This window comes from Pseudocercospora fijiensis (assembly GCF_000340215.1).
Source record: "Pseudocercospora fijiensis CIRAD86 unplaced genomic scaffold MYCFIscaffold_4, whole genome shotgun sequence".
Taxonomy (NCBI): domain Eukaryota; kingdom Fungi; phylum Ascomycota; class Dothideomycetes; order Mycosphaerellales; family Mycosphaerellaceae; genus Pseudocercospora; species Pseudocercospora fijiensis.
This window is the reverse complement of record NW_006921535.1, coordinates 4,508,073-4,580,161: the sequence shown is the minus strand read 5'-3', so window position 1 is coordinate 4,580,161 and position 72,089 is coordinate 4,508,073. Positions and strand designations below refer to the sequence as shown.

General features: G+C 42.3%; 4 protein-coding genes across 4 annotated transcripts; 2 read left to right on the top strand and 2 right to left on the bottom strand.

Moving 5' to 3' along the window:
* Positions 1-18,120: 18,120 nt before the first annotated feature.
* On the top strand, positions 18,121-20,858 carry MYCFIDRAFT_52192 (uncharacterized protein). The gene has a single exon (XM_007927669.1). The coding sequence runs from the start codon at positions 18,460-18,462 to the stop codon at positions 20,605-20,607; it is 2,148 nt and encodes a 715-aa protein (XP_007925860.1). The 5' UTR covers positions 18,121-18,459; the 3' UTR covers positions 20,608-20,858.
* A 440-nt stretch (positions 20,859-21,298) lies between these two features.
* On the top strand, positions 21,299-22,399 carry MYCFIDRAFT_188491 (uncharacterized protein; the record flags this gene model as incomplete). Its single annotated transcript, XM_007928512.1, has 3 exons — positions 21,299-21,757; positions 21,821-22,132; positions 22,196-22,399. The coding sequence occupies 3 exons, from the start codon at positions 21,299-21,301 to the stop codon at positions 22,397-22,399; spliced, it is 975 nt and encodes a 324-aa protein (XP_007926703.1).
* A 12,022-nt stretch (positions 22,400-34,421) lies between these two features.
* Positions 34,422-35,637, bottom strand: MYCFIDRAFT_211360 (uncharacterized protein). The gene has a single exon (XM_007928511.1). It carries the CDS (start codon positions 35,530-35,532, stop codon positions 34,999-35,001), a length of 534 nt encoding a protein of 177 aa, XP_007926702.1. The 5' UTR covers positions 35,533-35,637; the 3' UTR covers positions 34,422-34,998.
* A 20,039-nt stretch (positions 35,638-55,676) lies between these two features.
* Positions 55,677-56,705, bottom strand: MYCFIDRAFT_196757 (uncharacterized protein; the record flags this gene model as incomplete). Its single annotated transcript, XM_007928510.1, has 1 exon — positions 55,677-56,705. The coding sequence occupies one exon, from the start codon at positions 56,703-56,705 to the stop codon at positions 55,677-55,679; it is 1,029 nt and encodes a 342-aa protein (XP_007926701.1).
* Between the last annotated feature and the right edge of the window lie 15,384 nt (positions 56,706-72,089).

The following is a 72,089-nucleotide window of genomic DNA, read 5'->3' as shown; positions in this document are numbered from 1 at the left end:
AAACTAAAAAGATTAAAGGAGGTAGATAGACTAGAAGGAAAGCGACTAGATATATCTATTAATAGTAAACGATAGAAATAGACTAGCAGAAGTAGATTAGAAAGCTATAGAGGATATAGTCGTAATAGAAATACGCGATAATATGCCTATATCTGCCTAGCGTATATCGCGATATAGGCGCTACAACGACGATATATTTATATCTAATTTCGTAGCTAAGAGACTTTAGGAAAAAGATAGCGATTTAGAGGAAGGTATTCCTACTATAGAGAGAAGTTTTTACTATAGAAAATAGTCGTTCTAGTATTAAAACTAGGGTTATACGATTCTCCTATATAAATATTTAATATAGGAAGTTAAAATCCTAATAGAAATAGCCTAGACGAGAATAGCGATTCCTATATTCTACGCCTTAATTAGTAGTAAATTTTACTTAGCTCTATATAGTTTTTATCTAAGCCTACTATATAGTAGTCTATATATAGTACGTAGACTACTATATTCCGTAAAGGTAGATTATTTAATAATAAAACGTACTTTAGAATATATAAGAAGGGTTATGTTAGTAGGTAGATAGGGTAGTAGTAGGTATAAGTAGTATTCGATAAGGAGCTAGGAGGAGAGGGAGGAAGGCGGGCAAGTTAGCCTATTACTAAGCGCTAAGCCCTGCCTAAGGCATTAAGACCCTAGCTTTACTCGAGCCTAGTTATATACTAATTACGTGTAACCTCTTTAGTCCTAATATACGCTTCCCTTCTAAAAGCCGCGCCCTCGTAGCCTGTCTATATTCTAATCTAATCTCTATTGCCGCTAACTTAGCAGATTAACCGAGCTGTTTAGCCGCGCTAAATTAAACGCTTAACTAACAGTTAACTAACTAATTATATTATCCTATCTAAACCTTACCTCCGGCAATGTCTAACTTCTAACTGCGCTATTACTACTACTATAGTAACAATAAGGGGTTATATAGCTACGAGAATTAAAGGCTAGTAACTAATTATAATACGAGCGCACCTTCCCTACTATAATAGGTAGGTATACGGGGTATTGTAGCACTGCCCCCGTTCTAAGTAAGGTTGTCCGAGTTCTTTACGTCTACTCTAAAAGACCTAGAAATGTCCGCTTCCGAGGGTTGTTCTTATTATTACGAGGGCTATTATTTACTATCGTAGTTTCGCTAGCCCTAATTAGTTAGGTTTAGCAGCCTTTAATTATTAATTAATCTTATCTTTTTAAAAATACAGTTCGTCTAGTTTCTATAGGTAAAGGCTATTATAAGTGTAATAGTTAAGGTTCGCTTCGCTTAAAGGGTCGGAAAGATCGAGGAGTAACCTATTGTCCGCAAGATCGACCCCGGCTAGCTTAGCTCTATATTTTTGCCCTTAGTTAGTGCATTAATCGCTTAACCTTTTTAGCCTCTAAGCCCTTCGAACGGCTTACCCCCTTTTACCTAGCGCCTTAGCCGTAGGCTATAGTATAGGTAAGGTTACCCTCGTAGATATAGTAGCGATAACAAGTAAGGTTAGTAATAGCAGCGAGCAGGTAATATTAATAATAGCGGCGCTAGTCGTCTTAGCGCTAATTTTACCTTGCTCCTAATTTCCTTCTTTACCTAACAATACACTCTATAATACTGTTACTAATATAGCCGCGCCGGCCGCGCTGTCCTTTAGTATAAGCGCGACGCCGTCGTTATTATTATTATTACTATTTACGCGCGCGCTATCCCCGCCGACCGCCTAGGCCTTAGGGCCTCGATAGAATAAAGGAACAAAAGGGGGACCCGAATACTAAGGGAAGGGCCTTATTGCGTTAGCGAAGTAGTAAAATCCTTAAAAAAGCAGGCGGTTAGTTAATATGTTACGGCGCGCTTGTTAACACTCGGTGCTCGTTTACTATAGTAGTGCGGTTTTATCATCCTTTATTACTAACAATTGCTTGCCTCTAATTAGTTAGCTAATAGCACCCTAGGGGTAGTATTAATCCTAGGCCTTTCTAGTAATATTATAGGCCCTTAGCCTTCTTCTTGTTCTTTATACTAGTCTAATACTTATCTAGCAACTTAGTTATATTCTTAAACGAGTCTTTAGCCTCCTACGAGTCCTATTTAGATAAATAGCCTTACTATCTTAGTAGGTACTCTTTCTTGCCTTACCTAGTCCGATGCTTTAGTATACGCTCTATAGACTATAGCTCTTTACTATTAGCTAAGACTTCTTCTAACTTAGCAGGCGCTTTATCGCCTTTGCGCTAGTAGTATAGTTTAAGGAGGGAGATATAGAAGGTGTTATAGATAGTATAATAAGGTAGGAGCTATAACTAGTAGGCCTAGCTATTGCCTTTCGGTTCTCGGATACGGAATAGGCTAATAAACCGTAGTGCTAGTTTAGGGCGTATTTTGCTATTAGGGGATAGGTGTTTGCGGATGCGGAGGTTCTTCGTACTAAGTATAACTATATTACCTTGCTTAAAGGTTATTAGCGTATAGTGTTTGTTATAGTAGGCCTTCTAATAGGCCTAGGCCTTTGCTAGTTTGTTAGCTATCTTAGCGTAAATTTCTCGCATCTTTTAAACCCTCTTAATAGCCGCTAGTATCTTAGGTTAACCCGCTTCCCTTTCCTTACGCTCGGCCTCGAGCGAGGTAAATAGTTCTTATAGCAAAGCAGGGTTCTAGCCTATTGTGGCTGTGTATAGTAAAACCTTAGTCGATAAGTGAATACTGTTATTATATACGAATTCGGCCGGTTATAGAAGGTTAACCTAGTCGTTAGAGTTCTTATTAATATAGCTACGTAGGTACTGCTATAGCGTAGTATTCTGCCTCTCGGTCTAGCTATCTATTTGTAGATAGAAGGCTATAGACAGCCGATACTTGAGTCTTAGCTATAGGTATATCTTACTCTAATAGTAAGATATAAATATCGACCCTCGGTCGGAGACTATCCCCTTAGGGGTTCCCTAATAGCTATAGAAGATATTGTTCTATAGCGCTTCTACTATATTAATAGCAGTCTAGTCTTTCCGCGCTAGGATATATCGAGCGTCTTTAGTAAATCGATCTACTATAATAAGGATAGCATTATATACGTCCTTACTGCCTCTACGCTTAGTAGGTAGAAGGCCTGTAATAAAGTCTATTATTAGTTCTGCAAATAGCTTCTTTAGAATAGGAAGTAAAGACAACTCGCCGAATAGCAAGTGCTTTAGTGCTTTAACTCGCTAGTATACTATATAGGTCTGTATATATTCCTTTATATATCGCTTACTATTTAGCTAGTAGTATATGCGCGATAGTGGCTCGTGCGACCTCTCTATACTATAGTAACTAGCGAGCTTACTATTATAGTGCCTCTTTAAAAGCTCTTATCTAATCGATTGTTTAGCGGGGATATAGTATCTGCCCTTAAACTTTAAGTAACCTTTGTCGTCGATCGACTAATTATTACTCTTACTAGATCGAGTCGCCCGTCTACCTACAAGCCTATTAATACGCTCGACAGCAAAGGCGTCCCTCTGCTAAGTACGTAATAGCTTATCTATAAACGATTAACTATCCCTATTTGCAAGGTTATTTAATAGCACCCTTGCTATCGAACGAGGTACGTTACAACGTATTATATATATCTAATAGTACTAGCAGCCAGAACTACTATAACCTCTTCTATAGTACTGTCGCTATAGATAGCAATATCTTCAATCGAGTCGTTATAGCTCGAGCGATCTACGTCCTTTCTAACGCGTACTAGAAGAACGACAACTCCGCTATAGTATTTATTGCCGCTACGGGGTCCGGAAGTCCGCTTATCCTACGCTTATTTATTAACAATACGGGCTATAGCAATCTTATACTATAGGGTTAGAAACAATAAATTAATATACTAAGTCTCGCTATCGTAATTAGGTCGCCTCGATAGGCTATTAGTAGGGTTACTTACGCCTAGCCGGTATAACATATTAAAATCGAACCTAGCGAGGTAGACGGCCTATCTAGCCTATCGACCTATAACCCTAGTAACCTTCGTAATTCTACGGAGGTTGTTATAGTCCGTATAGACCTAAATAGTATGCTATATACTATCGAGATAGTAGCGCTAGTACTTAAAGGCTTCTACGATTGCTAAGAGCTCTTACTCGTAGGTCTCGTAGCGACGCTCTATATCGATTATCTTTCTCGAGAAGAAGGCAATCGGGTGCCAATAGTAATTATTAGCCTGTTGTAATATAATAGCTAACATAGCGAACTATAAAGCGTTAGTCTTAATTCCGATCTACTTACTTAGTACGAAATAGTATAATAAGGGGACTTTAGTAAAGCGTTGCTTTAGACCGTTAAAAGCGGCTTATGCCTTATTAGTCTATTTAAACTCTCTAGATAAATTAGCCTTAGTTTTAGTAAGCTTAGTTAGAGGCATTATATACCGTAAATAGCCCTTAATAAAGCGACGATAGAAATTAGCGAAGCCGAGGAACGACTATAGCTCCTTAATTAACGTAGGAATAGGCTATTTAGTAATAGTTTTAATCCGATTAGGATTAGCCCCAACACTACTAGTTAATACGATAAAGCCGAGGAAGGCTACCTCCTTAGTAGCGAAGGTGTATTTAGAAGGCTTGCAATATAAGCTATAGGCCTATAGGCGGTCGAGCACCTTACGTACGGCGGCCTAATATTCTACAATATTAGGTAAGTATATATAGACTAGGATATCGTCTAGGTAAACTATACAGAGGTAGTCTAATAGGCCTAATGGGGCCCGATTAATATAGAACTAGAATGTAGCAGGGGCATTAGCTAGCCTAAATAGTATAACTAAGTACTCGAAATAGCTATAGCGAGTACAGAAGGCTGTTTTCTATTTATCGCCCTTACGAATACAGATACGATAGTACGCATCCTTAATATCTAATATAGTATAGAAATAGGCGCTAGATAGGCGGTCGAGGGTCTTATTAATAAGCGGAAGTAGACAGCGGTCCTTAATAGTAATAGCGTTAAGTCTATAGTAATTAATATATAGGCGCAGGCTACTATCCTTCTTTAGAACAAATAGGATTAGTATACTAGCAGGACTATTGCTATACTAAATTCAACTATTAGCTAGGTTCTTATCTAAGTACTTACGCAATATAGTAAGCTCTCGTTTACTAAGGTTATAGAGGGGCCTAAAAGGAACCTCTTTACCCTCTATAATATTAATCTTATAATCCGTCTCTTTAAATATAGGCAATGTCGATACTAGGTAGTATTTAAACACGTCGATATAGGTCTCTCGAATAGGCTAAGGTATGCGAGCAAGCTAATTAGGGTCTATACTATTAGGGGGTATAGGTTCTTCGTTATTACTACCGAGTAGGTCGGTAGTCGGATTAGCTAGGGTTAGGTTGCTAATAAATAGGACCCTAATATCGTTAGGGCACTCGCTAACGTCGATATGCTTAATATCCTCCTTCCTAGCGATTCTAAATCGCTACTATTAGAGGCCTAAGTCTATAGTTATAGCGTAGTGCTTAAGAATAGGGTTACTAATAACAATATCGGATAGAAGGTTGTCTATGTCTACTACGTAGGTAGCAAAATCTAATAAGCGCTCGTTGCCGAGGTCGTCTCTTAGAACTATAGGAATATAGTAAGCTCTATAGGTTAAGTGCCGAGCGTTATTAAACTAAGCAAGGGTTAGTAGGTTAGCCCTATTTAACTGTCGAAGGTCTAATTGCTTAGCTAGGCGATAGCTAATAAGGGTACTAACTGAATTTCCTAGATCTAGTATAACCTTAGTCTTATAGTTAGTGCCCTTCGTGTCCTATACAAGATAGGAGCGTATAATAGCTAATACAATATCGATAGTCTTACGCCGTACGAGGCTAATAGTTAGTGCGGCGCTTATTCTTTTTTCGAAGGTTAGCCTATAGGAGTAGCGTTAGCTGCTAAAAGGTATTTCCTATATTTAGCGGAAGCGCGGTTAATCCGGGCCTAATCCCTTAGTTTGTCGCATTAGCCTAGTAGATAGCTAGTGCTATTATAGTTGAAGCACTTTAATCCGGTTAGTAGATTGCCGTAGCTATTGTTATTATTAGTAGAGCGGTTAGTATTATAGGGAGACGAGCCCCTTCTACGGCCCCTATCGCGGCCTCCTCTATATAGCCGTTAGCTACGGCCTCTTCTACGGTCGTTATTACTATTCCTATTATTAGTAGTGTTGTTTTAGTAGGAACCTTAGTTTCCTCCGCGGGTACTACGATTGCCGCGGTTAGTACTAGCTAGTCGGATCCTCGATTCTAGTCGTTACAAGGATATACTTATAGCCCTGCGAGTGCTAATAAGTCTAGCGAAGCGGGCGAGCGCGAAATAACAATCTACGTAAGCTGTTAGTACCCTCTACGCAACTTAAGCTAAAAGGGCTTGTTTATAAGCATACGTTAATCTATAGAAACTATTGGTATACATACAACCTATCAATTAGCAGTAGCTACGGCACATAGTCGCTATAAGCACGGATTGCTAATATAAGCGATACGCTTATACTAGCGATCGCTTGTAGCCCTATAGCAGCTGTTGTTTAATAGAATACACTTGAGCTATTTAAGTCCTACTTATATCAACCTCGTTACTATAGTACTCCTGCTAAGTTGCCTCTTGCTTACTATCCTATGTGGCCGCTATGTCTATTTCCTGTAATGCAATTGCTTCCTAGGTGCCTATTACATCCTACGGATTGTCGTACGTAGTAGCCTATTAGGTAGTTATCGCCTCGTATACTATTTCCTCCTATGTATTGCGATCTTCTACGCGCATAAAGACTTTAACACTACGGCGGAAGTATAAGGTAACACCTAGTGCTAAAGCTAGTCTATATTCGAACTTATAATCGAGCTAGTACTGCGGATGCTAATTAAGAAAGCGACGGGCTAATTAAGCAATATTAAGAATGTCGCCTAGTTGCATTAAATTATATATATAGCGAGAGATATAGTCTCGAGGAGCGACCGGCCTTAGCTAACTCGATTGCTGCTAGCCTTGTTGCCGTAGTGTTCGTACCTGCTCGACTTGCTTCCGATTTGCCGCGACTCGCTAAAAGAAGTCTATAGCTAGCGGATTAGTTAGGGCTAGCTGTGTTGTAGGAAGACTATATGCTAGGTAGCCGCTATTTCCGGGTAGCTATTAACCTTGTTAACCTTGTTAACCTTATTAACCTTAAGAGATGTATAGAGGGGCCTACTAAGGAAATTGCTGCTTAAAGGCCTCTACTAATCCCGCAACTAATAGTGCATTAGTAGTTCTATCTCGTAAGGGCTAGCGATAATCGTATAGCTCTAGCGGTACATACGTAAAGTTACGGGCTAGACGATTAAGGTTAAAGGGAAGCTGTAGATTCTAATAAAGAATCTTCTATATCTACTCGGCACGAGCGACAGCCTATAGATCTATTCTTAGGCGCGCTATCTCTTGCTATCGACGCTGCTCTTGCTATACGGCCTGCTACCGAACTAGCTAATCTTAGCGCTTCTTCTATGCTTCCTTGCGATTAGAAACATTGTTACGCGAAGGCTGCTAGGCCGGATTCGGGGCTTCCGACGAGAGAAGGTTATTAGGAGGGAGTAAGCGCTAAGGGCGGCGACGTATATAGTTAGCGTATCGAGCGATTACTAACCGCTAAGCCTTGCCTTGCTTAAAGCGTTTATAGAAGTTAAATAGCTTATTAAACATTAGGTTATAGATGTTCCGTACTCTAGAGACAGTAATATAAGACAGGCTAGGGGTAAAGTCCTTCTTAGATATATCTAGAACAACCTTGTCTAGGGTTATACCCTAGGACTTGTAGACAGTAACGGCGTATATAATAGTAGCCGGAAATTGTGTTCGTATATAACGTATATCCTATCGCTAATTGTAGAGCCATTCGCGACGAACGGGAACTATTAGCATAACACCGGCTAGAAGATTATACTAGTTGTCTAGGTCGTACTACGCGTTCAATGTCGGACTATTATATCGATCGAGCTAGACGAGTAGAACGGTAGGAAGATGCTAGACAATCTCATTATAATCGTTACTATTGTCCTCCTAGACAATATTACGAATAGTGCCTATACTGCCGTTAATAACACCTCCCTCTACCTATAGGTTCTAGGTTACTATAATACGGGCGCTAATATATAGAGGTAACTGTAGGTGAAGATTGCTACTAACATCGTACGATGCCTAGGCTGCATATAAACTACTAGAGTGTTCGGCAGTAGCAACAGAGATCGGAGTATTATTGTCGCGTATAGCGTCCTAGTTAAAAGCGTTTACCTGCTTCTTATATAGGTAGAGACGGAGAGTATCTTTAAATAAGTCTTACTCTATAGGCGAAAGATTAGCTTTGAGACGCGTAACTAACGTATCCTAATATACGATCGTAATACTCCCTAGAATATTGCGAAGGCCCTCGAGAGCCTTACGGAATGCATAAGATAAGGCATCTGTGCCCTACTGTCGCTAAATTATATTAAGTTAAATGGTCTAATTAAACAGCTAATACAAAGTGTATCCGGCGATATCCTCGGGTATGTAAAGATCTTTAAGCCTAGAAAACAGAGGTCGACCGCTAATAGGTAGCAACTAGTAAAAGTCGCCTATAATAACAATGCTTCGGCCGCTAAACGGCACATTATCTCTAGCTTTATTAAGAGTACTAACTTGTCGTAGGCGCTAATCAATTTAAAAGAGTAGTATTAAGTCGATTATAGACTTCTTATTAATAATAATATATACTATATCGTTAACCGCGGATCGGAACTAATTAAGTGCCTATCCCTCGAGGGGGATATACTCCTTTAACGTTAATAGAAGTCGAAAGAAGGAGTATATCGTGCGACCCTTAATACCGTTAGTAGCGGATCTAGTTAGAGCTAGGCGAATAATTGGAATTAGGACCGTAAGGGTAGCACTGCTATATTCCCGCTAGTTAGTCTGATTGAACTAATCTATAATGCGCTCGATTTCGGACGATAACGTATCGATAACGAATAACTTCCTAACCCCCGCTTTACTATCGACATTAAGTAAGAACTAGCGATCTGTCGGGTAAGCAAGCTAGTCGTTCTAGTAACCGACAATGTAGTCAAACAGTAGCTTCTAAGCAGGAGCTAAGCTAGCAATGCGCTAAGCGAGATCCGTAGGAACTCTAATACGCTAGGCTCGCTCTATACTACGGAGGTTCTTCTAAAAGTCCTTAATATCGGACGCTCTAAGACTGTATCGCCTAATATAAGACTTCTAGTTATACTTACGGTTAATCTGTCGGTTGCTAAGGTCGTTAAGATCCTCGAGCTACTTACCTAGGCGACGCGTAGGCAATACAGCGGCGAGTAAGGCCTTATCTGCTCGCTCTAATTCTTCGTTATAATATTCCTCTTCGAACAAAGCTGCTATCGGGTCTAGTAGGCTTACGCCTATGTAGTCGTCTAGATAGGTATAGTTTGTCTTATACTAATTATAGGCACTAGACTATGTTATATGTATCGTAGGAGGATTGTTAGCATCGCTAGTATTATCTGTAAAGATATAGCTATTCTTAAGTAACGGGTACGCGCTATTAAAGGGATAGTATAAGGCGATCTTAGTCTGGCACCAATCCTAGTAGGTTCTATCTTCGCCGTTAGGTATACTACTATACTTTGGATACTAACTAATAACTCTCGGCTTAGCGCGTAGGCGCTTCTTATAAGTGCGGAAGTCCTACTTAGTTAGAAATTCAAACAATGTTAGATTAGGCCGACTAACTAGATTAGACTTAGCAAATTTCGACTCCTCGATGCTATAGCGCTCGATATACTTTAGCAACGGCGACTTGCCCTAAGTAACAAGCTCGCCTACCTCCTTGTCGAAACGCTTAGCCTTAGCTTAGTCTTTAGGCTTGCGGTAGTCGAACTTCTAGACTAATCGAGAACCCTATACTAGCGGAAGGTTCAAGAGTAGGTGCATCTCTTCTTATATAGAGATATCCCGCTCTCCGATAAGCTTATTAAGCATCTTTGCGAAAAAGGACACTATTAGCCGAGTACCTGCTGCATTAATCTTAGGTACGACCTTCCTGCTAATCTCTAAGAATAACTTACTACGCTTCTCTTACTTAGTGCAGTATTTGCTAAGGTAGTCTACTATAGTACCCTTATCGGTGCAAATAGCGATGTTATTGTTGCTAAGCTAGGCGGTTTAGATAGTGCGATTGTACCTATTTATGCGGGTATTATTGCGAGGTCTATCGTATATCTAATGTCGGGGGTTAAGGCCTTTCGTAACGATGCCTTTATCGTAAGTATCGCGAGGGAAATAGAAACGGTATATAATCTAGCTAGTGTCTTTGTTCTTACGCTAACAATACTTATAGCCGTATATATAACGCTATACTCGGTTAACGTTAAGCATTAGTTAGTACTAACTACTATCGACCTTAGACGTCTTTATCTAGAGTACTACAGGCTCGCTAGCAACTAGTCTAGTGCGCGTAGGGTCTAGATTCCTCGCAGTAATATACTTAGACTAAAATCGAGCAAGGGCACTGCGATCGTCTTCCGTAAACGACTAAGGGAGAGGCAGTCCTTCGCGAGGCTTTAGCTATACTAATCCGTAGTTATAGGAGCTACTACGAGCCTAGAACTTATAGCGATTCTAGTAGTCTATAATACTAAACTTCTTTCGTATCAATTCTATAATAAATTGATAACGCCGATAAAAGTAGTATATAGCGATAGCAGGATTTTGCCTTAGATTCTTACGGGCAGTCTTAATACGCTCGTGCTTAGTACCTGTTAGTATTGTCGGTATATGCTTTTGCTAGTAGGCCTAGTATAAGTCTATAGCACTAAAGGTAAGGAAGAGGTATAGGCAGCTAATAGCCTTAATATAGTTCTCTAACTTAGCCGTCTTCGCAATCTAATACGCGCGTATGCCTCGCAGCGTATTCCCGTAGCGTACGATAGTAGACAGCAATCGCTTAGCTTCCTTATTATCGCTATTAATAGCGTTGCGGAGGTTATTAAGGGTGATTTCCTCAAAATCCGGGTTCTGCTATATAATATAATCGGCCTTCTTGCGAGTCTGCTTCCTTATAAGAGTATTAAGAGCTATATAACGGAATCGAGAATAACTCGCAAAACGGTATCGGATAGGGCTAGTACTATCATCCTACTTGATTATATGTTTAATCTAATCGTCGTAGGAAACCTTACGTAGTCGAGGTTCTACGTAGTCGCTAATACCCTATAGTATAAGCGTTAGAAATGTACGAGCATAGAGCTTCTAAGTGTTATTAAATTCGTTAAGGGGAATTAGATCGAAGTTAGGCAGTGTAAGCTAGTGTTGCTGCGGCGGAGGTGCTTCGGACGACGTATCTATCTATATAGCGGCGAGATCATTGTTCGTACGATCGGCCTATGCTTGTCGCTACTGCTCCTATTCCTCTAGGATATTAGAGATAGCAGTACGGGCACCTTTAGGAATATAAGCCTATAGTAGCGCTACCTCGAAAGGATAGTTAGCAAGGCTGTCCTACTCTTACTACGTGCCTAGGCGACTATCGGGCTAAGTGCCTGCTTCCGGATTTGAACGGGTACTCGCATTGTCTTACTAATCTTAGTTAAGCTCGCTCTATAGTAGCGGGGGCAGTTTATCTTCGTCGTATTCCTTAAGAGCGTTTAGTCTATATATAACTAACTTACCCTCTTAGCTGTCGGGTAGTTGCGATAGGCGCTCTTTACTAATAGCAACACTAGTATATTCTAGATTGTTACGGACTAAGTAATCGAGCTACGCCTTTACTACCTATCGTCGTATAGTAAAGTCCGTAACGAAGATACGATTAGTCGTGTCGTCGCCGTTAGCAGGTCGAAGAAGGACAGTTTCGAGGTGTTTAGGTACGAGAGGCAGCTCCTTCTAGACCTTGCTAACATCCCGAAGAAAGTTAACGACGTTGTTCTTATAACGCTACTATACACCCTTAACGAGACACATCTCTACGTATATATAGACACAGGCAATAAGCATCTCCTCTATGCCTAACAACGTTAGTAAAGGCTTACTAGTGTCTATATTAATAGGCTACGCTCTAGGGTCTATATAGTTACCGCGAGATATGAGATTAGGTAAGCCTCTTAGCTTATTATAATCCCTCGAAGTACGGCAACGCTTACAGACCTTAAAGGTTTCGGATTCCGGGTTCGTGTCTAACTCTATATTAAACTAGCGCTCTTTGCAGCCTCTCTATATATGCTCATTCTAGTAGTGCTCTATCTTCTTATTGTTAAGCTTGCCGAAGAACTCCTTAACTAACTCTATATCGATGTCGTATAAAGCGGGCGTATAGAGGTTGTCTCGATCGAATATAAGCTTAGGATCTTTACTATTTAGGAAGTGGTTATCGTATGTCTTATCTTCTTCCGAACGAGCACGTACAAGCCGAGTACTATAACCCTAACCGCGACGTCTAGTAGTACGGCTATCTAGTAATAGGCGGCATAGTCGACAATTGTATTTATATTCTATCTTATCGTTATGCTTATCGAAGAATAGCACTCGTTCTGCCTCGTAGATACCTAACTAATACTACTTTATCTACGTTTCTCGGTCGAAATTTGTATAGGTACAATACTAGCAGGTAGATGCGTAAGAAGCCGTAATATGCGCAATTGTACGCGGAATATCGTAGATCTCGCATTAGAACTATAACCGGTTATCTAGTCGCTAATCTAGGTTAGGATCGCTAGTATTGCTACCGAAGGTCTTAAGTAAATCAAAATTACTACCGAAGTTGTTACTACCAAAGTTGTCGCTACTAGGGTTGTCGCCGTATTGCGATAGCTTCTATACGCGTTTAGTATACCTAGCGAGTATGTCGCTAATGCTTAGTATTTGTAACATATCCTCGTCTTCGGTACGACGACGCTAACGATAGGACCGCGAGATATCGTACTAGGTAGTTCGTATAGTAGCCCTATCTAGGTTATTACTGCTATACTAGCTATGTTAGCGGCGACCGGCGGCACCTATAGAAGATTCTGTTCGCTAAGACGAAGATAGTAATTGCGAAGGTCGAGGCGGAGGTAGTATAGAAGACTGCTACTATAAATTGCCGATACGAGGAGCGACCGTAATATTACGATCGGGAGGTATAGGGCTTAGGGCTAAGCTCGGATTAATACTTAAAGGCGGAGTCGGCGTCGACTAAATACTAATCGGAGGGTTAGAGAGAGCAGGCGTTAATAATAGCCGACTACTACCGATCCGACTTCCTCTACGCTTTAAAGGTGTCTCTTACTTAGTATCTAGCTTTCTCTTACCCTTGTTCTTGCTTATAGTAGTCTATGCTCGGCATTTCGAATAGGTCTTTAGCTTCCTATTGCCTTTTATAAAGCATCGCCGCTTCTTCTAATAACCGCAATTAGTATAGGTATCTATCTCGCCCTTATAATTGTTATTAACCTTACTATTACTATCCTCCCCTATATTAATACGGTCTACTAGAACGTTTTTCTTCGGAGGCCTACCGCTACTACTACTAGGGGGTCCGCCGCTAGTTGCTACTATAGAACGAGTGCGTGTTATTATACGTATACTCTAAACCTAATTAAGGCGAGCATAAGTATCGGTAAGAGCGGAAATAAGCTAGTTGTATGCCTGCTCGTCGCTAAGGTTAACTGTCTAGATCTGCTCTTTCAATTCTGCTAGTTTAGCGTTTAAGCGTGCTTCTAGCTTCTTAAGTATAATATCGAGTATACGTCGGAGGTTGCGACCGACGAAGTTCTTACTAGCGAGCAGCTTCGACTGCTCGTATATAGTCTATTTAAGCTAGCGATAGCCGCGAATGTATAGCTTCCGGTCGCGGCTAGAATGTCCGTAAAGCGCATAGCTAGTACGATCGGCTTGCGGAGGCGGCTTAAGCAATATACTCGAGGGTACGACCGTCTTAATACGATGCGATTGTAGCTCGTATAGGGCGTCGTATAGGGCGATTTAATAGAGAGCGATCGAGTGTTAGCCGATTTAGTAGCACGTAGTATCGCGATAGGGGCGATAAATGTCGAAGCGTATAGGAAGGAGTACGAGAAGGAGAAGAAGAAGCTCTAGCTGTCTGTTTGTTTCTAGAACCTCGCACTATACTAATTTAGGAATAGAAGTAGGGCGCGGCTTCTTATATATAAATGCACGGACTCTAGTAAAGTACTATACCTATCCGCTTGCTAATTAACTATATACCTTATCGTGTCTTTGTAAGCGCTGTCGATATCCGTATCACTTTTGCTAGCGTTAGCGTTCCGGACAAGTTAAACACTCGCTAAGGCTCGGTCTTAACTTGCCCTCTACTTTAGTACCCTTATTTATCCGACGTTAGCGTTCCGGACAAGTTGAACACTCGCTAAGGCTCGGTCTTAACTTGCCCTCTACTTTAGTACCCTTATTCGTCCGACGTTAGCGTTCCGGACAAGTTGAACACTCGCTAAGGCTCGGTCTTAACTTGCCCTCTACTTTAGTATCCTTATTTATCCGACGTTAGCGTTCCGGACAAGTTAAACACTCGCTAAGGCTCGGTCTTAACTTGCCCTCTACTTTAGTACCCTTATTCGTCCGACGTTAGCGTTCCGGACAAGTTAAACACTCGCTAAGGCTCGGTCTTAACTTGCCCTCTACTTTAGTACCCTTCTTTTGCTAGCCTTGTTACTTAGGGTAGAGGGGATAGTCGGTACGCCTCCTAAACCCCCTATACCTACCGCTTTAGTATCCGTATCTTACTAACGTTAGTCTCCTAGCTAAAAGGAAGCTGTTCTCGGAGCCTAAGGCAGCCGTCGTTATCGTGTTAATTACTTTTACTAGCGTGGTTTTGCTAGAAATACGCTCAATCGACTCAACTATATCGGCTTCGGAGGTGCTAGTTTAGTACGTAGCGATATCAATGTCGATACTAACTTAATATCGATAATGTAGCTTCTAGATACGGAATTAAACCCTTAACTAGTGTAGTACTTAAACCTTACCTGCCTGCCTGCTATCTTTCCTTCTAACTAAGCTATTACCGTAGGCAGTAGCAATAAGGGTATATTAGCTTGCGAGAATAGACGACTATTAACTAATAACAATCGACTATAACGAAGCGTATACCTAGCTACAACCGGGTATTAGAGTTACAGTAATCCTTTGCGCCTAGTTATCGAGTTACGTAGGGAACCTAAGGGATTTAGGCTATTTAATAGTCTTTTCTAAGGCAGCTAGCAGCCTAATAAACTAGTAGAGGTAACTGCCTATTGTCTAAACCTAAAGAAATCAGTTCTCCGGGACAGGTTTTCTATAGCGGCACTTCTTCGGAAGTGTATAAGGTCGAAGTCTAGTAGGCATGTTTACTTAGTTAATTCGTAACGTGTCTTAAAGGGTTAAAAGCTCGAGGTTTATATCGTATCCGCAAGAGTAACTCCGGGTGTTGCCCGTCTATAGTTTTTTGCCCTTTAGTATTCTTCTTTTTTTTTACTAAGTCCTTTATTGCTCTATGTCCTTTATTGCATATCCTTGCTCTTCCTGTATTGCGCTTTTACTGTTAAAGGTCGCTATAGATAATAGTTTGTTTTGCTATAGAAGGTCGCTATAGGTTTAAGTAGGTAGGGGTAGCATATTGCTGTTTTTTTATCGCATTATGCTATTAGCGCATTGTGCTATTAGCGCATTGTACTATTAGCGCATTGTGCTGTTAGCGTATTATGCTATTGGTGCATTGTAGGATCTTCTTTTTAACTATCTCTTCTTAGTGTAATCTTCTCTTCGGTACGTGTATTCGGTATATACTTTCGGTACGTGCTTTCGGCGTGCTTTCGACGACCTTCCGTATATACGTATACGTGTGCGTATACGAGACATATAGAGATAGTAGTAGTGCTGCTATTGTAGTTGCAGTGAAGTTAGAGCGGCACGTAACCTTTCTTTTTGATTTCTACTAATTAGATCGCGCGCTAAGATTTGTATAGGGAGCCTTTTTACTAATTAAACCCTCGCGATACGCACCTATAAGCAGGTACTATATGCTCCTTCTAAGCACGAGTCTAATTGTTATTTCGCGCTCGCGTAAGGCTAAAACAGACACCTTCTACAACACTCGTCGCAAGCTCCTCGGTTGCTCTAGGTGCCTGTTTTTTAGCCTCCCGCTTCGCTAGAATTAAAGCTAAATAGCTCGTTTAGCTATTTCTACTTCGACTATAAATTAAATGCGTATTAGGTTAGCCTGTTTAAATATACGGCGACGGTCTAATTCGAGGATAAGCTCCTATCTAAGCTTTAGGCGTATTTCCGAGATCTATATAGAATTAGTCTTAGTAGGAAGGTCGTCCTCGAGGGTCTTTAAATAGGCCTCGAATAAGCGAGCCGATTAATTAGTCTTTTATTTAGCTCGAAGATATAGGTCCTAAGTATATTATTGCCTTAGTATAGGGTTTCTAAGGGTGTCTAGTATAATAGTTTTATAGGTTTGCTACTAAATAGCGGTCTAATTATCGAGGGAATTAAAATAGTTATCCTAGGTACGTTTTAGGTCGCTATTAATATACTATATAGCGTAGACAACTAATAAATAGTTATCTAGAAGAGCCCTTAGTATATTCTGTTAGTTAAGCTTATAATCGCGTATATAATTATTATACTACTTACGACTAGAGCTGTTAAACACAGTACAGTCCTTAAGCTTAGCATCCTTCTTTTAGGCTAATAGTAAAGAAGGTCCTACTATTAGTTTAGTAGCGGTTGTTAGGGCTTCCTAAAGGCGACGGAGCTCGAGGAGGTTATCCTTTAGCTACTATTCTTAACGTAGGGCAGTAAGCCTGTTTTAAGTAGCTTCTTAAAGTCTCCCTACTAGTTAGGGCCTAAAGGCTAGTTAGCTATATCGTCGATTAACAATATTATTAAGAATGTCGTTAATAGGCAATTCTAGATTATTATCCGGAATTATAGGCTCTTTATTAATAGGCTCTATACTACTAGTATTATTATTGCTAGTACTGCTAGCGGCGCCGCGGTTGTTGTTACTTCGTAATAAGCCGGCTATTATAAGGGGTAACACTAATAATGTATTATAGCCCCTTATAGTAAAGATATAGCGGAACTAGTCGATATCGGTCTAGTACGATTAACTCGGTATAATAGGCTATATAGAAGGCCTTACTTAATAATTAGTACGGTTGTTTTAATAGAATAGTACGTATAGGTCCCGTTCTTTAGGCGTAATATAGTTAGATTAACGGTTTTCGGGGCTATACCGCTAAAAGCTTAAAATAAGGACTATCTAGCTACTACCCTTAAAGGGCGGATCGAATACTATATAAGAAGGGTTATATTAGTAGGTAGATAGGGTAGTAGTAGATATAAGTAGTATTCGATAAAGAGCTAGGAGGAGAGGGAGGAAGGCGGGCAAGTTAGCCTATTACTAAGCGCTAAGCCCTGCCTAAGGCATTAAGACCCTAGCTTTACTCGAGCCTAGTTATATACTAATTACGTATAATCTCTTTAGTCCTAATAGAATATAAAAGTAGTAATCGCTAATATTCTTATTTAGTCTCGAAATAGAGATAGATAACTATTACGATATATAGGTATACGATAGTAGTAGTAGCTAACCTAATTTACCTCTAGATATTAATTATACCTACGACGTCGATATTTTTAATAGGTAATAATTCTATTACTTAGCGCTATAGGGAAAGTCGATCTATATAGGCTATTACTACTAGGTATAAGTATTACCTTACTAGTAGTATCTAGTATAGCCCGGCCTAGGTATAGCGTTTTAGTTATAGTATTAACTATAGTATTAATTTAACTAGGTAGTGTTAATTATAGTATTAATTGAAGCCTATTTAATTTCAATTAACGCTTAGTCTAACCGTTTGATGCTGCCTAGGGGACGCGATCTGCTAGTAAGATCGATCTGACACGTGGAACTGAGTTCGGTTGACTTTTGCCGCATCCCACCCCACCCCCGAGCCCCAGCGGCGGTGCTCCGCTCCGCTCCGCTCCGCTCCCGTCCTTATCGCCTACGCAATCGCAGAGGCAATTTGCGCCGTTCTTCTCGCGACACCATGCCATCCCACTGTTTTGGATTCTTGTAGTTGTAGCACACCATATCATCGCCGTCCTCCTCCCCCTCTTCTCCCTCCCCCTCTCTGTGTATCTCCGTCGAAGCATCGCTACACATCCCACACCACATCCACATCGACATCGACATCGCACGCGTACCCGCACCCGGACGCCGTGCCCGCCGGCAGTGTAACGCGAAGGCACAATCACAATCACAGCCTTTGCTGCCCAGCCCAGCCCAGCCCAGCTCGTGCCAAGCCAAGCTGGAGGAAAGCAAGGACTGGCACTCAGAGAGCAGCCGCTCGTCTGATGCAGAATTCGCCGGCCGCGACGACGGCGCACCTCTGCCGGCCATTCGCAGTAGCATTATGCGGCCACTGCGCCACCTGAATCCTCTGCGTCTGTTCCACCATCCGTCCTTCTCCTACCAACAACTCCCCTCGTTATCTGTCGACAGTCTCAACGCCATCCAGCGGGATTGGTCGCAGAATGGCATCCCCTGGCGCGACGGAACGAGACGAAAATGTCGCCTGGGTCGATTGTCGCTCACGAAGAGCATCGTGCTGGCCGTCGTAGGCCTACTCGTGATAGCGCTAATAGGAGGCGGACGCTACCATCATCGCAGAGCGAAACTACGAAAAGAGAAGGATAAGCCGGTGCCATACTATTGGATGCATTATAATCGACTGAATGGAGTGTACAATGGAATACGGACACTGGTCTCATATGCACAATGGCAGCCAGAGAACGGGTACAACAAGACAGAGCCGACCACTTCCATCAGTCAGGAAAGTGTGCACAACAGCGCTCCGCCCATGGAGCCTTTCAGCTTCAGCCCATACCCAGACTACACCTCGCAACACTATTTGTCGCAGCATCAACCCGTGCATACGTGCTACCTGCATGAAGCCGAGAAAATAGTGGTGCCCGACGTCCATGCCTACCCTGGCATCCCACAACACATGTCTGAGCCATTCTATGGAGACTATAAGCTGCTTGGACTGAAGGACGAGCTTTGCTTCGAGCGATTTGGCCGATATGGTCCTTACGGATATGGCTACAATGAGACACATGCTGGCCTGGGACCGGGTATTGTGTCGGAACATGCTGGTAGTGAAAAGGCTTTCGCCAAGATGGGCTTCGTGAGCTATGACAACAGCACAGACTGGGGATCTGCTCAGCAAAGGTGCGCAGAGAAAAACAAGGCTCGCTTTGCAGAAGACCAGACGAGTGGAAAGAAGCGTGTGCCGCGCCAGGCATACGTGCTGCGAAGCTGGACAGGATTCGAGTACGGCACACATCAGATCTATGCCCTTCGTGCTATGATTGCTGAGCTGGCGCTTAAGTCGGGCGCTGAGTATGATGTGCACCTTCTCGTCCATGTCAAGAACAACAGCAATCCAATCTGGGCGGACAAAGCTGTCTACCAGCAGACTCTACAAGACAACGTGCCTCGCGAGTTCTGGAACATCACCACTCTGTGGTCCGAGAAGCAGATGGAGCTGTACTACCCGGACCCCTTCCCGGACAACTTTGCCAACATGGCAGGAAGCAAGCTGCATGGTGTATACAGAAGCGCACACTTCGCGCTACAATGGTTTGCCCAGCAGCATCCCCAATATGACCACTTCTGGAACTGGGAAATGGACATTCGATACTCTGGTCACTACTACGACTTCAACGACAAGATTGGTGAGTGGGCCAAAATGCAGCCTCGAAAGGGCATGTGGGAGCGAGCGCGACGCTTCTACATTCCCAAATATCACGGCTCTTGGCAGAACTTCACCAACTTCGTCGAGCAGGAAACCGCCACCACCGACACGGAGAAAAACAATGTTGAGCAGAGTGGACCTGTTCCGATTTGGGGCCCTGTACAAGACTTCAAGAACATGGGCATGCTCGAACCACGGCCTGAAGTCCTACCTCCCACCACCTATGAAGCAGACAACTATGAATGGGGAGTCGGCGAGGACGCAGACCTCCTCACTTTCAATCCGATCTTCGACCCTTCTCTGACGAACTGGGTGTTCAGCTGGGATATTTCGGGCTACAACCGCACATTCCCACCGCCTCCACGAAGAGCCGCTATCATTACTGCTGCTCGCCTTTCGAAACGCCTCCTTGATATAATGCATAAGGAAGTCTGGTTGATGAAGCACACCATGTTCCCTGAGATGTGGCCACCGACTGTCGCAATGCACCATGGATTGAAAGCAGTCTACGTGCCTCACCCCGTCTTCTTCGATCGAGATTGGGATCTAGCATACATGAACCAAGTCTTCAACTATCCAACCAATACCTGGGACTCACCATTCGGGTGGGGTGAACACAACCTTCTTGGAAGCTCATTCTACTACAACTCCGGGTTTTCTGGCGCGCTGTGGCGAAGATGGCTCGGGCAATGGGAGAACGGCGAAGGTGGGAAGAGGCTGGAAGAGGAGGGCACGGGCAGAATGTGTTTGAGAGGAATCTTGCACCACCCAATCAAACACGAAAAAGGGCCTGAAGACGCATGACGCTGAATTGTTGTGCTTTGTACATCTCTGGCTTTCTTGGATACCTGGATACCACATCATGCATATTGATGGCGAGGCGTTGTGAGGCATGGTAGCATTGTTTGGCGCACTGCAGGGTCAGTGAACCCCGTCTTGGAAAGGAATTAGGAGACAAGAGTCATGTACATACGATGGCGGGTTTCGAGGAGTGTTCGTGCGCTATCGCCTGAACTCGCGAGCACAGATAGAAGACGATGAATAGACACTCGAACACAAAACACGTTCTGATGTACCGGCCTTCGAAGCAACTTCAGTCCAGGATGAAGGACACCAAGAAGCAACGCTATGACATGGGAGTGAAAGCAGCAGATTCGGCACGCGTGCATGGTACGAAGCAGAGACTGAGAAGCACCTTCTGAACGCAAGAACTTGTTAGTCAGGCCCAAGGATCATCATCTAGGCACCTCCAGATCAGGAAATATGCTAACCTCGCGTCGTACTTGAAGGATGCAGAGATCCACCTTCATGTCTCTCATCCTTCCTAAAGCCGGATCGGAAGATTTCTGACAATTGACATTGAAGACGAAGATATGGAAACGAACAGCGGCATTGATAGACATGCCAAGATTGAAGACGGAATGACATGTAAGGCGAGTTTGGGTCTTTCGATTTCTGAAGCTGCTGAAACGTAAGGTAGCAACTACACACAATCATGTCTTCCATCACCAACCATGCAGCCTTCCTCATGGAACGGAAAGGCTACCCCTTCAAAGTCGATTCCGCTCCGATTCCTACTGTGCAAGCCTACGAGGTCCTCATCCGTGCACGCGCCGTAGCGATCAATCCCTGCGACGCCATAATCCAATCCGCAGGCGTAATCCAAGAAAACTTCCCAGGAATCATCGGATGCGATTTAGCAGGCGAAGCAGTCTCAGTTGGCTCTGACATCAAGAAATTCAAAGCCGGCGATCAAGTCATCGCAGCAGTCGAATCAGGAGCCTTCCAAGAATACTGCGCAGCAGATGTAGGCATGGTAGCAAAGTTGCCTGCAAACATTCCGTATGAGAAGGGTGTCGTGTTGCCCGCATGTTTGGGCACGGCTGCTACGGCACTTTTCCATCCTCGGGAGATGGGATTGGAGTATCCATCTCTCGAAGCAGGGAAGAAGAACGTGAAAGTGGTGCTGGTATGGGGAGGAGCTTCAGTGGTGGGATCCTGCGCGATTCAGATGTAGAAAGCCGCGGGATTTGAAGTTGCAGCTACAGCTTCTGAACATAATCACAACTACTTGAAGGAGGAGGTTGGGGTTGATGGTGGAGTGTTTGATTACAAGAGGGAGGATGTTGTTGGGGTGATTTTGGAAGGGTTAAAGAAGTCTGGGAAGCACTTCGCAGGCGTGTTCTGTGCGGTCATTGATGTTCCGACTTTGACCAAGTGTGCGAAGATCGCGGACGTGCTCGGCAAAGATGAGAAGAGTCGGGTTGTTGGGACTGTGGTGCCTCCGAATCTGCCTTGGATTCCGAATGCTGAGGATTTGCCGAAGGGTGTCAGGATGACTTTCTGTCGATTCACTGCGGATTTGTTGCCGCATTCGAAACTGAGATTGCAGTTCGGTTGGGGAGATGAGTGGGAGCCAAACGATGTCGGAGAGAAGGTCTGGGGTGAATGGGTCACTCCCGCACTGGAGAGGGGTCTACTAAAGTGCAAGCCTGAGCCAAAGATTGTTGGAGATGGGCTCGAGAAGATTCAGCATGCCGTGGACATCATGAGCAAAGGCGTGTCTGCCACGAAGCTGGTAGTCACCGTTCCGTGATGTTTCTCGCGAACATCGAAGGACGCAGTCAGAGTTCGATAATCGTATGCCATTCCCCTTGAGGAGCAAGACTGACCTGCATCTCGAAGCATTCCCAAGCCTGCAAAGATCTTCATCGTGATGGAAGGCTGAAGTGATCGCTGCGCATGCCGAGATACCCCAAGCACTTGTGCTGCGAGATTGAACATCATTCTCCACCCTCAAGTCTGGGCGATCAAGGTCCCCATATTACAAATTTGAACTTGAAACACAGGGTCCTGTGGCTTGGACCGTGCACACGCGGCACCCTATTTAGCGACTTCTCGCTTCTTCCGTAGACACTCAATCAACCATCGAACATACACTTCAAGTGGTTATGAGCCCTCGACTGCTACCGCAGACCTGATCAAGACTAAACACCCTCCTGCGCAAAGCAGGGGGTGCGAACAAGACCCGACCGACAATTGAACAGCCAAGATGGCCGTTTCCGACTCGACCGCGACTGTCGCGACTGGCGGCATTCGCAAATTGACACCTACCAACTATCCCCTCTGGAGCGTCGACATTAAGGCCCTTCTGCGCAAGAAGAAGCATGGTCCAACCTGCTTCAAGAAGAACCCTAAACTGGCGCCTGACTGGTACAAGAATCTCAACCAACAAGCCGCCAATCTGGCTGTTGCGATACCATTCAACGACCCTCGACCTGGTTCGGAGCCAGCAACTAGCAAGAGCTGGGCCTTCTGAACCGACTGAACCTGAACCGACTGAACCTGAACCGACTGAACCTGAACCGACTGAACCTGATACGACTGAACCTGACACGACTGAACCACGACTGAACGGCTGCTTTAAGCACCCACCTGCAAGAAGCAGGGGGTGTCGTGGCTACTGACTGAACCGCAATCAACACTTAAACCTGCTGGATGCAGGGGGTGCGGCGGATTGACTGACTGAATGGCCATCTAAGGGCAAGATGCCTGGGCTACTGACTGACTGAACAACCAATGAAGGGCATAATGCCTGGGTTGCTGATTGACTGAACAACCAATGAAGGGCATAATGCCTGGGTTGCTGATTAACTGACTGAACAACCAATGAAGGGCATAATGCCTGGGTTGCTGACTGAATTGACTGAACAACCAATGAAGGGCAAGAAGCCTGGGTTGCTGACTGAACTGAATGGCCATTGTAAGGGCAAGAAGCCTGGGCTATTGACTGACTAAATGGCCATTGTAAGGGCAAGAAGCCTGGGCTATTGACTGATACCTCTTTGTTTGATTTAAGCGACTTTGTACTCACCTACGTGCCTTGCATGTGCACGAGGGGGTGACTTGAAACACAGGGTCCTGTGGCTTGGACCGTGCACACGCGGCACCCTATTTAGCGACTTCTCGCTTCTTCCGTAGACACTCAATCAACCATCGAACATACACTTCAAGTTTTGATAGGAATGCTAATTGCAGCTCAGTCTCCCTTTCCGTGCAGAATTCTCCAGCAATGCTTGTCATGGTCGTCCTTGTTGTAGAGAAAGTAAAGGATAGCTACCAGAAGTTTGAGAATGCCTTGGATATATGTCGAATGAGGGATCGACCACACGTTGGATCTTGCGGTCGCCAGTGAACGAGAACGACAGACGAAGATGACCTGGCACCGGAAACCCTTTTCAACTAAAGGGCACTTTGCTCTCCCAGCATCATGTTGATGGGAAACGATGAATAAGGCATGGACAAGCATTATGACTATGAGCGTATCACTTTGCAACAATATCATCTTGGCCTCAGGCTGAGATCTTTCCATGACCATGTCAAAATTTGCTGAGTCAGGACACTTTCCATCAACCACGTTGGCTTGGCGTTGCTGACAAGGAGGACTGGCATACGGCGGACCTGACCTCGCTTCCCGGCTATCTGTGCCTTCAGTCGTCGCTCGCAGAATACTGACTGGAAATTGGGGCGCTTGGGGGACGCAAACTGGCGGAGGTCTGGAACGAGCTAGACACCCCAAAGCAAGGCCCAGACCTACCTCCTTTTAGGCGCCCCGCTTGTAGGCTGCTTGGACCTGCTAACTCGTGTTTCTTCCTTCCGTGTCAATGAGTGCTTACAATATATAGACACTATACTATATCTATGTTAGCGGTCTAAGCGAAGCCTACAGCGGAGCGCCTGAAACCAAACCGGGCGTCTCCTATATAATTGCCCGCATTAGATTTAGATATTTTCCTCTATAGTATTACAACTATTTTCTAGAGAGACAAACCTAGAAAAAGGGTCCTGCGCCTTAATAAGAAGATAATATATTCCTATACAAAGCATCCGCTAATACGAGAACTATAGTGTTAATCTTCTATATACTAAGGCTAGTTATCTATATAAAGTCGAATAAAATACTAGATTTTAGCGGCTCCGAGGCTAGGAGGCTACGATACCTAATGCCTACCTATATCGAAGATAAGGAGGCCCTTCTATAAGCTTATCTCTCGGCCCTCTAGATATATAGCTTTTAGGCTATACCTATTATTCCTAGTTTGTTAGCCTCGAGGGCAAATACTAAGACTTTTGTCGCAATTTAGTCTAGCTTAGAAGGTCTCCTATAGTAGTAGTATACAGGCTCGATATAGACTATATAGTTAAGGCTCTTATATACCTTCTTCTAAGCGATCTCTAAGTGCTATATAGACTATAAAGTCGTATTACTATCGAGTTATAGCCTTCGAGGGCAAACAGCTATATTCTATAGGCTGTTTAGCCCGGTTTGTTCTTAGGCTTATAGGAGAAGAATTAGTTAGGTACCGTTAAAATATCGTAAAAGTCTAGTTAAAGCTTAATAAAAGTTTCCGTAACGTAAATCTTTATCCCGTAAGCCTAAATAGAGGTAGGCCTAGGCCCCTAAGCGATAACTAGCACTACTCCTATAGGGCGCGAAGGGCTAGTCTTAATATAAATAAGTAAGTACGAGGCTCGTAAAAAAACCTACTACTATAGGGAAAAACAAGCTAAGGACCTGTCTATAGAAATAGGGAAAACAAAGACCTCTATAGTAGTGTATGTTTTCCGTACTAGAGCTATCTCTACTTAGACTAGTAACAAAGGGTTGTTAGTATAGCTACGTATCTATATAACAACTTAGCTACTATAAGCTACTATAGAAATAAGCTCCCGCTGTTATAGGCTAAGACTATTCATATGCCTAAGACATATGAAAGCCGGCTCGGGCCGTCCCGCCGAGCCGCGGCAAACCTCCGATGTATTTAGTCGCGCCCTCTCTTGCGCTCTTCTTAGATTCTACGTCGACGTCTTAAATATTAACGTCTCTAATATTGTTCGCCCGTTATACTACATCGACCGTTTAAAACATCTAACGCGTTATAACAACGCTAACTAGCTTACGATAAGCAGAACTAGAGCGCTATAATAGCACCGACAACTAACAAACAGAGCGCTATAACGAGCGCCGAACAACGTGCATTATCGCAGTTATAGTACAGCGCAAGGCTGCCTATTCTTAAGCGATTACGGCGCGTAGTAGAACCGACAGTAGGTCTAGCGACCTCGAAGAAACGGAGATAAGTATCTCAGACTTTTATACACCTTAGTCTCTTAGATAGAAGACATATCCGACACCGTAGAAAGACTTACTAACACCTCGGCCTCGAGTAACGTATTAGTTTATAACCGATATAGCGCGCGAGTATAGCGCCCGCGTTAGCCTATCGCGGCACTCGATCCTTCTAGAATAGCTGTTTAGTAACCGACGCGACTTACAAACACTCGACACGTAGTCGAATAACTAGTACGAATAGAAAGAGTAAGAAATTGTAGGCAAGCTACCTAGCATCGACGAGAATGCCGAACTTAGTCCTCGCTTTAATCTTATAGAACTAAGTCGCGCGGAAGACATTACGGAAGTGGACAAGACCTATTAGATTAACGTGCCGCTTCTAGACGAAGAGACGGATAATAGCTCTACGGAAAAGGAAGTCCGTATAGTATATATTAAGTACGACGACTTGTAGAACATAACAGCCGAAGACTTAAAGAAGTAGTTTAATACTAAGTCGTACGTAGAGGCACTACACGCCCTACTTTACATTATTAGCTACGACTTTAAGCGATCCCTTCTATAGACCTAGGCTCTAGATAAAGCTAATATACTTAATTAGAAGAAGATTAAGAACCTCTAGAACCTGTACGACGCCATAATAAATGCGCACCGGAAGCAGGATTAGAAACTCTAGACTAAAGACAAGTTAAGTTAAGAGTTAAAGAAGAAATTGTCGAAGTACTAATAATACGTTAAGGAGTATAAAGCATAGCTTACTAAAGCTAAGCAGAAGGCAGAAGGAGCATTTAGCTAAGAAGACCTTAACGCGCTTAATGCGGCTTACGCGAAAGAGATTAAGGACTTAAAGGTCTAGTTAGAAGAAGCTCGCCGTAGCCGTACCGATACGCGCGGAATACTAGATAAGGATCGCTTAGCCTCTTCGTTGTCGATAGAGCGCCGCCGCTAGTAGCGCGATAGTGAGAAGCCTAACAATAAGAACCTAGATAACAAGAAGTCGGATAACAAGAAGTTAGATAGTAAGAAGAAGAAGACAGATAAGAAGAAGAAAGCTATTGTGCTTTCTAACGATAACCCGTCTTCCTCCGACGACTCTTTAGACAGTTTAGACTCTAGTAACGAGTCGGACGATGAAGCTAAGTCCTCTAACAGCGATTCCGACTCCGGGTTAGAAGCTTACAAGAAGCATAAGAAAGCAGATAAGGGCTTGGTTTATTACGACAAGACCCTTAAGTTAAGCTCGAAGTCGTATAGCAGTAGGAAGGATATTAGTGTCGACAAGTTCTCTAATAATAGCAAGATTACTTACGAGCAATAGGAGTTGTAGGTAGAGAATAAACTCGATGCTATAACCTTCCGAGACAAGGACTCCTGCTTACGCTATATACACAACTTAACTAGAGGAAAGGTCTAGATTGCCTTAAAGATACGCGTCCCTTCGAAGCTTAAGAAGGAAGCTATTAAACTATTTCCCTCTATCGCTAGCATAATAAAGTTCTTACGCATTAACTACGGTATTACGAATAAGGATAGTAAAGTATATAATAGCTTCTTTACTTTAAAGTAGTAGGACAACGAGCGCTTCTCGACCTTCTATACTAAATATTAGATAGATCGTGCCTATATCGATATAAAGGAGAAGACAGAGATCCCTCTCTTTATCGCTAAGCTTAACGAAGCATACGCCGACAAGTTCATTACCGGCGATGTTCTAAAGAAGCTCCGTAAGATTATTAAGAAGTGCTAGGTCTTAGAATAGTAGTTCGACTAGTATAAGGAAACCTATAAGAAGCTAGCAACCCGTATACCGAACGCAGCTAACCCGAAGAACTCTACGGCCGCTACTGCTAGTGCGAGCGCTAGAGCCGCTACTAGTACCGCAGTTACTACTAATAGCAAGAAGCCGTTCGACTCTCGTCCTAGCAAGTATAAGGACTTGCCCGCCCTTACAAAGGACTATCGCGTCGCCTTAATAAAGGATAGCAAGTGCTTAAAGTGCTAAGAGAAGGGTTATATAAAGAACAGCTCGGACTGCCCTCTAAAGGATTATACAATACCGAAGATGCCCGCCGCGGCTGCTAGTACTATTACCGAAGTAGAGGCGGGAAATGCGCAGTCCGCTACTTAAGCGCAACAAGTAGTAGACTTAAAGAGGAAACGATATCTGTACTATCCGTATTACTAGCATTATCTGCTATAGTGTAAGAACCTATAGATCCGTTAGAACTCCCTAAAATTGGAGACTATATAGTAATACAAGGCAAGGCATAAGGCATAGATATAGAAACACATTTAGACGATAGATTAAATACAGAATACGTTAACTCCTTATTTGCGTATAAGAATAACCTCCTAATAAAACGCCTCTAGCACCTAATAGTAGTAAGTCTAGCCGATAGAAGCACCTTATCGTTCCTTATTACCTATATAGCTAAGTTCGAATTCGAACTTCGTAGGTATAAGGAATTGTTACGATGCTAGGTAGCCGACATCGACTACGACATTACGCTTAGACGAACATAGCATAACAAGCACTAACTAACGAAGAAATACGAGGAAGGAGTAGTTATCCTTCGAGATCCGAGATATAACGATTACTTCGTAGGCAAGCGTCTATTAGTAGGATTAAGCATCCCGATAAAGCGAAAAGCGCTTCCTACGAAGTTAATAGGTAATTATTAAGAACCTAGCCCTATATAGATAGGCATTAAAGCACCGCCTAAGATTGAGGAAGTTAGACTAAGAGCATTTAGCATATATGCGCGCTAGAAGGGCGCGATTGTCGATACGATCTATATTAATTCGGTTGAGACACATATAACGAAAACCCCGGTAGACCCGTTTACGGCCTACTCGTTGTTAGTACACTCTATAACCGCAAGACCTATACGAAGTAAGAACGCCGCGTTCGTATACGCTATATACGTATACACTTTAGTAGCGAAGACAGTCGACAACGCGAAAGCCGGTAAGATGTTTATATACGCTATAACAGCCGCCGATAAGGAGCAGTTTATAAAGGGAAAAGATAAGAATCAAGACCCTAAGCAGTATCTGCTAGAAGTCTATTATCGGTAGGAACATATATTCTCTCGTTATACCGCTAACGAACTGCTACTACTACGACCGGGTATTAATTACGAAATTAAGATCCGATAAGGACTTCTTCCTCCTAAGAAACGACCTTATAATATGTCCGTAAGTAAAAACGAAGTTGTAAAGAAGTAGGTAGATAAGCAACTCGAAAAAGGTAACATCTAACGAAGTAACTCCCTAGCGGCCTCTCTAGTACTAATTGTACGGAAGCCTAGTAGTAGCCTTCGTATCTATATTGACTATCGAGCGCTAAACGAGATTACTATTAAATCTCGGTACCCGATCCCGCTAGTATAGGAGACTTTAAACAGGATCTCTAGCAAGAAATAGTTTACTAAACTTAATATAATCGCAGCTTTCAACCGAATACGAATCGCATAAGGAGATAAGTAGAAGACCGCCTTTACAACCCGCTATAGACAGTTCGAGTATATAGTTATACCTTTTAGTCTTTGTAACGCTCCTAGAACTTTCTAGTCCTATATTAACGACTCCTTGCGTGAATTCTTAGACGACTTCGTATCTGCTTATCTCGATAACCTGCTTATCTTTAGCGACACGTATAAGGAACATATAGAACATGTTTAGAAAGTTCTAGAAAAGCTTAGTGCCGCCGGCTTGCAACTCGACATTAATAAGTACGAATTCTACGTCTATAAGACTAAGTACCTAGGACTAATTATCGGTGCTAACGGTATCAAGATAGACAAAGAAAAGGTAACTGCCGTATAAGACTAGTAAGAACCTCGCAACGTTAAGGATATTTAGTCCTTCCTAGGATTCGCTAACTTCTATAGGAGATTTATTCGAAACTTCTTAAAGATCGTAGCGCCCCTAGTAAGACTTACTCGTACTAAAGACCTATCCGTTACTTAGGAATAGAATGATGTATGTAGAGAGGCCTTTAAAGGGCTTAAGAAAGCGTTTATAGAGGCACCGACATTAGTACACTTCAATCTAGGAAAGGAGACTATTCTTAAGACCGATGCATCGGACTATGTTACGGTAGCCGTACTCTTATAACGAGGAGATAACGGCCTGCTTAGGCCTATAGCATTCCTTTTATATAAGATGTCTCCGGCCGAGTGTAATTACGACATCTACAATAAGGAACTAATAGCTATTATAAGAGCATTCGAGGAGTAGAGACCCGAGCTAATAGCTAGCGAATATAATAATGATTTAGAAGAAGACAAACCGACATTAGTCTACTCCGATTATAAGAACCTTAAGTACTTTATAACTACTAAGGAACTGAATAGGCGTTAAGCCCGCTAGGCAGAATTCCTCTCGCAATTCAATTTTAAGGTAATCTACCGACTAGGCGTATAAGGGACTAAGCCCGATGCACTTACTCGACGCTCGCAAGACCTCCCGTAAGGAAATAACGATCCGCGAGTACTAGCACAACGATAGACTATCCTTAGTCCCGATAAGATCCTATATATGTCCTCTAGCATTATTACGAACACCGAAGAACTAGTCGAAGATTAGAGAACACTAGAAGATAATATTCGAGCGCTTTACGCTAAAGACCTAGAAGTACTCGAAGCGGTAACCTAATTGTCTTTATCTAAGCTATGTCCGTACCTCCGAAGACATAAGATTAGACTCTAAGATGCTACCGAGGTAGGAGGCTTGATATACGTTAAGAATCGCTACAATAAGTACTGCTTGTTCCTTCTAGCTAGCGAGGAGAATAAGGTCCGTACTCGAGTTATCTAGATAGTATATAAAGCACCCTCTATAGGACATCCTAGGCGTGCGAAGACACTTAACCTGTTAATAAGAGACTATATCTAGCTAGGAATGTCTAGTTCCGTTCGGAGATTCCTCCGTAACTGTTATATATATCGACGAGCTAAACCCGACACTATATAGTACTATAGACTCCTTTAACCTATGCTAATTCCTTTTAAATTGTAGGATAATGTTGCTATAGACTTTGTAGTAGAACTACTACCGTTATAGAGCAGGCTCGACAAGCAAACGTATAAGAATATACTAATAGTAACGAATCGACTAGGAAAACGGAAGTACGTAATACCGGTATTATCGATAGAAGCTAAATATATTGCGTACGTCTACTTGCGGTATATTTACTGCTATTATAGACTGCTATTGTTAATCACTTCCGATCGAGGTTCTTAGTAGATTTCGGCATTCTAGAGAAGACTCTACTAACTTCTAGGCATCGAGAGAACTATGTCCTTAGCCTTCTACCCGGAAACTAATAGACAGAGCGAAAACACTAATAAGTTAGTAGAACAGTACTTAAGAGCGTATGTGAACTATATGTAGGATAACTAGGTTAACTAGGTCCCTATAGCTGAGTTTGCACTTAACGACTATGTCTCGGAAACAATAGGAGTCTCTCCGTTCTATATAGAGACCGGACGCAACCTAAGATCGACTACTGCTAATTTTACGAAACCTATGCGGCTTATGCCTGCTAAGCAACGCATTAACGCACTCAAAGCTAATAAATTCGCTAAGCAAATAGAATCCCTTAAGGAGTAGGTCCGCGAGAATATATAACTCGCGCAAGCTACGTATACCGATAATACGAACGCGCATTAGCAACCTATACTAGAATACTACGTCGGCGACAAAGTGTTTATTAATACTAAGAACTAGAAGATAGAGCGACTAGCGAAGAAGCTCGATAACAAATAGGCCGGCCTATATGCAATCTTAGAGGTCTTGCTAGCTAATACTTACAGACTCGACTTTAGCGAGAGCGCCTATATTAGTCTCGCGAATGCCTTCTATTCCGACCTCCTTCGCCCGGCCGCGACTAATCCTATACCTAACTAGAATGCGCCTCTACTGCCGCTAATTATTGTTACCCGCGACGATAAAGAAGAGGAACACTTTAAAGTAGAAGAAATTATAGATAGCGAGATACGCTTACCGCGTAGAAGAGCACCGAGGGGTAGTAAGAAAGAGCGACTTTAGTACAAAGTAAAGTAGGTTAGATATAGTTATAATAAGGCAACTTAGGCGCCCGCTAGCGATATTCTAGGCACTACCGCCGCCTCTATCGCAGACTTCTACTACAACAACCCTACGAAGTATAAACCGGTCGGCTTCCTTCCTCCTAGGGGTTAGATCCCGAATAAGAACGCGCGTAGATTGCAGCTACTAAGACTAGGGCTAGAGCAACTACAGCAGGCCGAAGTGATTTTAATATTATCTTCTACTTAGCCTATTGCTACGACGCCGCAGCGAAGCACTCGCCTTAAAGGGCTAATAGCAAGCTCTACGACAGCCCTCGTAACTATTCCGCTACTGCTAGTAACTACGGATAGTAAAAGTATAGGGCCTATAGCTCTACTCGTAGAGGCTTAGAGTTAAGTAATAGCACCTTAGGAAAAAAGAACCTTAGCTTAGGCGCTAGCTTCTAAACAGGTAACCGTTAATAGAAGCGCTAATAACGATAAGCGTTATTGCACCGGCCGTTCCGATAACGGTAACACTACTACTAAAGTCAATAATAAAGCTAATGCGGCTAAGACTAATACTAATAGTTCCTAGGTGCCGCGGAGCGCTAATCTCGCTAGTCCTATAGCGGTATAGCGACTAAAAGAAGGATTATAGAAGGATAAATAGACATAGAAGACGCAAGGACATTGTCTACGGAGCGACGATTTAAAGGGGGGGGTAGTGTTACAGGCTAAGACTATTTACATGCCTAAGACACATAAAAGCCGGCTCGGGCCGTCCCGCCGAGCCGCGGCAAACCTCCGATATATTTAGTCGCGCCCTCTCTCGCGCTCTTCTTAGATTCTACGTCGACGTCTTAAATATTAACGTCTCTAATATTATTCGCCTGTTATACCCGCATAGACTATATAATACCCTTTGTTACTAGTCTAATCCGTTTCTATCGGGATTTAGTAAGCGTATATAGATAAAGCGCCTCGAATTTTTTTTCGAAGAAAGAATACGTAATATCTAGACCGAAATTCGAAAATCCGCTATAGTAGCGACCTAGATAAATACTTTATATATACTAATTACTATTTTTTATTCCTTAAACGATAGCCCTAGTTTAGGAAAATTAAGTATAATCTAAAAACCGAATACGCTCGGCTATATAGAAGGCTACTCTATACTACGACGATAAGGATACGTACTATTTAGACTATAATTCGAAAAGTACTACTAGGCGGGCCTAGATAATTACATACACACACACACACACACATATACTAAAATACTACCTACCTATACACCCTCAAATAATCCTATCTCTAGTCTAGTCTCGAGATAGGTGCTAGAGGCAGGTAAGGAAGAAGGTGCCCTTCGAAGAGGAAAAGCCTCATACCGTAAGCTGCTTACGCCTCCTTGTTATAGATGCTGGTCGTTTGTCCGAGATAGGTATCTGCTAGTTGTGCACTGGACGAACTATGCGGCTTAGTAGCTGGGAATTTGTTGGTATCAAGAGTCCTAGAAGAATGGGTGGCGCGACTCGCGAGGTCAAAAATCGCTGCCAAAAATGAGGCCGGTTGGTACGCGGAATCATGCTTCTGACTTGTAGGCGTCGGAGATGGGTCGTGTAGTAGTCACGCCACGCCCGCTGTCGTTTTTATCCGCGACAAGACAAGCAACGGCAGTCTTGTGTATGGGCGGACCTTCAGCAGAGAGCCAAGGTAGTATTGTTTGATTTTTACTTCCAACCAGGAGTGACATTGCAAATGCTGAGATGGCTGGGACATCCTCGTCTTTTGCACTAGAGATATGGCCAAAGGAAAAGTTATGGACACAGCCCTCGTTCTGCAAGTAGTCGTCGCGTCTCGTCGAGGCCTCGTCGGGAAGAGGGCATCCAAAAGCCAAAGGGCAAAAGACTCTCTCGATCTACGCAGCATCACTGTCTCGAATTGATGTAGACTCGCGATATAGAGCAACCCCCGGCATAAGACAGTCTTGTATGTCGTACTGATGTGCGACAGAGGAGTGCTATATCCATGAACAGGATAGCACGGGTTCCTGCAGGTATAACTGAAACTCGAAGTGAAAAGCAAGAATATCGACGGATGCGTGTATGAAGGTGCCTATTAATAGCGCCTATTGATCGCGATCTTACATATCGGTGCATGCATTCCCCGCCATTGGGATCCTCGCCACTTCCCCGAGCCCCAGCTACCCGCCCGAGCCCCAGTAGATATACCAATATAGAATCGGCCTGAATGAGATTACGTGCTGTTTCCACCTATTACATATTATATCCATTCTTAGTTGGTGGCGCGGAGCGCGTTACCTAGGAAGTCGCGCCTACACTACCAGTACTAGCAGCAACAACAACAACAATAGTCGCTTATACAGCCAACAGGACGGCTACTTTACTACTAGGTGCTGCAACAACAGCACCATTAGTTCACTTAGCAGCAGTATTATATGCAGCAGCAGGCTAGTTAGCAAATAAGGGACCAATATAAGCTAGTATATATAGCATCACGTAGTTACAAGGCTGCAGGTCGTAATCCGCTTAGACCTGAGTAGATAGCAACCAACAATACCTTTAAATTTGCTATACCACTGATTTGCTAACAAACTTTGGCTTTATGGCTAGCAGCAGTATAGAAGTGGTTGCCCGGTCGGTGGTGGTTGCGGGGATCCGGAAATCGCTTCCCCACGCGATTTTGTTAGGAACAGCGGATTCCATAATCCACTGTATTGCTGGGGCTCGGGCGGGTAGCTGGGGCTCGGGGAAGTGGCGAGGCATTGGGATTGGCCAACGCTGGCAGAATGTACCTATGCTTGCATAGAATAGCATTCACCGCACCGCCCGTTCCTGAGACAATTTTGGAGTCCGACCTAATTCGAGATGAGGAGCTGTAGGTTTTCCAACAACGGGTGCGCCCATGTGTCTCCGGCGCGCTGAAACTCTGTCGCTGCGATGGTCTGCAGTCTTGGAAATCGGTTCGACAGGACTTGACGGTGTTCGCTCGTGCAGTATGCGGTTACAGACACATGCTTTGCCATAAGGTGGTTTCATTGTTGTACGTTGACAATAGCAGGCACCTGAGCTTGTATTGATTAGCCAGTGTCCAGACATGATTTTGCTGAAAATGGCTCCATTCGGCAACGCAAGCTGAGATGATGACGCTGCCTGTCCTTCTCCGGACACGGATGAGGCGGTGCCCGTGTGTAGCGTGTGAGGCTTTGGAGTAGCCGTCATGAGCAAGCGATTCTTGTCGGTATGTGTCTGCGAAGCAATTTGCTCGTGCTGGGCATGAATACTGGTCGAATGGACACTTCATTCGTTGATTCGATCCGTGCCTCGCGCGCGACAGCGCTCGCGTATCTGCCGGGCTCCTTTTGATCGTTTTGCGAGTCAGGTGGCCAGTGCAGGTGTGAAAGGATCTCATCGAGTCTTTTATTAACGCGTCAGTGCCGCTGGATGCCCAGGCACAAGCCCGTGGACGACAGATAACAAGTGTTGGTATATCGTTCCGCCTCGTCCCAAGGTCGGGAAAGATGCTGGTCGACGACATGCTGGTGCCGGTCGCACATGGGATCGTTGCGAGGCCCAAATAGCGTAATTCGCAAGGATCATCTCAGATGCTCTGCTGAATCATCACATGGCAGTGGCAGTCCGAGGCTAAGCATCCTTGTCCCGCCTGTTGTGTTGGTTCCGCCCCGCCAGTGACTGATCTTGGCCAGTTCCGAGTGCTTGGAAAGGAAGACCGCGTACTGTCCGCGTAGATAGTATGAGCACACGCCGGCTAAGCCTGGCCTCAGAGCAGTAGCAAGCTATTGTTGCTATGAAATCTGCATTCGGCCGCCTGTACTCAACCTTCTTCTGCCGCGATCGCAGTCCCTATCGCCGTTGTAGGATGTGTGATTCCTTTGGCATACCGCGAAGGCTGCTCCAAACCGACGTGTGGATCCCGAGCAATAGTACTGTTGCATACAGCGTCCCACAGCGCAAATGCCCGGCTATCGACCAGCCGCGCTGGGTATAAGTATTTAGCGAGCATTTCCCTGAGCACTGACCAATCCTCGATGTACTGCTCTAACTGCAGTCTCTTCAGAATGCGCATATGCTGGCTCTCGCAATGACCGGTGGTGAAGCATATGGTCAAAAGCGCCCAGAAACCGACTTCCTCATAGACTGTCCCAACAAGTGCATCCGACTGCAGCTGCAGCGCTTCGTCATAGACATCCTGCGATACATCACGTCCAACTGATCCCATGGCTAGACGGAGAAATGCACAGAGGGCAAGCGCCGCGAGTCGGATATGTGAACATGCTTGGCGCACGAGAAAGTCTTCCTTGATCGTTCTTGTCGCGCAGTAAGAGGCCGCTAAGATGCTGTCGAGGTTCCAGTCGACGAGTTCTTGCTGGGTCTCGTCAACTCGTGGTATAAAAGCAGGATCGTGAAGGGTGACCGTCGATAATCTGCTCACTATGTGCATGAGACCCGGTAGGACCAGTCTCTGTGCTCTAAGCTCCTCGAATCCAGTGGGCAGTGTGCTGGGTAGCGTAGTGGCTTCTGGCGCGGCCTGCGCTCCCGGTCTCACAAAGACTGGCCTCTTCGATGCAAATAATGCCAGGTCATGACCGGCGCCCAAGACAATATTCTTGAAGGCCGACGGCAGAGTGGATTGATCTCCGACACCTCCTCGCATATTATTGACGATGGCATTCAATCCGCCCATGTGAGTGTCGTACGTGGTCACGCTACTGTATTCCTGCACAATAGTGTCAGCATGTGTCGTAGTTTTGACTTCTGGTGTGGCTTAAGCCACACTCACAAGCTCCCAGGCGCCCACTAACGCAATGCTCGCAATAACGGCGTCCCCGATTCCACGGATCGCGTTTGCCCGAGCGACGGCGTCGTTGATGCTTTCGAGCGCCGTGTGCTTCAGCTGGCACAGGAGTGGTATGGGGATAGACTGCGCCCTAGCCGCGATGGCATGACTAGCTGAAACAAGCATTATAGCGTTGAAGAGGCACGTGTCTGCCAGTGCCGTAGACCATAGCTCCGCTCGCATAGCTGCACGACCATGCGGTTCAAGCCCAGTGACGTTTTCTGGTAGGAAGTACCTTTCGAAGTATTCGACAATGTGTGGGATCTTGGAGTGCCATTTCGTGATGGGATATGGCCGGTATGCTGCGTGGATGTCGCCTGTGCTCAATGAAGTGTTCAACGGCCGAGACGGACTCCGGGACCTTGGCGGATTGGGCGTATCGCTTTCTGCTCCAGAAGTTGACGATGTCGTTCGTCCACGATCGCTGCCATCTGCTGTCGACGAAGAACCGCCATCATCCGGTTTCGCTGCTGGACTTCTTTTCTCGGCCAACTTCCGAGCGATGGTGCGTTTTCTCGCAGCAGCGCTGGCTTTGGCAGCTTGCACACGAACGGCGCGCCTGATCTCGCTGCTGACGCCTGATGAAGTGCCGGCTTCGAAGGGCACAAAGGCGACAGTTGTCGGTCCACGAGGTATCGGGTCGTCTCGCTCCACACCAGGCGAAGGCAGCGGACTATTCGATACGGACCTCGACGTCGCCTCTCGTCGATCCCGTGGACGCTGCATAGAGCGCTTGCGATGTAGATGTGTCCTGGTGGTCGTAGAGGGAGCTTAGAATGGTCCTCGCCGACTTTCGGACAAGCAACAAGAGGCTGCGCAAACATATGGTGAATGCGCGAGCGACTGCAAGGCTGCTAATAACTTATGCTTTCGATCTGCCCACCAGATGCATACTCTAGGATTTGCTGCACAGATACATCGCGGGAGCCAGTTCTTCGGGTCGACCCAGCAGCTGGAACGTCGCGTGTTGCCCTTCAATGGCCCTGGACGTACGGCCATAGGCTCGCAAAGCGGCAGAAGCCACGGCATGCTGGGGGATGTTAGATGCATAATAATAAGGGTCGGTCGGACCTGGAAGCTCTCAGCTGAGATACCGATGTACTGTAGTTCTAGCCGTTGGTCGGACGAGGCTTGGTTTGCAGCCAGCCACAAGACTGTCTAAGACGCCACGGGCCGTCACATGTTTCGAGGTCTGCTCAGCCCATGCCCCACAGAAGGCCGAGAGAAGCCCGGCAGCATGTGCTTCGAGTGTGTATTCAATCTTGCCTGTAGCTTGCCGTTGAGACTCGAGACCATGCGAGACAGGCCGGATCTTCGCCCGCCAAGGCAGTGCCTCCAAAATGGGAAAATGGACGTTCGCTATGATGCAGAGGCCTGGCCCGGCTGCGCAGAGCCGGACGAGTCAGAGTGCGTCTACTTCGAGGTCGGTGCGTCGGTGGATAAGTCGTACTAAATAATCGTCCACCGATGCAGCTTTTTCGTATTAACCTGCTTTTAAGGTAGACAAATCGGTGGTTCTCGAAGACCGTGTACTGCTAGTCGCTAAGGCGGTAATTTAATCGCGTCTACGTCGCGTACTCCTATATATATCTTCCTATTAGTATAGTATTACTAAACTATAGCTCTAAAGAAGGCTATAACGACGACGACGACGCCTATAGAGCGCAAGGCTACCGCTAAGAAGATACTAGCTAAGAAGAGGTCTATAGTAGCTACTAATAAGCCTACTAGTACCGACTTTCTAAAGATTATAAGATAGAAGCTCGAGTATTAGGAATACTTCCTAAAGGAGATAAAGAAGCTAAAGAATAAAGGCTTAATAAACTATAGTAATAGCTTCTATATTAAATACTGTTATCGGATCGCTACGTAGACAAGTATATAAACTCTATAGTAGTTCGATTTACGAACTATAAAACGTATATAGTTTAGTTTCGTAGTAGTAAACTAGCTCCCTAGTTCCGGTTTAGTTTTTTTAAACTATATAGATTCCTAGATAGACCTAGAGACTATATTAGTTCTACTATAGATATACTCTTATTCGACTATCGGCTACGATATCCGGCTATACTAGAGACTATATTAGTTTTAACTATTCTATAGGCGAGTTTTAGTATTAATCTCTAATAGAACATTTCCTAGGGCTATAGGAAGATATCGGTTATTCCTATCGATCTTATATATCTTAACGTCTTCGGATAGTAGGTAGGTCCGGAATACGGACTATTATAGTCGGTAGGAATAGCTACTAATAAAATACTAATTAAAGTTTTATTAAACTAAAACTAGCAATCGAACTACTAATCAAACAACTAACTAAATAGTTAATAAAACTATTAATTAAATTGCTAATAAAACTACTAATTCAAATAGTAGGAGAATACGGAATATAGACTATTATAGTCGGTAGGAATATTAAGAGTATTATATATATCTCTAATAAGAGCTTAGAGCAAAGTAGCTTAGCTAGATTTAATAAGGTAGGACTCGGAATCTCCTAGCCTAGGATTGCTATAGATAGTTATTCGACTGCCGGCTACTATTGCCGGCTATAATAGTAACTAGGTTATATTTACCCTACTCGCGGTTGCCTTAAAAATAGCTATTTACGTTACTAGGTCGTATTTACTATTACCGGGGCGTAGTTGCCGTAGTTATAAGAGTTTACCTATATAACGTTATATAGGCGGCAATAATTAGGGCTTCGCGATATTCTTATACCTTTTAACTTCTTCTTCCTCTATATCTATACCTATAAAAACTACTATACGCTACGCTCCCCCTCTTCCTTAAAATAGTAAGAAAGAAGCGCGCCGCGCGCTATATAGAAGATAGAACTAGAGACCGCGAATTTGTTCTACCTAGGTCTCTAAGAAAAAAGCGTAAAACTAAAGAGAAGTACTCTATAAAGAAGAATTCCGTACGAGACCGCGAGAGAAAGGAGAAAATAGATAAAAGATAAAAGATCGAAGAATAAAAGAAGGAACGCGCGAAATAAGGCATTCTATTAATAGCTAGTACCTATAGAAAAAAGTAAAGGTTAGAATAAGAAAACAACCTAAAGAAGGCTTAGAGGAGGAAGGAATTACGTCTAGTTTTCGAGCGTAAGTTAATATAGCCGATAGCCGTAGCCGGTAGCTATAGCCGGTAGCTATATCCGGTAGCTATAGCCGCTATCTTTCTCTTTAATACGTGAACTAATAGCATTTAGACCTATTACCGCTACCTCTATCGAGACGACCGATAGTAACGTAGATATTTAGATAGCTAAGAACAAAAATACTAGAGTTTAGGATACCGCGAAAGAGCTTAATACTACGAATAAAGGGACTAAAAAAAGTAAGGAGATACTATACTTCGATCTAGTAATAGGTACAATCTTAGGGACTAACGCTATAGACGATAAGCGCTAGGAGTAGATCGAGTATAGTTAAAGAGACGAGGTACTAGTAAAGGGCTAAGGTATAAGCCCTCTTAATCTAGAAAATTATCGTTAAAGCTACTATAAAAAGCTAGTAAGGATTAGAATCGAGACTAGTCGTCTTTATATCCTTAATATAGAGTAGAAATTTCTTTATTAGTATTAGAGCGATGCCTTTACGTCTATAAAGGCAAAGTAGGTTGCGATTAATAGAATAGGGACTAGGTATCTAGGGATAGGGGAGGAGTTACTAAAAGAGAAAGGGGTATAGGTAATTATTCTATACTCGGTATATATAGCCGGCGTTCGTAGCCGGTAGATACTAATAGTTAAATAAAAAGCGTTTCTCGAGGGCAGAGTACTACTATAATATAAAATCTTTCTAAGGTAGAGAGGGCTTATATCCGGAATCTAAGCTACTAGTAGAACAGTTTAGCGTTAGAATTCTCTAAATCTCTCTCTATATAAACCTCTTAAGGACTACCTATTTTAGCGATACGGCTTTATCTCGACTACTCCGTAGGTATCTAACGAAGCTCGGGCGCTCTTTAAGGTCTTTACTAAGAAGCGGAAGGAGTTCGAGGACTATAATTAGTTAATAGAGCTATTAGTTAGAATTAGGTTTCGTAGCTAGACTCGACTTAAGCATTTAGTTATTAAGTATCTTATACTAAAAGAGGATAGATTAAGACTAAAAATAAGCTTAGATTCGTTAGGTATAGTAGCTTAGTTCTGTTAGTAGGAGAGAGCCGCCGTATAGAAGGCAAAACTCGGGTAGTTAGGATAGCTAGGGTAGCTAGGAAAGGAATACTAGTAGTTAGGCTAGCTAGGGTAGCTAGGAAATAAAAAAAGGTAGCTAGCTAGTTACTATCTAGCTATTCCTAACGATACGATACTATAAAAGAAAGGGTGCTTCCCTATAGCTACTATTATATATCTACTAATCCGTACCTTACTAACGACTATATAAAACTTTAAAACATACCGACCGAGATTATATATATACTAGGCGCTATACTAGGAAGGGTAACGACGAGACGATAGTCGAAATAGTCTAGTATACGAACGAGATTACGACAACGTCGAAAGGAGGCTATATACTCGCCTTCGAGCCTATCGAGTACTAGACGACGATTTAGGCTAGATTTATCGGATATCCTCTCCTAATCCTAGTAGTAGGAATTCGTTATAGGGTACTACTACCTAGTCCTTACCTTTACGGAGTCTAAGTAGAAGGTTATTCGGAGATATAAGAATATTAAGTATTAACCTAGATATCTTCGAAAAGGCTAGCTAGGCGTATCTTTAGAAACTCTAGTATACCGAGTAGTTTAATTAATAGGTCTATAAGATATAGTTCCCTCTATACTTACGTTCGAAGGAGTATAAACTACGGAAGTACTCGATACAATAGGGTAGTAAGGAGCGAACAGATATATTCTAGGAAGTTCTTTATAAAGGGGGCATTATACTATTATACGACTTCCCGACTTAAAGGTTAACTAATAATTGTCTATAACTTCTACGGTTTAATCTTAAAATACCTAAAACTAGGGGATAGGAATTTATCGCCTACTAACTATCTCTATTCTAAATAGTATCGGGAATCTTAAGGGGAGATAAGGGTTAATATAGATATAGCGTTCTAGAAAGAGGTACGTCTTCTAAAATGCCGGCTATAGCTACTAGCTATAGCTGCTAGCTTAAGCTATAGGCTACTTTAATTGACCCTATAGATCTAGCTAATTATTATAGGCTACGCTAAAGGAAGCTTAAGGATTAAAGGCTACCAATTTCTCCTCCGAAGACTTTAAGCAACTAGCAAACGAAATACTAGCTATAAACGGTCTTCCGGAAGACTTCTATAAAAGGGAGTCTATATAAAAGATATACCTATATCTTATAAACTACCCCCCCCCGCTATTTCTCGGCGCGACTACCTAGCGTACTATATTCGAAAAGAATAAAGAGGCTACGTTAGACGATATTTAGGAGATCCTTCGTAATACTTGCTAAATAGCTATTACTATTAATAGCTAGTTAAGCCGGACTATAATAGCCTCCTTCCTTTTAATTATACTTATTCCTATCGATAGCTAGATAAGCCGGACTATAAGAGCCTCCTTCCTCTCGATTATACTATACTTTATTAATTCGGATTAGAAACTCTAGGAACTTATAATCGGATTCCCTAAAATTCTAGGTTTATATACTAGTAAGGATATAGCGAAGCTTATCTATACGGTAATAGATAGGGTTAGCGTAACTACGAAACTAATCTCGATTACTACGGATAACGCTAGTAATAATCGAATATTAAATAAGGCGTTATATATATAGTTTACTTATATTTGTCTTTAAAATTACTAATCGTATCGATAGGATCGAGTATATAGAGGAGATTTTAAGGTCTATAATCTAGCTTAATCTTCTAAATATTAAGCTCGCTACGATTCTAGATACGTACGATAATAAAGATAAAGAGGAGCCTAGTAATAGGCCTAGCCCTATTAAATCGAAGCCGACGTCGTTACTAGTCGTATCCCTATAAAAGTCTCCCTATCTCGCTTATATAGTTTAAATCGCGATCTAAGCCCTCTTAAGACGCTTAAAATTATACTATCGAACGACGAGTAATAGAAGATCCTAGATAGGGATAAAGCAAAGTCGAAAGTCGAGAAACTCGTTATAGTAACAAGACGAGATAAGGTAGAGAGCTTCGCTCTCGTTTTATATAAGATTTAACTTTTGTCCGTAGCCGGTACCTATAGCTAGCATTTATAGCCGGCAACCTAGTATAGTTCTAACTCCTTTTCTCTAGCTTCGTCGTCTAGTAATATATATAAACTCGAGCTTATAGAGATATAACCGATTCGAGGCTATTTAAAAGAACCTTATCGAGCGCCCTAAAACCGATACCTAGAATATCGTATAGAATAAGCGATAGCAAAAGCGGCCTCCCTAGCGCCTACTCTGTTTTACCTAAGACGTAAAGATCCGGTTCGATTCGACTTTCTATTAGTATAGTCTATAATTAATCTAATTAGTCTAGACCCCCCTAAATTAAATTAGATTCCTAGGACCCCTAGATTAGAATAAATCGGATTGCTTAAATAGGGGCTATATTAGATTAGATTGAATTGCTAAATTAGTAGGACTAGGCTAGATTAGATTAGATTGAATTACTAAGCCTACCTAATTTAGCCCTTTAGCCCCTAGATTGAATTAAATTGCTTTAAAAAGGGCTAGATTAAATTGAATTGCTTTAGAAAGGGGCTAGATTAAATTGAATTAGATTGCTTAGTTAGCAGGAATAAGCTAGATTAGATTAGATTAAATTGCTAAGCTAATCTAGATTGCAATCCTAGATTAATTATAGACTATACTAGTTTCTATATAATTACAAAGGGGTATTTTACGTACCGCTCTCGAGATCTATTCGAATTCCGAGGATATTAAGTAGCTCGGGCTTACCGCCGCCAAATAGCGCTTAGTAGAGTATCTCGTAGATATTAGTAAGCATTATACAAAGGTTACTACTACGATTAGAAGAATCCGAGGACCGACGATCTATCTTATCTTTACGTACTATAACTAGCTCTTTAACGAGCTTAACGAAACCGTAGCTAAGCTAGCTAAGAAGAGCGTCCTCTAGAAAGTAGCTATAACGATAGCTATAGATACCTCCTATACTAAGTTATATAAATATTATAGTACTACCTTCGAGCTATTCTAGGATATCTATAGCGTTACGTACTTACTAAACCTAGTAGAACAGGATATATACTAGTAGAAGCTAGAATAGAAGGGGGACGAGGGATAGCCTAAGTATTACTAGACTATTCTAGAAAAGATATTCTATAAGCGTCGGAAAGAAACTAGTCTAAATATAGCTTATATAAAGAAAAAGAAGGCTAAGAAGGCTCTAATATCCTACCTATCTCGTAGGTAGGAAGTAGAGATAGAAGAGAAAGTAACTACTAAAATAAATAAAGAAGAGTTCGATCTCTATCGGCGCGTAAGTAAGTACTAAACTTATAGGCTTAGAAAGAGGGCTAATAATCTCTAGATCTTACCTATCTTCTAGCTAAATTTATAGACGACCTTCTCGCTATATAGTAGCGGTTAGAGCCTAAGTTTCTAACGATAGCGTCGGTCGCTTAGGACGTCTTAGCTATTCCGAGCGTAGGTATAGGCTATATAAGGCTTTTTAGTATCGCTCGTAACTAGGGCCGCTTTAATCGAATATACTCGCCTACTACCTTCGAATATATTATAATATTCCGATACTACCTCCTCTACTAGAGTCGCTAAGTTAGGATACTAAAGATTATACTAAAGGATCTAACGTATAATCTCGAGTCTAACTATTGCCTCATAGCGGTATACCTAATAGTACAACTAGGGCACTATCTAGTTAATAAAGCTATAGATATCGTTCCTATAGGTTATTAACTATGCCTTATTACTAGTATAGCAACCCTTAACTAGCGACGTTATTATATTGCTAGAATAGCGTATTCTATTAATCTAGTATTTAGTATACTATTCTCGATAGATCTACTAAGTATCGGCTACGTATTAAGCTAGTATACGCTACGCCTCGTTATCTAGGTAATTACTAGCTAGTTTACTATTGCTAGCGGCAACCTTACCCTCCTTAAGACGCCTATAGTTGCTAGTAACAGAGTTCGTAGACTAAGAGTCGATAGTAGCGTTAAATAGGTCTATAACGTTATATACCGCTTAACTTAATAGCCTACGCCTTGTCGATAGATTAGGAGGTCTAGTACTAAGGAAGGCCTTTGTATTAACTTCTACTACGCGTTTAATATACTAGCGGTAGAGCTAAGTTCGTAGGTAAAGCTAGTTGCTTACTAAGGCCTTTATTAATACCCTATTATAGTCGTAAATAACGAGGCGAGGCTCTTCTACGCCGTATTCCGATAGCAACTCCTATATGTAGCTAATAGCTACTAAATACTATTTAGTAGCCTATCTAGGTTTAAATATAAGCGCTAAAGGGAAGGTCTAGTTAAATTAATTAAGTAAAGCGATTATAAGTAACGGCATACTATAATCGTTAGTCTTATAGATACAGTCTATAACTATAATATCTAGACAATTCCTATAGATACTAATAATCTTAGGGTGCGAGAAATATAGCTATTCTAGCCGTTACTTACCGCTTAGTCTAGTACTAATAGCCTTCTATACGAATTAGTTCTATTATAGGAGGTTCTCGATCGTTTTATTTACTACTAACTTGCTAGCGAGACTTAATTTCTTAGCCTTTTACTAGGCATTTAAGATATTTCGTAAAGTAGCTAGTACGACTACTAAATTCAGCCCTACGCTCGAGAAACGAGCCTTAATAGCCGTCTTAATCTGTCGATTAGAAGCACTAGCGGCTCGTAGATTAAGTATCTCTTAGACAATCTCTATAGTATAGTAACGGCGTCGGTAGTTAGCTAGTACTATAGGATTAACCGCTAGATAGTTATAGTTATTGCTATTAAATATTACGGTCTATTAGTAGTTACTAGGATTAGTCGAGTCCTTAGCTATTATTGTTTCGAACTATAGATAATAGTATAACTTAGAGCGCCCTTTACGCTACTTTGCTATTAGATTAAGCCGTCTTCGCTCTTTAAATTTATCTCTCTTAGCTTATTATAGAGTAGGTATTAGATACCTAGTATAGCGACGTTAAAAGGCCTATAAAATATAGTCTATATTAAGTCGGTTGCCTTACTTCTTTGTCTTAAAGTCCTTCTCTAGGGCAAACGTATCTGTATACTCTTTAGTATTAATAAGCCTATTAAAACCTAGTTCTTAGGATTTTTAATAGTTGCGTATAATCTAGGTTTATAGGCCTTAGTTTCTAACTCGCTCTAGTTACTATATTCGTCGTTATTACTAAAGTTATAGACCGGTTAATTCTTAATTTCTAGGGGAGGTTATTCTAGCTATTCTTACTATTCTTACTAACTAACCCTACTAGTACCGCCTTTACCGTTATTACTACTACTATTACTACTACTATTACTACTTAGCGGTATTAACGGTAGCGGCAACCTCTTACTACGTACGCTACGTAATATAAAACGAATAGTAGTATAGCTAGCCTTATACTACGCTAGTAAATTATCTAAAAACGGTAGTGGTGGATTTAGTATCTTAAAACTAGTATCTAGCTTACTAGATAACTAGGTATCGAGACTATCGTATCTAGCCTTATACTCGAAGTAAATATACTGCTAGTAATATAAGCGTTCGCTTTCTACTATATCTTTCTAGAAGTCTAAGGGAAACTACGTTAAATAGCGGCGATTAATGCTGTAGAAGTATTCGTAGCCTACTATATCCTTAGGTCTATATACTATCTCGATCTATAATTTAGGGCCTCTAAGGTTACCTAGCTTCGGCTCTTATACTAGCCGCGGCCTCTTACTATATATCTCTTAAAACTAGCGCTTTCTTAGATTATGTTAGGGCTAAAGAGGCTACATGTAATTGGTATGTAACCAGGCTAAGTAAAGCTAGGGTCTTAGTGCCTTAGGCAGGGCTTAGCGCTTAGCAATAGGCTAACTTGCCTACCTTCCTCCCTCTCCTCCTAGCTCCTTATCGAATACTACTCGTACCTACTACTACCCTATCTACCTGCTAATACACCCTTCTTATACAGTATTCGATCTACCCTTTAAGGGCAGCAGCTAGATAGTCCTTATTTCAAGCTTTTAGCGGTACAGCTACGAACAAGATTAATCTAACTATATTACGCCCGAAGAACGGGACCTATATATACTATTCTATCGAAACAACTATACTAATTATTAAGCAAGGCCTTCTATACGGCCTATTATACTAAGTTAAGCATACTAGACCGATATCTACTAATTCCGCTATATCCGTATCTTAGGGGCTAATAATATATTATTAGTGTTACCCCCTATTACAATAGCCGGCTTATTACGAAGCAATAACAACCGTGCTGCCGCTAGCAGCGCTAGCAACGACAACGCTAGTAGCACAGTACCTACTAAAGTGCCTACTAAAGCACCTACTAAAGTGCCTCCTACTAGAGAGCCTACTACTAGGCCTGCCGAAGAACCTATAATTCTAGGTAACGACCTAGAGTTGCCTATTAACGACATACTTAATAACATTGTTAATCGACGATATAGCTAGCTAGCCTTTAGCCCCTAGCTAGTAGCGAGACTTTAAGAAGCTACCTAAAACAGGCTCGCTGCTTTACGTTAGGAATAGTAGCTAAAGGATAACCTCCTCGAGCTTCGCCGCCTTTAGGAAGACCCTACTACTACTAAACTAATAGTAGGGCCTTCCTTACTATTAGTCTAAAAGAAGGATACTAAACTCAAGGACTGCACCGTATTTAACGGCTCTAGTCGCAAGCAGTATAATAATTATATACGCGATTATAAGCTTAACTAGCGAAATATACCGAGGGCCCTTCTAGACGACTATTTACTAGTCGTCTATGCGATATAGTATATTAATAGCGACCCAAAACGTACCTAGGATAACTATTTTGATTCCCTCGATAATTAGACCGCTATTTAGTAGCAAACCTACAAAACTATTATACTAGACACCCTTAGAAACCCTATACTAAGGCAATAACATGCTTAGGACCTGTATCTTCGAGCTAAATAAAAGACTAATTAATCGGCTCGTTTATTCGAGGCCTATTTAAAGACCCTCGAGGATAACCTTCCGGCTAAGACTAATTCTATATAGATCTTAGAGATATGCCTAAAGCTTAGATAGGAGCTTATCCTCGAATTAGACCGTCGCCGCGTATTTAAATAGGCTAACCTAACACGTATTCAATTTATAGTCGAGGTAGAAACAGCTAAACGAGCTGTTTAGCTCTAATAACGACTAGAATCGAGGATCCGACTAGCTAGTTCTAACCGCGGTAACCGTAGTGCCCGCGAGGGAAACTAAGGTTCCTACTAAAACAATAGTACTAACAATAGGAACAGTAACAATAACCGCAGAAGAGGCCGTAGCCGACGGCTATATAGAGGAGGCCGCGATAGGGGTCGTAGAAGGGGCTCGTATCCCTATAATACTAACCGCTTAACTAACAATAGCAGCAATAGCTATAGCAACCCCCTAACCGGACTAAAGTGCTTCAACTGTAATAGCACTAGCTATCTATTAAGCTAATGCGATAAACTAAGAGATTAGACCCGGATTAACCGCGCTTCCGCCAAATATAGGAAACACCTTCTAGTAGCTAACGCTACCCCTATAGGCCAACCTTCAAAAAAAGAGTAAGCGCCGTACTAACTGTTAGCCTTGTGCGGCGTAAAACTATCGACATTGTGCTAGCTATTATACGCACCTGTCTTATATAGGACATATATAGAGACAACTATAAGACTAAGGTTATGCTAGATCTAGGAAATTCGGTTAGCGCCCTTATTAATTACCGCCTAGCTAAGTAATTAGACCTCCGACAATTGCCTAGAACTAACATGCTAACCCTTGCTTAGTTTAATAACGCTCGGCACTTAACCTATAGGGCCTACTATGTTCCTATAGTTCTAAAGGACGACCTCGGAAATAAACGCCTACTAGACTTTACTACCTACGTAGTAGATATAGACAACCTATATAGGGGAGCTACTATTGTTATTAGCAACCCTGTTCTTAAGCACTATGCTATAGTTATAGACTTAGGCAGTTAACAATAGCGATTTAGAATCGCTAGGAGAGAGGACATTAAACATATCGACATTAGCGAGTGTCCTAATAATATTAGGGTCCTGTTTATTAGCAACCTAACCCCCGCCTTAGCTAATCTAACTGCCGACCTGCTCGGTAGTAATAACGATAAACCTGTGCCCCCTAATAGCATAGACCCTAAACAGCTTAAGCGTATACTAGAAACTATTCGAGAGACCTATATTAATATATTTAAATACCACTTAGCATCGACATTGCCTATATTCAAAGAGATAGATTATAAAATTAATATTATAGAGGGTAAGGAGGTTCCCTTTAGTCCCCTTTACAACCTTAGTAAACGAGAGCTTACTATATTACGTAAGTATCTAGAGGAAAACCTAGCTAATAGCCGGATACGGTATAGTAACAGCCCTGCTAGCGCCCCTATCCTATTCGTACTAAAGAAGGATAGTAGCCTACGCCTATATATCGACTATCGTAGGCTTAATGCTGTTACTATTAAAGACCGCTGTCTACTCCCCCTTATTAATAAGACCCTCGAGCGCCTTTCTAGGGCCTACTTCTATACTATACTAGATATTAAGGATGCGTACTATCGTATCTGTATTCGTAAGGGCGACGAATAGAAGACGGCCTTCCGCACTCGCTATAGCTATTTCGAGTACTTAGTTATACTATTCGGCTTAGCTAATGCCTTTATAACATTCTAGTCCTATATCAATCGGGCCCTTTCGGGCCTATTAGACTATCTCTATATAGTTTACCTAGATAACATCCTAGTTTACACACATTTACCTAATATTATAGAATACTAGGCCGTAGTACGTAAGGTCCTCGACCGCCTACGAGCCTATAGACTATATTACAAACCTTCTAAATGCACCTTTGCTACTAAAGAGGTATTATTCCTTAGCTTCCTTATTTCAACCGAGGGTATTAAGGCTAATCCTAATCGGATTAAAACAATTACTAAATAGCCTGTTCCTACGTCTATTAAGGAGCTTTAATCGTTCCTCGGCTTCGCTAATTTCTACCGCCGTTTTATTAAGGGCTATTCGAGGTATATAATGCTATTAACTAAGCTCACTAAGACTAAGGCAAACCCTTCTAGAGAGTTTAGGTAGACTAACAAAACACAAGCCGCTTTTAACGGTCTAAAGAAGCGATTTACTAAAGTCCCCTTATTGTACTATTTCGTACTAAGCAAGCAGATCCGAATTGAGACTAACGCTTTATAGTTCGCTATATCGGCTATTATATTATAGCAATCAGATAATAACTACTACTAGCACCCGATTGCCTTCTTTTTACAAAAGATAATCGATATAGAACGTCGATATAAGACCTACGAGCAAGAGCTCTTAGCAATCGTAGAAGCCTTTAAGCATTAGCGCTACTATCTCGATAGTGCTTAGCATACAATTCAGGTCTATACGGACTATAACAACCTCCGTAGAATTACGAAGGTTACTAGGGTTATAGGTCGATAGGCTAGATAGGCCGTCTACCTCGCCGGGTTCGATTTTAATATATTATATCGGCTAGGCGTAAGCAACCCTGCTAATAGCCTATCGAGGCGGCCTAATTACGATAGCGAGACTTAGCAATCTATTAATTCATTGTTTCTAACCCTATAGTATAAGATTGCTATAGCCCGTATTGTTAATAAGTAAGCGTAGGATAAGCGGACTTCCGGACCCCGCGGCGGCAACAAATACTATAGCGGAGTTATCGTTCTTCTAGTGCGCGTTAGAAAGGACGTAGATCGCTCGAGCTATAATAACTCGATTAAAGACATTGCTATCTATAGTAATAGCCTATATAGCGATAGCACTATAGAAGAGGTTGCAGTAGTTCCGGCTACTAGTACTATTAGATATATATAATACGTACCTCGTTTAATAGCGAGGGTACTATTAAATAACCTTACAAATAGGGATAGTTAATCGTTTATAGATAAGCTATTACGTACTTAGCAGAGGGACGCCTTTGCTATCGAGCGTATTAATAAGCTTATAAGTAGGCGGGCGACTCGATCTAGTAAGAGTAACAATAATTAGTCGATCGACGACAAAGGTTACTTAAAGTTTAAGGGCAGATATTATATCCCCGCTAAACAATCGATTAGACAAGAGCTTTTAAAGAGGCACTATAATAGTAAGCTCGCTAGTTACTATAGTATAGAGAGGTCGCACGAGTTACTATCGCGTATATACTACTAGCTAAATAGTAAGCGGCATATAAAGGAGTATATACAGACCTATATAGTATACTAGCGAGTTAAAGCACTAAAGCACTTACTATTTAGCGAGTTGTCTTCACTTCCTGTCCCTAGGAAGCCATTTGCTAAGCTTATAATAGACTTTATTATAGGCCTTCCGCCTACTAAGCGCAGGGGCAGCAAGGATATATATAATGCTATCCTAGTTGTCGTAGACCGGTTTACTAAGAGCGCTCGTTACATTCCTACTCGAAAGGATTAGACTGCTATTAATATAGCTAAAGCCCTATAGAACAACATCTTCTATAGCTATTAGGGGACCCCTAAGGGGATAGTCTCCGATAGGGGCTCGACATCCATATCGCACTATTAGAGCGAATTATGCCTATAGCTAAGACTAAAGCATCGGCTATTAACAGCCTTCTATCTATAGACTAACAGTCAAATAGAGAGGCAAAATGCTACGCTATAGCAGTACCTACGTAGCTATATTAACGAGGACCCTAATAGATAGGTTAACCTCCTATAACTAGCCGAATTCGTATATAATAATAGTGTACATTTATTAACTAAGGTCTCACTATATATAGCTATAATAGGCTAGAACGCTGCTATGCTATAAGACCCCCTACCGCTCGAGGCCGAGCGTAAGGAAAGGGAAGCGCGTTAAGTACTAACACCTAAGACACTAGCGGCTATTAAGAGGGTTTAAAAGATGCGGGAAATTCACGCTAAGTTAGCTAACAAACTAGCAAAGGCCTAGGCATATTAGAAGGCCTACTATAACAAACACTATACGCTAATAACTTTCAAGCAAGGCGATATAGTTATACTAAGCACTAAGAACCTCCGTATCCGCAAACACCTATTACCTAATAGCAAAACAAGACCTAAGCTCGCACCGAGATATATTAGCCTATTCCGCATTCGAGAAGTTAAGGGCTCTTCCGTATAGGCCTATTAGTTATAGCTTCTACCCTATTATACTATCTATAATACCTTCTATGTATCCCTCCTTAAACTATACTACTAGCGCGAAGGCGATAAAGCGCCTACCAAGTTAGAAGAAGTCTTAGCTAATAGTAAAGAGCTGTAGTCTATAGAGCGTATACTAAAGCATCGGACTAGATAAGGCAAGAAGGAGTACCTCCTAAGATAGCAAGGCTATTTACCTAAATAGGACTCGTAGGAGGCTAAAGACTCTTTTAAGGATATAACTAAGTTATTAGACGAGTATTAGACTAGTATAAAGGACAAGAAGAAGGCTAAGAGGCTATAATATTACTATCGGGGCCTAGGATTAATGCTACTCCTAGGGTGCTATTAGCTAACTAATTAGAGGTAAGCAATTGTTAGTAATAAAAGACAATAAGACTATACTACTATAGTAAATGCGCACCGAGCGTTAACAAACGCGCTATAACTGTTAACTAATCGCCTACTTTTTTAAGGAATCTACCTCTTTACTAGCGCACCCTATAAGACCCTCCTCTTAGCGCCCCTTTTATTTCTACGTCCTATCGGGGCCCTAAGGCCTAGGCGGTCGATAGAGGCGGCGCGCGCGCATAGGCGAATAGTGTTAGTAATAATAATAGTAACGACGGCGTTACGCTTATACTAAAGGGCGACACGGCTGGCGCGGCTATATTAGTAACGGTATTACGGAGTATATTATTAGTCGAAGAAGGAAATTGAAAGCAAGGTAAAGTTAGCGCTAAGACGACTAGCGCCGCTATTGTTAACATTACTTGCTATTATTACTATGCCTATAGATACAACCTTACCTATACTACGAGCCTAAGGCACCTTTAATTAAAACTTTAATTAAAACTTTAAGCCGCCTAAAAGATTAAGCGACTAATAGACTAACTAAGAGCAAAAACTATAGAGCTAAGTTAGCTAGGGTCGATCTTACGGATAATAGGTTACTTCTCGATCTTTCCGACCCTTTAAGCGAAGCGAACCTTAACTATTACACTTATAATAGCCTTTACCTATAGAAACTAGAAGAACTGAGTTTTTTAAAAAGATATAATTAGTTGACACTTAAAGGCTACTAAACCTAACTAATTAGGGCTAGTGAAACCACAACAGTAAATAATAGCTCTCGTAATAATAAGAACAATCCCTTAGAACGGACAACCCTCGGAAGCGGACATTGCTAGGTCTTTTAAGAGTAGACGCAAAGAACTTAGTACGATATTACTTAGAACGGGGGCAGGGCTACAATACCTCGTACGTCTACCTATTATAGTAGGGAAGACGCGCTCGTATTATAATTAGTCGATAGTCCTTAATTCTTATAGATATATATTACTTTATTATATATAAGGATAGCGCAGTTAGAGTTAGACATTGTATTAAAAGTAAGGTTAGACATAGTTACATAATTAGGTAGTTAAGTGTTTAATTTAGCGCGAGCTAAGCAGCTTATTAGACTTGCTAAGTTAGCGGCAATAGAGGTCGTAGAATATAGATAGGCTACGAGGGCGCGGCCTTTAGAAGGGAAGCGTATATTAGGGCTAAAGAGGCTATACGTAATTGGTATATAACTAGGCTAAGTAAAGCTAGGGTCTTAGTGCCTTAGGTAGGGCTTAGCGCTTAGTAATAGGCTAACTTGCCTACCTTCCTCCCTCTCCTTCTAGCTCCTTATCGAATACTACTCGTACCTACTACTACCCTATCTACCTGCTAATATACCCTTCTTACAGATTATAAAGCTTAGGAGATAGAGCGGCCTCGGTTTATAGCTACGTAGAAGGGCTTAGTAATATAGCTAATATTAGATATAGAAAGGCGGCGATAGAATAGCGATAGTAAGGTAGAAAATAGCTATCTAGCGGTAGAGGACATAATTAACAAATTTGCCTTAGGCCTCCTCCGCAATCGGACGACTGATTTATAAATAGCCGGAGCTAATTTACGAATAGTCGCGCCCTGTCCCGAAGCAATGTCGAATGGACCCAATTTAGAGAAATGCCCGTTCTACATTTGCTAGGTTTCCTACAGTCTCCTTTCCTCCAAACCAAGCCAAAGCGGTGGGTCTGTAAAAGACGTCTTCCTCTTTACACGGCCGTTGACTTTTCATCTCATCGAGTAGATAATGTTTCCTCCACAGAATCGCTAATCTCGTGCCATCGGTATCCTCAGGCAACCACATTTGCGTCATGACCCTCATCCTTGGCTTGATGGCTTCGAGTATCTCTTTCCGAGGAAAATATCTTCCCTCTCCGTCCTTTTGTGACAGTCGCAGCTCGTAGCTGGACCAGAAGTACCTGAGGTGGTTGATTACGCTCTGCTCCACATTTCTCGATGTAATTTGTCTTTTCTCAACGGCCAGTTTTTCGGCAATGATTTTCGCCGAGGTCGGGTTGATACGAGGAAATTGATCCATGACCAACGTGTGAGCATGCTGTCGTATTTTCCGATCGTGAAAGTGAAGGCTATGCCAGCCATCGAACGTGGAGCGGTATGAAATTGCTTCCGAGTAAATGTGGGATGGAACTAGGTAGCCAAGAAAGCGATACGTCCAGCGGTCCTGCAACGCGGATCTGTTAGCAGAACGAATCAACTCCGAAGGGCTGTCAAGCGAGAACTCACCCAGACTTCGTAAAGTACACGACCTTTTGCCAAAGTCATCTCGCGAGCGTACTGCACTACAAATAACGCCTCCCCAGCATCAACATGCTTGTAACCCTCAGGAACACGTATGTCCGAAAACACACGAACAACGACAGAATACTCATCTTCCGTCGCCAACGTGTCAAGGTCGCGCACTGTAGAAGCCGTGGTATTGGACCCTGAATCAAGCGACTGAAGGCTAGAATGTAGTCCCTGCTGAAACCGATTGTATCGCCAACCTTGGAACTTCATATCTGCCACAGCTCCCTCAACGCCTCTATGCCATTGCATGTCGCTTTGCCTCTGGGGAAGGTTCGATGATCGAAAATCGTTGTTTGATTGAGTGTAGAGGCGTCGAGGTAGGGTATGAGAAGCAGCCTCAAGGCGTGGAGAGAAGTGAGAGGCTGCTCGTTGTCCTAACAAGCGCTGCACGCCAGGCCGGGTGAGGATCAAGCATGGCTCTTTGAGGCATTTGTCCGGATTCGGACAATGGCCAGCCGCTCATTGGGCAAGATTCTTGTGCAGTGCGCTTCTTTGTTGTAACATTGGTATGCATCGCTGAAAGACCGCCATGCTTGTTGTACTGAGGTCTGAGGTGGCGTGGAACCAGTTCATAGCTTTTTAGTCCCCTTCCTTGAGCCTATCGCCAATCTATACAGATCAATACAGAAGCCATTTCTTGAAGTTGTGCACCTGATTTTCCTATCCAAAATGGGATACGAATGACAGTGGAACGATACCTCGGATGGCACAGCAAGGAAGGACTCTGCTGCTGCGAAAAACCTCGAGATGGGCGGAATTTGAAAATGCCACACAGGGGCGCGCTTTCAGGCGGCGCTTTCAGGTAGCCATTTGTGTTAGCTGAATGTCATCATCAATGAATGACTCGAGCTGGGTTGCCGTGAAGCCAAGGTCTGTTGAACAGTAAAGTGAAGATGCCGGCAGGAAGCGTCCGTGAATCGCTCTCTGTTGTTCCACAGGAGTCAACGTCTTGCGCGGCACAGCCACGGTTGCTGCATGCCAGACGTGTTTCCTCTGCTGACTGACGGGTACGGCTGGCGGTGCCATGACATGCTGCATCTTGAGCACGGGAAGGGGCAGTGGAACAGTGGCCGACTTTGGTGGGTCCAGAGCTTCCAAGTCGTCGACCGTCAAGTCGAGACTGCCAGAGCTGAAAGAGCCACTCCTAGCGTTCGATTTTGGCTCTGGCAATACGCTTTGCGTGTCATGATCGTCCAATTCCCTCGCAATCTGCGTGCTGCTGTCAAGTTCATCGAAGAAGTCCTGCATGTCGAGATGCGCGCGAGCGTCGAGGAAGCGATCCGGCTGGGCCTGGTCGCATTTCGCGGGCAAAGGAGGGGGTGGCATGAGCGATGTTGCTGTCTTTGAGGTATCGGCACCTCCCGTCAAGGGACGAGGCGCTTGCATTTGCAATATTGCTGGAGCGCTGAGAGCCTCGAGCAGACTATCGTCATCCAGATCTTCGTCTTCAAAGACATCGTCATCTGACTCTGTCAATGGTTTTATTTCGCCCTGCTGGTGCATTTCAGCCTGATTCGCCGCTGGTTTTGTGCCGAAGAAGGCGCCCAGGTGGAATTGACTACTCTTGTATCCAAAGCGGTCGCATCGCCGCTGGCTTCCCAATTGAGCAGAGTTGGCCTGACCAAGCTTCTCTCGACTCTCCCGCGCTGCTCTCCTCTTTGTGGCCTCATTCCGCCGCTTTTCCGCTTCCTTGATCTTCTCGGCGCGCTGCTCGAGCTCAATCGACCGTTCCAGCTGCCTCCGCTCCTTTTTCGTGAGCGATGGTCGGCCTCGAGCGTTGAACGCAGCTTTTGCCTGCCTGGTCGTCTGCTTGAGCACGGGAGGCATCTTTCACTCGCCGATTAAATGATTAGACGGACCTCCAACATCAACTCTCCGCGCCATTTCCACGTCTAGTTATTTACGCGAATGCGACGATTGGTCGAGGTAGCAGGAACTTTCTGACGCACGCGACTGTCGTGGGGCAAGGGCGAGGGTCGGTCGCGCGCGTGTGACACTGTGGCTACTGTCTGTGCTGAAAACCTTGGGAATTTTGAGCCTCATCCTCGAGAAGCGTCTTAGGTATATTAAGTCGATAGGTAGGCGCGTAAGGGACCGCTACTATAGTATCTATACCTCGTTAGTAAAGCGCGTCTTCTATCTCGTAGACCTTAAATACGCGGCCTATTAGGAAACGCTCTAGAAGCGTAAACGGACACAGTTTATAATATACAAGTATTAAATACTCGGCTATATTCTCGAATCGAGGAAGCTATATATATAGTATACCTACCTACGGTAGGATCGTCTACCTAAGGTAGGACCGGGTCGTAACAATCTCTCCTTTAAAGGGAAAGATATATACGCCCTCGTATACCTCTATATACGACCTATTCGTTATAAATACTATCTATATCTCTATCTTAGTCTATTCTTGTTTTTTAAATCTTTAATAATCGTATCGATTATAGGAGATCGTACCGATCTATTACTATACTAGTACAATTACGTAAATCCGATACTAGTTATATAGATTTAATACTAATCGCGTAGATTCGATACTAATTACTAAAGGACGGAAACTAATATAACGCTAGGTACGCGAGTAAATCGTAGTAGGATAGTACTAGTATAAACTATATAAAGGTAGGCGAGGAAGGGCTTAGTCGTATAGGCTAGATCGATCTAAACTAGCTAGTAAACTACTAAGAAGTCGACGTCTAGCTTACAATCGAGAGTAAGGAGCGGTACTATATTCTTATTAGCGGCGTAGGTACTAACTAGGAATCGTCTACTAGTAGTTAACTAGGCGTATTATACTACGTTCTTAGCCGTAGTCGTAGCTTTAGTATCGGCTAGCTAGTTAGGAGTATATAATTAGGAGGTATAGCCTTCGCTACGTAAAGTATATACTCTACGAATATAGATATAGCGCTAAACGTAGTCGGTTAAGTCCTAAGTTACTACTAGTCGACCTAGGTTATAGTAGTAAGGGTATAGAAGGCCGCTAGAGTTAAAAGTAGATATGTGCTACTTATAAAGCTACGTCTTCGTCTACGCGCCTAATTCTATACCTAAGATTAGAAGCTAGATCGTATAGTCCTCTAGCTACGAATCTTTTAGTAGTAGACGTAATATAGAAATACTACCTATTATAGCTATCTAGAGAAAGTATACTCTAGCGTAGGCTATTAAATCTATTTCCTTATGCTTCGTAACGGCGACGTACTTATTCTTAGGACGCTACCCGGTATTTCGTATCTAGATACTATAATCGGGGTAGGAATCGTCCTATCTCTAGAAACCGCGATAGTATAGGACTAGGTAACCTCCTACTATAATGCTATTACGAATCTATTCTAGTACGAAACGGGCAAACTGCTCGCGCGCGAGTTAAACTATAGGCTATAAGGTAAGGGCAATATAGACTACTAGGCCTATCGCTCTATTTCGAGTAGAAGAGGGAAGTAACTAGAAGCGTAGATCGCCTTAATAATTGTCGAGTCTATAGAAGCTTTTACGAGAGCGGACGGGGTTTACTAGTAGCGGACGGGAGAGATACTATAGTCTAGCGTAGAAGTACGTAATAACCTCTAAGAATCCGTCGGCGATACTAGAAAGGTCTAGAATATCTCTAAGCTCGCTAGATTATAGTAGTACGGCCTCTTTATAAGCGCGGATCTAAAGGATCTCTATAGCTACGTTAAAGTCGCCTATATAGAGATCTATACGAAAAATAGAGAAGTCGAGCGCGAAGGCGTTATCGAGGATATAGAATAAGTAGGGCTAGTTAAAATACAGATTCTCGAAGTCGTAAGTAGCCCGGCCGGTATATTAGTATAATTTGCGAGGGATCTAAAAGCGACGATCTCCTATAGTAAGGCGCAAATAGTATAGATAGTTATAGAATCGTACGTAGTAGTATTCTATTAGGAGGGGATTAGTATCGAGTCGGAATAGCGGAGGAAGGTCGCCGTCCGAGTCTATTATATACGCTTAATAGTAACGCTTTACTATCTACGTAAACTTAGGATCGCTAGTATACTATCGTACTATAGGATTAGCGGCAATAAGCGCGTCTACCTTTTCTAGATACGCGTCGTTCTCTTATAGCTAGCGTAGCGCGCCTTACTTAACTATCTCGTATAGTTATAATAGACCTCTAATAATTAAGTCCTAATAGCTACGCTAGCTACGGAGGCGCTACGTATTAAATTTAACTTAGTCTAAGGAGAGCGGTCGGCGATCTTACGATAGCGACGTAATTGCGGCTACGCGCGCCTTACTATAGGGCGCCGACTATAGCGAAGAAGATAAGGGGAGTTGCGGCGGGTCTATAGGTAGCGACTAATAGGGGTTAGGATACAAGTCGTTTTAATCTTATTATATCGGTAGAGACGGATTCTACGTTACGCGCGGTAGCGGAGGTAGCGGTTATATTAACGCGGTTATTACGCCTAAACACTTTTCCTTAGTAACGGCGTTGCCCGGTTCGTTACCTAATTATTCGGCTAGCTAGATAGCAAGCCGATCTAGCAGACTATATAGTCGCGCGTAGTTCGGTATTACCTTCTATAGCGTCTTATTATCCGGCACTAGCGTAGATCTAGCGTCTACCTTCTATATAAAGCTAAATAGGCGATCGCGTCTATATTCGCCGCTATCTAATATCGGCTATATAATCGCCTTAACTAGGTCGCTTCCTAACAATTCGCTATTACCTAATAGCGCTTCTACTAATTTATTGCCTAACCTCCTCCTAGCCGTAAGGGCCTAGACTGCCTTAGCGAACGTAGACTTATTTAATATATAGGAAGGGTTTACCGCAGTAATAATAGCCGGTATATAATCCTTAAGCGTAGCGAGTTCCGCTCTTAGCGATAGTAGTGTGTATAGGTTAGGGAGGACTATCTATAGGTTAGCGATAACCTTACGCTAGTATAGGTTAAACGCCTTGCTATCTTTGCCCTAGGTCGGCTTTAACTATATAGCCGGAACTTCCTTAATCTTATTATTATCCGTAGAAGCCTCGTCGTCCGAAACCGGTAGTAGAGCCGTCGCGTCTTCCGGTATAGGAATATCCTTAATAAACTATATCGTAATCTTACCCTTACTAGCGAAACGGAGAGTCTATAACTAGATCTCGTCCTAGCCCTTACCTACGAGCGTATAGTACTCCTCCTACTTACCTAATTCTAAAAGAACCGGTACCGCTATAACGTAACCGAGGCCCTGTACTATCTTTAAAGTAGAAACTACTTCGTTAAGCGAAATAGGCTCCTAGGGAGGTAGAATCGGTAGCGCTTTTACGCAAATAGTAGATAGCGTACCTCTAGCCGACGCGACTACTATAAAGCCCTTTAGTATATAAAGCGGGTCGATTACTACTATCTTACCCTTACTATCTCGCGGCTTTAGAGAAGGATCGTTACTATCTAGTCCCTCGTCTATCTCTTACTATAATATATTACTTCCTACTTTAAAAGGACCGCTACTATTTCCTTCCTTGCCCTTAATCGGCTTATATAATTACTCTATCTCTACTCGTAGCCTCTCCGTCTCTTCCTCGGTCGGTTAATAGAACTGTCTTATCTACTCCCGAAACTACTCTAATATAGTCGGCTTTCCCGCTACTAGATTACTACTATCTATAGCTATTTCCGGTACTATAGCGTACTCGCCTTTATAGTCCGGCTACTCTAGGTCTAGCGTTATAAATAGGCTCTCTTCTACTGTCGGATCGCCGTTATTTATAGGCATGCCTAGTACTACGTCGGCTATAATATATATATATAGAATAGATATTAGGAATATATCGCCTAATTGCCTATAGAAAATTGCTATACGTAGTTTAGAAAGCATTACTAGGGAAACGAAGCTTCGATAAGAATAGCGCGGAATCTATAGGATAACGGTTACGACTTCTATAGAGTCGTATCGCCGCGAAGGCGCTCGGACTATCGCGGCTAAACTTCGTTTAAAAAAGGCTATCGGCTAGTCGTTTTTCTAACGACCTTCCTTATATATCTTTATAATAGGTATTTATTAAGGGGATGCGTTTTATTATACGCTATTACTAGGTCGGTCGCCGCTCCTAGGTCGTCTACGTCGTACTATATATTATAAGCTATACCGTAGCCTAGCTACTTTACTAGGTACTATGTTACTAGCTTGCTACGACGGAGTATTATATATCTATTAAGAATCCTTTTAATCTCGAAAGAATCGCCCTCGTTTTAGTTCCCTAAGGCCTTATCTACTATAATAGGTAGAGGCTTATAATTAGCGACGCGACCGAAGGGATCTAGCCCGGCTAGCGCCTTTTCGAGATATAAGATAGAGATAACTAGATAGATTCTTATTACTAGTAGTAGTTCGAGGCGATATACTAGGCGGCCGACTCGCTCGAGGACCTTAAACGGACCCTCCTAGCGATAACCGAACTTATATAATTAACCTAGAACCTTGTATCCGGATTAGCCCTTTCCCGAGGATAGCTTAAGTATAACCCTATCGCCTAGCCGTAGTATTAGTAGTTTATACTTAGAGTCGTAGCGTTCCTTTATCTTAACTACTACCTAAGTAATAGCGTCGTCTACTTCTTTCTAGATTCGTCCGCGTTCCGCCGCTAGCTCGTAGGGATAGTTATCGAGATATACTAGTATATCGAGATTAGTCCGCGTATCTATTACAATCTCGTTTAGAGCCTAGCCTATTATAGCGCTACGGGAATTGTTTAGCGTTACTTAAAGAAGAGGAATATACTTCGTCTAATCGCCGCCTAGATATTCCGCAAGCTAGTAATAGAGTGCTATCTCTATAGTCTAGTTCGTTCGTTCCGACTAGCTATTAGTCTAAGGATAGTAGGCGGTCGAAGTTAGTAGCTTAGAACGAAGGCAAGTAAAAACTCCCTTTATAAAGCCTAAGAGCTAACGCGGGTCGCGATCCGCTATTATAATCGTCGGGAAACTTATATCTATTATATAGAGTTAATCGATATAGGCTAGACCCTACCGAGTAGCGTCCTAATCCTCGCGCCCTATTACGATAGCGATCTTCTTAGAAAATTTATAAGTCGAGGTAAGGATCGTATCTATACCTATTAGGCTAGCGGGCAGCGCTATAACTAAATCGATAGTAGCTATATAGAATATCCTACTAGAAGGCGGAATCGGGTAGAGCTCGCTATACGGCGTATAGCGTTAGGTTTAAATTAATATATACTATTAGTAGTAGTCGATATACTAGTATAGTTTCCTACTTATCCTATAGACGTAAAAGGAAGCTTATAAACGGTTATAGTAGCGCTAAAATCCTTAATAGTAACGGTCGTTATACGCCTACTCGAAGACTTCCCTTACTATTGCTAGCTTACGGCCGGCTAAGTTCTTATAGTAGTATAGCAGGTCGTCGCGCTTAAAGAACTTAATACTAAGTAGGTAATAGAACTTATCCTACGCGAATAGATCCTTGCCCTTCTTATATAGTACTAATTCCTTAGTAACTATAGGTATATCGATCCCTTCTAGGTATAGTCGTTCTAGAGCGGCGCGTACCTTCGCCCGCTATACTTAGCGCTATACCTTCCTCTAATATTCGTTATACTTATACGCTAGTGCGAGTCGGCGCTTAAAGTCTAGGTCTATTTCTACTAGAATCGTATAAAAACAGGCTATATCCTTAGGATCTATAGGCGGCGAGGAGGCCTCTATATAGTAGGAAACTTAAAGGGAGTCCAGATTCTCGGCCTCTAGTACCGATTTTAGGGACTCTATATCGCCTAGGAGCCGACTAAGCGCGTTTAGAACTAGGTATATCCTACCTAGGTAGTAGACTATATTAACCTAATACTAGGAAAGGAATATCGAAGCCTATACTAGTTTTAAATTCTACTTTCTAGTATCTGTCGTCGTTATTATTAATATAGAATTCGTAAGGCCTACCGCCGTATAGTAGTTAGTAAAAATCGTAGTCGGCCTAGCTAAGGCGAGCATTAAATAGCCTACTTTCTTTACTATCTATATAATCCCTAAGTATTCTAACTCCGTCGGCTAATATTACTCTTCCGCCTTAGAGAGGCCTTAGCTTAGGAATAGGATAGGCTAAATCTTATATCTCGGAAAGAGTATTGCCTTTCCTTCGTATATAATCGGATTAGAGTCGCTATCTATATAGTAGAGTACTACGCCGTATCTAAACTCTCTTAATAAATCGATATTTATATATAGGCGAGAGTTCGTATTAAAGTAATAGAGGAAGGAGGGTTCGTAGAATATCGACTATAGTAACTAAAAGGCCTTTACTAATTCGAGGCAGTATTAATCGTTCTCGCCTAGCGCTATTCTCGCGGCGTATCGACGGCGACTATTCCCTATCGCTAGGGCGCCCTTTAGTAGGCGAGTTTTCTCTACCTAGAGCAGAGCGGCAATCTACGTATAGTATAGAATATATTGTCGAAGCTAGTTAGTTAGACCGATATAATACTCTAGCTTCTATACGTTCTCGGGGAATTATAGCGATATAATCGCTACGATCTTTTCTTTACTCGTAGCTAGGCTAAGCCCGCTTATATACTAACCGAGTAAGGTCGCTAAAGGGAAGCCTAAAAAGGTCTTCTTCGGGCTAATGCTAATCCTAACCGCGTCTAATAGCTAAAAAACCGCTTCTAGATACTCTAAATACTCCGGGAGGGTCTTCGAAAACACTACGATATCGTTAATATAAGCTCTCGTAAAACCCTAATAGTCGCGTAGAATATAGTCTAGTTTTCGCTAGACGAATTAGACGCTATTAGAATACCCTATAATAGCTATATTAAACTACTCCTAGCCGCGATAGGTATTAATTGCGAGCTTATACCAATCCTCCGGCTTTACGCCCTATTAGTAGAAGAAGGTAAGGCAATCTATTATACTAATATACTAGTACCCTACTAACTGCGCGAAGAGGTCCGCTTAAAGAGGTATTTAATAGCTATCGGGGATCGTAACTTTATTTAGAGCGCGAATATCGAATATAGCTCGTAGCTTATCGATTATACCTCCCTTACTATTAGATACCTACTTCTAAACTACGAATACTAGAAACCTAAAAGGCGTCGGCTCGGACGTAAACTATATCTTACCCTACTAGTATAGATCTTCGTATATCTTATCGACTACCTTACGATCTCTCTTACTAAGATTAATAACTCGCGGAAGAGGTAGTAGATCTAGGTAGTTTAAGACCGTAGGTATAGGTATATATTCGTGCTCTAGAATGTCTACGATCGTCTAGCGATCTAAAAAGAGTTCTAGGTATCGCTCTACTAATAACGCGATCTAATTAGCTTAGCTCTTATCCCTATAGATTATTAACCCGAAGGTATACCTACGCTTAAGCTACGTATTTAGCGCGTTCCGAGTCGCTACGAAAGTATTTAGACTAAGGGCTACTAATTTGTAATTAGATAGGTCGACGTAGTAGGCGCTAGCGATAGTGCTATCGCTTAGCGAACCTAATAGCTACCTAGCTCTAATAGTTACGGACGTCGTTATATTGTTACGAATATAGGTATAGGAGAAGTTAGTATCGACGATCTAATTATAGGCTATAACTAAAGGAGGCGCTTAAGGTACGAGGCCTTATATATCGCCTATCGGCTGCTTTAAGAACCCTACGTTAAAAAGGAAATCGCGGCCCTTAGGAAGGTCGCTATAGTATCGTACTAGAGCGAGGCCGACGGTATAAGGCGAAAGGGTAATATTCTTCGCTAAGGTTACTATATAGTAAACCGACTTGCCCTTCTTACGTTTAATAGCGACTTTAAACCGAGCCTTATCCTACGTAGAGATAGTAACGGTACGTACTAGAATATTAATCCTTATTCCCTCTAGGGCGATCGTATCTATACTAACTAAGATCTTTGCCTTAAGCCTAGGGACTAAGTAGACTTCCTACGTTATCTATACTAAAGAAACCGTACCGTCTGCCTTAGCTATAGGGACAAACATATCGAGTATAACGTATTCTCTAGACCGATACGCGCTAGCGATATCTCCGATCTCGATAGGCTTATAGAGGCAACGAATCTTAATATTAGGGCGATAGCTTAGAATAAAGGCCTTCTCCGCGATTGTAAGCGTATAGCTAGTATTAAGGCAAACCTAGACTAACGCGCTAGATCGCGTAAGGCGGAGAGGAAAGGTTATATACTACTAGTTACGAAAATTATATCCCTACTACGCTAATAGTTACGCTTTAGACTAGACGACCTCTAAATTGCCCGAAACCCGCTCCGCGATTAGCGCTAGCGTAGCCGCTCTAGAATGCCCTTTCCTAATATACTAATAAAGGAGGTTACCTAATATAAAACGCTACTTATAAAGCTTATAGCGATACTTAGTAGGGGTAAAAGGCTAAATAGCCGCAGGTAAGGACGCTTTAGCCTAGACTACCGAATTTAATACTAAGGGAGAGCGATCGCCTACCCTAGTAAAGTAGGCTCCTAAGCCTAGGTTAGAATCGTAGAGATTAGAAAAGTATTCCCTACTATCCTTAGTATCGCTAAAATAGCCTTAGCCTTCCGTCTCGTCTAATTAGCTACAATCGCTAAAATCTTTAGGCTAAGCCCTATTTAGCCTATCGTCCTATCTCGTATTATCCTCTTAGGCCGCCTTATTAGTATCGTCGCTCCTCTCCTTACCTATATTAGCAAAATTCGCCTACTATCGAGACCGGTTATTCCGCTTCCTATCCTAATACTAAAATAGTCGCGAGTCTACCCGCTTTAAATCTCTTAGAGGAAAGGAAGGGTTGCCGCTCTTTACTTATCTATCGCCGTTTCGTACTAGTAGTAAGCGATTCTATTAATAGGTATTAGTAAGGCGGGGTAGGTTTAATCGATCGATATCGCGGTTCCGGTAATTAGGGAGCGCTCTTACCGGAGTATAGCTTACTAGGATATAAAAGGCGTTTCCTTCGTATCGGTTATACTAGGTAGCCTTACCGGTATAGCTATTATTACTAGTCGTAGGGTCTTAGCGACGATTAGACGAGGACGAGAGTATATACTCCTAGATTAGTACCTACTTTTTATAGTAAGTAACCTAGTTATCGACTTTTATACGATAGTTTAGCTCGTCTACGTTTAGTTAAAGGCGTAGGTCTATTCGACGATAAGCTTCTAAGAGCCGGTTAGACTTCCTTATACTAGTATCTTTAGCGAGTCGTATCGTCTTAATAATAAAATCCGTTACTAAGCGTCCTATAGCGATATCCTACCGGTCGTACTACTACTTATTAAGGAGATCTATAGCCTTTATTAGAGGAACCTTCTATTTCTTACTAAGACAACGCTCCTAGCGCTATAAACCGTGCCCGCCGCGAAGCTTTACTCGGTTACGGCTCGAAAGGTAGCTATAATACTAACTAAGCGCGACTCCTCGGAAGTAAAGGGAAAGGTTAAGATAGACCGCCTCTCGTCCTATAATATAGGCGTAATCCTTAGCCGCTTTAAGGAAAGCACATACCGAGCGGTATATTATTTTAGTTCTAACTAGGGCGTAGTCTCCCTTACTATAATCTATAACGCTAAGTAAAGGATCGAAGAGGCCTAGGTACGCTAGGTCGAACTATAGCTAATATAGCTAGGCGTAGTAGCTATAGGCGTAACTCGCCTCTAAGGTTAGTAATTCTAAGGCCTAATCGTAATAGCATTAGCGGCGTCTACGACGTCGAGTATATCTACGATAAGTATCGTCCGACGAGCTACTACTATCTAATAAGGAATAATTAGAATTGTCCGAATCGTCGCTATCTAAAGAGGATTTACTATTACTCGGATCTCTCTTATACCGGCGATAACGGTACTTCTTACCCTTCTACGACGCGGCCTCCGGCAAGTCTAGTAGCTAAGCGGGTAGCGTCGGTACTTATACTAGCTCCTAAGAAGACTTACTCGGATCGAAATTACTAGGGGGATTCCTAGCTAGATTACTAGGAGGATTGCTAGTAGGGTTACTAGTAGGATTGCTAGGAGGATCGCTCTACTTAAAGCTACTATATCGTAGGCGGCTATACCTATAGGCGTTTATATATACGTCCGCCCTCTGCTAGTAATTATCTTAGCCTAGGTCCTACTATAGCTAATTCGGTCGCAGTAGACTTAGTTTACGCGTACCTAAAATCGGCGTAATATCTTACTATATTAGGAAGTCGAGTACGATCTCGTCGAGGTATATACCCCTCCGCCTAGCCGATTCGCGAAAACAGTTACACCGCTAGCGGTTTTGTTATATAGCGATATCTACTCTATCGATTTCCTCGGTCGTCTACGAGAAATCCGCCGGGGTTTAGTATTAGTAGCGTCTACGCGGCTTATTAGCCTATAGATCGGCTAGGCCGTTATTTATTAGTAGCAACTATTTATAACCGATATTATAGAACAGTAACGTAGACGGATTAGAAGGGTTATAAGAGGGCTTAGGCGTAGGATCCCTTACTTTCTATAGATTAATATCGGCTAGGTACCGTAGCTCTAGCGGTCTTTATAGAAAAACTAATTCTAGAGAGCTTTCCGGCGAGCCGGGTCGTTATTCTACTAGAACGATTAAGTCCTATTATATAGTTTCCTCTATAGATAATAGTAAAATCGTAGGGCGTTCTAGAACTTAAGGCGGTTAGGTAAGTAGATGCTACTCCGCTACCGCTAGGGGGTAGATTTCTAGGTAGAATTAGCGGTAATAACGCGAATCGCGTACCGTAGGAAAGGCGGCCTTAAGTTCCTTAACCGATCTAGTTAAGATGCCTTTATCTACTCCCTACTAGCTCGGAAAACCGTAACCGTCGAGCGTATCTAGGTATAATTCCTTAACCTTCGCTTAGGAAGCAGGCGGATTCCCTACTAGCGGATAATAGTAGAGGACGTATACGGTAAGCAGATCGATACGACCGTACTTAGTCTTTAGCTAGGCTATAAAATTTTAGCTATAGCTAGTATAGTTTCTAATAAAAGAACAAATACGTAGGATATACGGCTCTATATTCGGTAATTCGAGATTACGATACTATAGAAGCGGTTCGACCGCTAGCTTATTAGTTTAGGGCTTCTATTACGGTTAGAAACGGATTTGTTAAAACTGCGTATATATATATAGAGTAGTATATTAAGAGTTAGAACGGTATTAATAGGACCGGTAGATAGTAGATATAGGCGCTAGCCTAGCCTTTCCGTAGCGTAGTAGCAAGTGCCTTCCCGACTTCTAGGTCGTTAGAAAGCGCTCTCGGTCGCTAAGAGGCGCCTACCTAGCCGCGTTCTAACTAGCGATTCCCGCTATATAATATATAATAGTATCGGCGGGACGCTTATACGCAACCGTCGAATAGTATAGAAAGGTAGTAAATCGAGTAAATAGTCGTTATAACGAAGGTAGGTCGAATCGTACGGGTTAGTAGTAGGTCGGAAGGAGTTCTAGCTAATTGTATCGATTCTCGTCGTAATCGTAACAACCGGGGTCGATTCTAGTAGAGGACGAATTGTTAGTATAGAAGCTAACTAAATCGCTTTAAGCGAAGCTACTAAGATATTAGGAAACGCTCTAGAAGTGTAAACGGATACAGTTTGTAGTATATAAGTATTAAATACTCGGCTATATTCTCGAATCGAGGAAGCTATATATATAGTATACCTACCTATAGTAGGATCGTCTATCCGAGGTAGGACTCGGCCGGGTCGTAATACGGCCTTTAAATATACTAACTTAGTACTACTACTACGTATCTTTAATAATAGTACGAAGAAGAGAAATATAGTAGTATAAGAGGTGAGCGTATAGTGTATAATAGCGGCGGAAGAATTTATAGTCGTAAGTAAGGAAGGCGCGGTCCTTACTAAGCGGTCGTAGGTCTTAGAATGCCTCCTTATCGAGCGCTCGACTAATCTCTACGCTAACCTTATACTATATAGGCTACAGAAGGCATAGAAGATATGTCCGAAGCTCGTCGCTATTACTATAAGCGAGAGGATATATATTCGCGGCCTAGTAGTATACTGTAACCTCTAGGCGGATACCCTTAGTTGTTAACTTACGAAGGACGTAAATCGCTACGTATTTAGGTATAAAGTCCGCTACTATTAGCGCCTTATAGACCCTGTAGTAGTTCGGGTTAGTATAGTCTAGTAACTTTAGTTTACTAAGCCGAAGATCTAGTTTAGTTTAGGTTAGTTTGCTAAGTAACTATAGGAGTAGTAGGTTCGAACTATAGAATTTATCGGTTCCTAAGAAGTATAGGAATATACACGTAACTCGAAGTAAGCCGATTATAAGATGTAAGAGTATAGCTAGTAGCGTAGCCGGTATTTTTTAGTTGTAGGAAGGTACTTATATTACCCTAAATCTATAGACAATTAGCTAAGGGCACTAACTAACTAAAAGCATATATATATAAGCTATTATAGTATAGTTTAGAAACTATACTTATTAGATATGAATTTTATCCTTTCGCTCCCTATCTAATTCCCTAACTACTTAGTAGAATATTATTATCCAGATCTAGACAGAACTTATCGATTTTCCCTTAAAGCTCTCTTTAAGAAGTTCCGATACTTTCCTACTAAACTATTCTCTAATATTAGGTACTAGGATAGCTCCTCCCTCGGTATCGGTATAGTATATAAAAGAGCTATAAAGCAGCTCTATATTACGTTCTACTAGTTACTCGCTATACTAAGTTAGAATTCTAATTCGTTCCTTAGAGCTCTAGGTTGTTTAGTAGATATAAAGGGTAGGGTAGAAAGTAACTTCGTATTATATAAGGAGGTAGAGGCTACTATAGAGGAGTCCTTTAACCTATAGAAGATAGTAAAAGATATAGAGGCTACTACAGGTCTAGGTACCTACTTAAGCTTCGAGTAGATAGAGTATAAGGATATTTAGAGGGAGTATTAGGTAGACTTCCGAAGGTAGGTATATAATATAGTCTAGAAAATAGGGATAATTCCTATAAATATTAGTATTACGTTCTTTAACCTTCCTCCTTTTTCCCTATTTTCTTTTTATAAAAGTCTAAACTAATACAAATTAACTAGAATAGCTATCTTCTTTTAGTTCTTTATAAGACCCGGTAGCGTAACCGGTAGCGTACCTAGTAACGTAGCCGGCGGCGTAGCCGACATTTTTACTCCTTAGTACTAACGGGATTTTCGAAGACTTCTATTCCGTACGGCTAATAAAGTATACTATACTATATATATATATATATATATATATATATACTTAGAGAGTATTTAGAGCGAGGTATATAGCGCCGTATAATAGCGGCATATTTCGTATATAGAAACGCTTATAGATAATACTAAGAATATCCTTCCTACTAGAATATCTATCCTACCTACTACTATCTCGAATATAGATATTCTAGCCTTAAGGAATCTAATCGAGCGCTTTGAAATCCTTATCTATAATAGTAATACGCTTCGCGTAGATAGCTATAAAGTTAACCGCTAAAATAGTATTAATATAGTTCGAAAAGAGATAGAAGAGAAATATATATTCGAAGATACGAACTAGGTAGGCTTCTAAAGCCTCTTAAAGGGCCTCTATTATAGAGGCTTAGAACCGATAGTCTAGTATAATATACTAGGCAATTTCGCGAATAAATCTTTAGAAGGGAGCTTTACGGATTAGGAGTTTACTATTACTGTAATACCTCCGAGTCTCTCGAAGGGCTACGGCTAAAGAAGGATTAGTAAAAAAAAAAGTAAGAATACCGGCTACGCTACCGGCTACGCTGCAGGCTATAGATAGGACCTACTTCCTAGGCGCTATCGACGCTTCGTACGATTATTACTACTAGTAGTAGAAGCGCTAGTTGTCGTCTTACGCGGAGCCTTACCCGCGACGCGCTTTCTAGTACTAGAGATAGCGGTAGTAGTAGTAGCCTTCTTACGTAGATATATTATACTCGTTCTACTACTTCTAGTCTTATTATAACCCGTAGAAGTAGTAGGTCCCTTCTTAGGAGACGTCGTAACTTAGTTAAGTAGACTCGGTATTATAAAAGTCGTCGAATTAATAAAAGAGTACGTTACGAAGGTATATAAAGGCGCGCGCGGAGCGAGAGTATTACGGGGGTAGTAGATATAGAGCGTAGAGGTATAGGTATTAATACAAAGGTTATATATAGCGAGAGAGGACCGAGAAGTAGTATCGCGGTATTGCTAGGCAATAGAGTAAGCGTCGCGTAAGCCTATATTATAGTAACGTTAGAGTAAGGAAAGAAGGTAGGTACGGCTAAAAAGGGCAGGTACGGCTAAAAAGGGCAGGTACGGCTGAAAAGGGCAGGTATAGCAAAAAAAGGCAGGTACGGCAAACTTTAAAATATAGCTAGTACCTATAGCTAGTATAGTAATACGGCGAAAGCCTCCTTTTAATAAATAGTCGGCGTAATAATAGTATCCTACTATAGTATAGATATTCTTTAGTAATTCAATTACTAGCTATAGTAATTTTATAAGTAACCTAGGTATAGTACTAGGAAATATAATAAAGATCTATACTATAGTAGGCTATACTATATAAGCTAGCTATCTAGTACGGAGAGGCCTACTACTATCTCTATATACCGGCTACGAGTGCTAGCTATACCTCTAAATTTAACTCCGCCCTATCTCGAAGGCTAAGGTACCGTACTACCGAGCGGAAATCCTATAACTTATATTTACTCGGTCGTCGCGGAGCGCTTATAGGTAAGGTATTAGAAAACTATATAAAAAGTACGAGAAGAGTATCCTAGGATATAGGTCGTAAGTAAATAAGAGTAGTACGCCTAGTTATTTATATAGTACGTTACTTTAAACGACTAAGAGCCTATATTATCTCGTGCTTCGCTTATAATACCTCGACTCTACTAATATACTATCGATCTCCTCCTAAGTCGCTATCTTAATTCTTCTTTAAGTTACCGGACTTAGTACGCATCTATCGCTATATAATAGCGCTACGTATTATAGAGAATCTCTCGTTAAAGTTTCTCTCTCGTAGGCTTACTATCTACCTCGTAGTATAGAGGATTAAAGTACTAATACTAAAGAATCTCCTTATAGTTAGAATACTAGGGCTCCTTAGAACCTTTATATCTTAGGTCTTAAAAGAGACGTATTATAAACGTTCTATTGCCCTTTAGCTTACTACCCGCTAGGTCGCGATATATAAAGAAACTAGTCTAAATATAGCTCGTGTCCGTAAGAGCCGA

Coding starts and splice junctions, on each gene's coding strand:
- MYCFIDRAFT_52192 (XM_007927669.1), top strand. CDS start 18,460: ATGCGGCCACTGCGCCACCTGAATCCTCTGCGTCTGTTCCACCATCCG.
- MYCFIDRAFT_211360 (XM_007928511.1), bottom strand. CDS start 35,532: ATGTCGTCGACCAGCATCTTTCCCGACCTTGGGACGAGGCGGAACGAT.